The sequence below is a fragment of the Mirounga leonina genome, unplaced genomic scaffold (assembly GCF_011800145.1).
Source record: "Mirounga leonina isolate KUSES-001 unplaced genomic scaffold, KU_Mleo_1.0 Mir_224, whole genome shotgun sequence".
NCBI lineage: Eukaryota > Metazoa > Chordata > Mammalia > Carnivora > Phocidae > Mirounga > Mirounga leonina.
The window spans coordinates 15,850,846-15,922,934 of record NW_023270615.1 but is presented as its reverse complement, the minus strand read 5'-3'; the positions used below and the strand labels follow the sequence as shown (position 1 = coordinate 15,922,934).

The following is a 72,089-nucleotide window of genomic DNA, read 5'->3' as shown; positions in this document are numbered from 1 at the left end:
GATTAGACTGTTGAACAAATGATGCCCAGCACACTGGGGAAAACAATAGAGAAATCACAAGGTAATTAGTGGAACCAAATGGGCATGAGTGGGAGGAGGAGTAATACCAAAATGCAGCAGACAGCTTAACAGAGAGATGATGGAAAGACAAAACTACACCATCCCAGGGGGCCTGACACCATGCCCGGGCTACACCCTCTGAGGATGCACACTGCTTCACACTGTGGAAGAAATAGACTTTTCACAAGAACAGCCTAGCCAAGTCACACAACAAATAAACAAGCTGATAACAAGACCGGAAAGCAGGGAGGGGAATCAGTACCCAGAGTGCTACAATATATTACCTAAAATGTCCAGTTTTCAAGAACAACAACAAAATAAAAGAAATGCAAAGAAATAGGGATAGGAACACATACTCGGACAAAAAAGCAGGCAACAGAAATTGCCTTTGAGTAGGACCAGATGCCAGATTTAATAGACAAAATCTTCAAAATAACCATGAAAAAATATATTCAAAAACCGATGTAAATCATGCTTAAAGAAGTAAAGCACAGTATGAAGACCCCATCTCACCAAATAGAGAATGCCAATCCAGAGGCAGAAATTATTTAGAAAAAAAATGAAAATTCTGGTGTTGAAAAGTACCATAAATAAAATTCTAAATTCATTGGTTGGGCTCAACGGTAGACTTGAACTGGTAGAAGGAGTAATCAGAAATCTTGAAGATAGATGGATAGAGATTGTATAATCTGAAAAACAGAGCAAAAATTGAATGCAGAAAAATGAACAGAGTTTCAGAGAAACTTAGGACACCATTAAGTACATCAACACATATGTAATAGGAGTCCTGGAAGGGAGGAGAGACAATGGAGCAAAAAAAAATTATTCTTAAGAAATTAATGGCTGAAATCATTCTAAATTTCCTGAAAAGCATCAATCTGCACATCCAAGGAGATCAACAAATCCCGAATAGGATAAACCATATTAAAAATGCTGAAAGTCAAACATAAAGAGAACATCTTTATTTTTTTAAAGATTTTATTTATTTATTTGACAGAGAGAGACACAGTGAGAGAGGGAACACAAGCAGGGGGAGTAGAAGAGGGAGAAGCAGGCTTCCTGCAGAGCAGGGAACCCGATGTGGGGCTCGATCCCAGGACCCCGGGATCATGACCTGAACTAAAGGCAGATGCCTAACGACTGAGCCATCCAGGTGCCCCATAAAGAGAACATCTTGAAAGCAGCAAGATAAACACACTATAGGATGTATATTGAATGTGGTTATCTGTAAGACAAAGGGGAATGGATGTTGTCTAGATGATTTTTTACGGTTTTATTTAGTTTCTACATTTTAAAATTTAGCATGTATTGCTTTTAAATAAAAAATCCTGTTAAAATATACTATTAGAAGGAAGGGAAAAATGGGGGGGTGGAATTGGAGGGAGAGATGAACCATGAGAGACTATGGACTCTGAGAAACAAACAGGATTTTAGAGGGGAGGTGGAAGGGGGGATTGGTTAGCCCGGTGATGGGTATTAAGGAGGGCACGTACTGCATGGAGCACTGGGTGTTATCCAAAAACAATGGATCGTGGATCACCACATCAAAAACTAATGATGTAATGTATGGTGATTAACATAACAATAAAAAATTTTAAAAAAACAATGATGTATTGTATGGTGACTAACATAACATAATAAAATTTTTAAAAAATAAAAATAAAAAATAAAAATAAATTTTAAAAATAAATAAATAAATAAAATCTACTATTAAATTAAAATAAATGAATAGGTTATTTCAGTATTCTGAATGTGAGATGGAGAAATGGAGAAAATGTGGTTGAGTGAACTAGGGAATGGAATTGGTGAGGAAATTGGTGTGTTGTTTATGGCCATGCTAAGGGCATGTGGAGTGGGTTGTGTTCTCTTGGTCTGGCTGGATGCCTGTCCAATTGCTACTAACTTTCTTAGACTTTAAGGTAAGAACTATATTATATACTTGAATTGTACCATGCTAAAAATAAAAACCAGCTAGTAAGAACTAAATCTGTAAAGATGATGATGATGGATGGAAGGAAATATAAACTAGACAATGTACAGGGAGTTAAATATTATTGTCTTTACAAAGCTCTCTGCTTGTTCATGCCAGTGCCACATGAAAATAGGTTCTTACTAAGCCATCTCTGATTTCTTTTTTTCTTTTTTTTTAGAGAGGGAAGTGGGGGACAGAGGGAGAGAGAGAATCTTAAGCAGACTCTACAGTCAGCACGGAGCCTGGCACAAGGCTTTGATCTCACAACCCTGAGATTATGACCTGAGCCAAAACCAAGAGTCAGCCTCTTAACTGCCTGTGCCACCCAGGCACGCCAGCCATCTGTGATTTTTTTCCATAGTCCTCCTAGCTCCTGGAAGCTATCAGTTTGAGGTGCCCTGATTTCCACCTCCACTAATCTTTGCATTTTAGGCCCTGTGATTCTCAACTTGTGTTGTTCTTATTGTTTTTATTACACAGATGGTTGCCTCATGAAATAGTTTCAAATGTTATTCTCTTAGGCTCTTCTAAGTGGTGACATAAATACTCTCAAGGATTATTGCATATGTTCCAATGTTTCCACTGGAAACAGAGAATATAATCTCAAGAGCATAAAAGAAAAATCAAGCAGACCCATAGATATCAGTAAGTCTTTTCGCTCTGAGTTCTGCCTCCCAAGACATGTGATCCTTTTTAGGGATTCCAACACAAGCTTGTGGATCAGATCTAAGAGTTTGGAAAACCTGGTGAATCTTGTGTGTAACTGTAGGTGAGTGTGTGTGGACAAGTGAGGTTCATTTTATGTGATATATTCCATGACTTTCATCTGATTCTCAAAAAGATTCATAACTTGGAAAGGCCAAGAATTATAGCTCTATAATGACCTCAACTCTTAGTTATTTCTTCTCTTAGGCTCATATTGCTTTGGTAATTCCTGAAGATACACAAATGGCAAGATGAAGAGTGCTGAGAATTTCTCAGAGATTCAAGAGTAGAGGTCAATTAAGTATAAAATAATCCACTAAAATGATCCAATATATATTCTATATTCAAATAAGAATTCAAGAAATTTATTTCACCAGGATCAATCAGGAATATGTAACTATAAAAGTGGAACAAAGTTTGTTTCTAAAATTTTCTTTTAAATTTAGGAAAATCTTAATTAAAGGGCATTGGTCAGGGCCAGTCTTTACAAAGTGGGAAAGAAGGTGTCAGGTGAAACAGGATGGTTTCAAGAAAGCTCATGTGAAATAAGCACCTAAAAGCCCTCTGGTGCTGAGAAGGTAGATGGTAAAGAAAGGGAGGCATTCAGTACACGGGGCAAGAAAAGACTGGAAAAAGGATTTCACTCTCTTAGTCCATTTGGGCTGCTATAACAGAATACCATGGATTAGGTGGTTTATAAACAAATACCATGGATTAGGTGGCTTATAAACAACAGAAATTTATTTTTCATACTTCTGGATGCCAGGAAGTCTAAGATCAAGGTGCAGATGCAGTGTCTGGTAAGATCTCACTTCCTGATTCAGAGGGCCATCTTCTGGCTGTCCTCCCATGGCAAAAAGGGTGAAGGAGCTCTCAGGTCTCTTAAAAGGACGCTAATCCCACTCATGAGGGCTCCATCCTCATGACCAAATCATTTCTGAAAGGGCCCACCTCTAAATATCATCACATTGGGGATTAGGTTTCAACATATGAATTCTGGGGAGACACAAATGTTCAGTCTATCACACTCACCAAGGAGAAAGGGACACCGTACAAGGAGATTAAGTTAATGTTCCCTATTTTCTCCACATGCCTAGAACTAATCTTGGTCTCTATGACAATTCTCTAGGTTCCTCATCTTTCTCCTCAGCTTGATTAACTTCTATTTATAAACACACCAAGTTATTTAGAAATACACAATGGTTGAATTTCTTATTTAAAAGAGTCTTAGATGGGGCACCTGGGTGGCTCAGTTGGTTAAGCGACTGCCTTTGGCTCAGGTCATGATCCCAGAGTCCTGGGATAGAGCCCCACGTCAAGCTCCCTGCTCAGCAGGAAACCTGCTTCTCCCTCTCCCACTCCCCCTGCTTGTGTTCCCTCTCTCGCTGTCTTTCTCTCTCTCTCTGTCAATTAAATAAATAAATAAAATCTTTAAAAAAATAAATAAAGAGTCTCAGAAAATAGTTTGACTATCCTTGTTGTTTTATGAAAGGGATCCAATTTTCTTTGTTGGATGTTCCAATACTAAGCATAAAGCATTTTCCACCAACTTTAAGGACCTGAGGGTACTCAGGTAATAAAAAGTTTTCTACCTTGAGAGTAATAAAGGGCTGTAAGGGTGATCTTCGTTTTTTAGTGGTGACTAAGACCAAACCATCAGAAGCACAACTCCATGATCTATAGCCACATGAATACTTTAATATATTCTCTAAAATGGTTCAGAACTGGTACTTTGCGGGCAGTGAATGATTATCATTGTGTTTTATGACATTTCCCTCTTGATTTGCTCATTATGAACTTGGTTTTATTTTTGGTCCTTGCAGATGTCTTATTTCTCTCCATTTTCTCTGATCATTTGTCCTAAATGTAGGCCATTCTATTTTTCTCTTGGTACATCTGCCACCTGTGATTCTTCCTTTTCTCATTTCCAAGTCTCATTTCCCTAATCAGTGTGTCTCCTGCCTTGATCATGAGATCTGTTATTCACAAGAGACTTTAGGCATCTTCTCTTTTGTTCTGTCTGAAGGCTGGCAAAGGCTCTTGGGTTTTTTTGCCAAAATGCACAGTCACAGAATGAGAAACTAGAAGGAGGTCTGTGAAACTCTGTGCTTGTTTTCTTTCTGTAAGGATTATCTTCTCTGGTGTTTCTTTGAGGGTTTTCTTTTTTTTTTTTTTCCAATTTAGAAATATCCAAAGAAGAGTCCATCCTGCCCAACATGCTTCCCACGCCTGCAGGAGTTCAGTAAGTGCTTGTTGACTGGCTCACTGATTCTTTAAGAGCACCCTTCGTAACAAAAAATGTGTCTTGACATCTAACCTAGAATTGTTTCTACTTCAACTCTTTTCCCTTTAGTTACTTTGAGTACTTTCCTTCTCGACAATCTAGTACATGGAGCTCTATTCCCCATTGTCTCGTTCTCCTTTATTTCTGTTCAGTTAAATATTTAAGTGCCTCATAAGACCATCATGTGATTTATGTGTTTTCCTTTTTATTTTTATGCTCTTCTATGTTCTAGAGACTTATCTTTATCAACTGTAATATCTCTGGTTCCCTGAGGATCAGCTGACATACTTACATGGTATTAGGGGTTGAAATCTCAAGGAAGCAGAAGAGAGGGAGAAGAGAAAGCAGGGAGGAGAGAGAACAGGTAGGGAGGGAAGTGTCACATCAGACCAACACAGGGCAGTGAGTGCAGACAATGGCTCAATCATACAGGATAATTTTAGAGATGCCAATTATACCACCACTTCTCGGGACAGTACGGGGGTGCAGGAGGAAAACAAGGAATTTATCTGTTGACTGCTTACTCTTTTTTCTTACTCTCCCATTGGTGTTGATTCACCCACACCTTTCCAGTTCCATCATCCAGTGCTTACAGCAACCAAAGGAGCTCAGAGCCGCATGGCTGTGGAATCAGCCCTGCTGGCGCTCGGCGAAATGCTCTCTCTTGTCCAGCTGGTACCACAGTGCAGAGCCTCTCCACCTCTGGTGATTGATTATGGTGACAACATCAGCAACCTGGACCATGACCCTGGGGACTGCAGAAGCCATCTCAAGCCAATTTCCTCAGCAAGCAGAACCAGTGCCCATTAACTGGATCCCACATAACTCCCTTTACAGGGAAAAATAGCTTATTAGATCCTCGCATGCTGCTTCTATCATCTTCCATGAGGAGCCAGACTCATTCTTCAGTATCAATTGTGTGCATTTTTTTTAACCTCACCCATATACCGCTCTCCAGTGAGGACCCTCTTCCCTCTCATAACTCTGGCTCTGTCCCGAACTCTCAAAATCGTCTCCTTTGAAGTCCATGGTCTTCACTTACACTTCCTTTCTCCATTTAATCTGTGCTGGCTTTCTTTGATCAAATGTTGAAATGTTTTGCTGTATTTCTTTAACCAGCTGCTCCACATTCTCCCTGCCCTGTGCCCTGCTATGCCCCTGAGGGATCAGACTATCCACCTTGATTGCCTGTCCAACACTCCATAAATAGCCTGCAATTGTTGGACACTTGGGACCACTTACCATATTTCACTATTATAAATAATACCTAATATTTGCATCTCTCTATGGTTGTTTCCTTAGGATATGTTCCTAAAAGAGAAAGTACTATGCAACTGGAAGGTTTAATTGATATTGAATTTTCTCTCAAAGTGTATTAAAGTACATGTTTATTGACATTCTTAACAATATGAACGACCTTGTCCAAAGTGGTTAATAAAATAGGAAGATAATTTATAATATAATGATGAATAGTCAATGCTACGTAGCGCAAAAGTATAGGAGATTTTATCCAATCATTCATTCATTGGCTGGCCTTTATTTTTCAGACTTTTCTGTAATAAACACAACTAAGAGGAGACCTATTTCGTAAATGACATTTAGATACACTCACAGCAAGCAACCTATATGTTTAAAATTTAATATCATATTTACACTTCACAAAAGCACTAGATGTTTGCATCATAAACAAGAAAAACAGTGAATTTCACATTATCGAATGGGATTCAGAGCATTATCAACTCTCTTTCTATTAGGAGAGAAAAGTTTTATGACCTGATTTTCTTTTTTGGTGCTTAAGAAAAGTCCATAAAGATTCTCCTTCATGAAGATTTACTCTTCTGGGGTCATGAAGCTACCTTCTGTGTAGTTTCAGAAATCTCTTGATAAACTATGTTTACTATATGTATCATCCAACAGATGTGCTAGTACTTAAAAGCTGGCAATGAATATGTATCCTGTGGATTTAAATTCTTACGTTTTTAAATATAGGATTTTTAGTTTATGTTTACCTTCCAGCACAGAGGTATATACCACATGTTTACCACAATTCCATTTTATTTTGCTTTCTCTGATCTCTACCAATATTTTAGCACCAAATTGCATCTGACTAATTTGGAAATATTTTAATTATATTAGACCTATGTGTTAAAAAAAAGTCTAAGTCATAAAAAACAAAAGTGTTCTCTAAGATATAGTAATGAATACATAAGTGTAAATATGCCAAATGTGAAGGCTTCTATATCAAACAGGTCGTAATACAATCAGATGAGTTCTTGGGCAATTACTGGAAGACATTCTATCTTAAATTATTTTTTAAAATTTACTAGTGAGGGGCGCCTGGGTGGCTCAGTCAATTAAATGTCTGCCTTCAGCTCAGGTTATGATCTCAGGGTCCTGGGATCAAGCCCCTCATCGGGCTCCCTGCTCATCCTCTCTCTCTCTCTCTCTTTCGCTCACTCTCTCTGTCTTTCACAAAGTAATAATAAAATCTTTTTTAAAAAACTTACTAGCGACTTCCCATTTTTCCCAAAACTTTAATGTTTGATATTAAATTGTTCATGCTTTCTTCTTCCCTTTTGAGCCACCATATTATCTCAGACTAACTTTCTTCCAAATTTTCTGAGTAAATGTAAAAAGTAAATGCTTTTACCAGAGGTAAAGCTTATTTTTTTATAATTTATTTAATAACATAAAACAAAGGATTTGTAGTAAATTATTCTGGCAGTCAATTGTTAAGTCTGGTTGCCAGGGGGCACCTGGGTGGCTCAGTTGGTTAAGCAGCTGCTTTGGGCTCAGGTCATGATCCCAGGGTCCTCGGATTGAGTCCCGCATCAGGGTCCCTGCTCAGCAGAGAGCCTGCTTCTCCCTCTCTCTCTCTCTGCCTTCCTCTCTACCTACTTGTGCTCTCCATCTCTCTGTCAAATAAATAGATAAAATCTTTAAAAATAAATAAATAATTATTTAGGAAAAAAAAAAAAAGTCTGGTTACCAGACTCTCTCCTTCCTAATAATAGGAATATATTAATGTTCCTACACAATGGATTAAGTAAATTTTCATCAAAGCAATGCTAAAATCTCTGGTTTTAAAGTGGTAGAGTAATAGAAAAAATCCTCAAAAGTCTGTATTTTTAAATGTAGAAATTTTAATATAGGTAATAGTTGTTTTTAAAAATAATTCTGAAAGGCATAGAGGCTTGCTGTAAATAATAAATTTTCAGACTAATAAATATCTGAATATCTTCTAATATCTAAAGTAATAAAATTCCAGATTAAAAGCTTCTTTGGCCTAAAATATTTCCTGGGTCTACCTGATGTGCTCTTACAGTTTTTAATGAGAAATCATAGGTTCTTGAGCTATCAGTGGGGAAATAATGACAAAGAAAATGTTTCAGTTTTCTCTTTTTCCTGAATCTTCTGATTAACTCTGAATTTGCCATAATAAGTTTGCAGCATTATTAGGTGTACATTTGTATATGCTGATGTTATTGAGACAGGCTTAGTTTCAATTGTGGTAACTTTTTTCTCTGATGAATGAAAGGGATGAAATTTTAAATAAATAAATAAAGTGCTAGAGTAAGATGATTCTGCCTCTTCTCCCACAAATATATCCCATATAAAAGAGAGTAAGACCTAGAGGATATTATGCTAGACGAAAAAAGTCAGACAGGGAAAGACAAAGAGCATATGATTTCACTCACATGTGGGATCTAAAAAAAAAAATTAATAAATGAACAAAAACAGAATCAATCCTATAAATACAGAGAACAAACTGATGGTTGCCAGAGGCAAGGGGGTGGGGGGATGAGGAAAATGGGTGAAGGTTTCCAGTTATGGAATGAATAAGTCATGAGAATGAAAGGTACAGCACAGGGAATACAGTCAGTGATATTGTAATAACATCGTATGGTGACAGGTGGTAGCTACACTTGTGGTAAATAGACTTATGGAACCTCTACGTTGTACATTTGACAGTAATGTCATGTTGTGTCTCAACTACACTAAAATTTTTAGAAAGGCAATAAGAAGCAGAAATACATATCTATCTTCAATAAAAAATGGAATCATCTGAACTGAAGCACAAAATATGAGGACTAGCTACCACATATAGTGAAAATCCAGCAAGAGAAAGGAAAGAGCATTCACTTCAGAAATGTAGAGTTAGAAAGCTATTGTTCCATTCTTATAAGACAAAACCTGAACAAACTGTAAATCAATGAGTTTTCTTGACCACATCAGAAAATGGTATTTTCACAGCAAGCAACCAACTCAAAAACTGGAAAAGACAAATGTCTGAGGGAGAAACGGGACTCAGTCTTGCCTGAGGCAGGTAATGCAGGACGCCATATAAGCCAGGGGAAGGGCCTCGAAATCATAGGCCTCAGATGCTAGTAGATACCCACTGGAAACCAAGGAACAAAGTGGGGAAAATAAGAGATGCTCTATCCATGAGGAAGGACCAAGAATATTTGTGAAGACCGTGACTGCTGCCAAGGACAGAGGTCTACGGCTGAGAGAGATGCAAAAAGACAACCTCTCTAGAAAGTAACACACAGGGAGGACCCAAAGTCAAGCATGGAGACAAAAGAAAAGGTCATTCAAGGCATTTTTCTCTGGTGTTCATAAGAACAGCCAAGGGCTGCCATCCGCTGTGAAATGGGAGTGTGCTGACATATTCCCTCTCTGGAATATCAGAACAATTGGAAAACAGATCAATAGAAAAATGTTCAAGTATAATTTGATTCTTTCCAAATATCTGAAGGTATTTTAAAATATCTGTTACTGTAGCCTTCTCTAATACTTTAAGCGTGGACACAATGGTCACAGAGCAGGGGCTTTGGGATCTGGGAGGCATGACTTCATGTTCAGCCCACATACGTACAAACTGGGTGCATGGGTAAAATGAAGTTCATAGATTAATGAGGTTGACTTAGACTTTACCTGAAGATTAGAGAACACTGGTTAATGTCTAGGATATAGCAAATTTAAGTAAATATTGGTAAATCTTATTGTGGAGAATATTTTCTTTTTTTAATTTATTTTTAAAATTTTAATTTATTACGTTATGCTAGTTACCATACAATACATCATTAGTTTTTGATGTAGTGATCCACGGTTCATTGTTTTCATATAATACCCAGTGCTCCATGCAGTACATGCCCTCCTTAATACCCATCACAGGACTAACCCATGCCCCCAACCCCCTCCCCTCTAAAACCCTCAGTTTGTTTCTCAGAGTCCATCGTCTCTCATGGTTCATCTCTCCCTCCGATTTCCCCCCCTTCAGTTTTCCCTTCCTTCTCCTAATGTCCTCCATGCTATTCCTTATGTTCCACAAATAAGTGAAACCATATGATAATTGACTTTCTCTGCTTGGCTTATTTCACTTAACATAATCTCCCCATGTTGATGTAAAAGTTGGGTATTCATCCTTTCTGATGGCTGAGTAATATTCCATTGTATATATGGACCACATCTTCTTTATCCATTCATCTGTTGAAGGGCATCTTGGCTTTTTCCACAGTTTGGCTATTGTGGACATTGCCACTATGAACATTGGGGTGTATATGGCCCTTCTTTTCACTACATCTGTGTCTTTGGGGTAAATACCCAGTAGTGCAATTGCTGGGTCATACGGTAGCTCTATTTTTAAATTTTTGAGGAACCTCCACACTGTTTTCCAAAGTGGCTGTACCAACTTGCATTCCCACCAACAGTGTAAGAGGGCTCCCCTTTCTCCACAACCTCTCCAACATTTGTTGTTTCTTTCGTCCATTTTTGCCATTCTAACTGGTGTAAGGTGGTATCTCAGTGTGGTTTTGATTTGGATTTCCCTGATGGCTAATGATGATGGACATTTTTTCAAGTGTCTCTTAGCCATTTGTATGTCTTCTTTGGAGAAGTGTCTGTTCATGTCTTCTGCCCATTTTTGGACTTGATTATTTGTTTTTTGGGTGTTGAGTTTGAGAAGTTCTTTGTAGATCTTGGATAACAGCCCTTTATCTGTAGTGTCATTTGCAAATATCTTCTCCCATTCTGTGGGTTGCCTCTTTGTTTTGTTGACTGTTTCCTTTGCTGTGCAGAAGCTTTTTATCTTGATGAAGTCCCAAAAGTTCATTTTTGCTTTTGTTTCACTAGCCTTTGGAGATGTATCTTGAAAGAAGTTGCTGTGGCCGATGTCAAAGAGGTTACTGCCCATGTTCTCCTGTAGGATTTTGATGCATTCCTGTCTCACACTGAGGTCTTTCATCCATTTTGAGTTTATCTTTGCGTATGGTGTTAGAGAATGGTCGAGTTTCAATCTTCTGCATATGGCTGTCCAATTTTCCCAGCACCATTTATTGAAGAGACTGTCTTTTTTCCATTCCATATTTTTTCCTGCTTTGTCAACGATTATTTGACCATAGATTGAGGGTCCATATCTGGGCTCTCTATTCTGTTCCATTGGTCTATATGTCTGTTTTTGTGCCAGTACCATGCTGTCTTGGGGATCACTGCTTTGTAATATAGCTTGAAATTGGGCAACGTGATGCCCCCAACTTTGTTTTCTTTTTCAACATTTCCTTGGCGATTCAGGGTCTTTTCTGATGCCATACAAATTTTAGGATTGTTTGTTCCAGCACTTTGAAAAATGTCATTGGAATTTTGATTGGGATGGCACTGAAGGTAGAGATTGCTCTGGGTAGCATAGACATTTTAACAATGTTTGTTCTTCCAATCCATGAGCATGAGATATTTTTCCATTTTTTTGTGTCTTCTTCAATTTCTTTCATGAGTGTTCTGTAGTTCTTAGAGTATAGATCCTTTACCTCTTTAGTTAGGTTCATTCCAAGGTATCTTATGGTTTTTGGTGCTATTGTAAATGGAATCATTTTTCTAATTTCTCTTTCTACAGTTGCGTTGTTAGTGTATAAGAAAGCAACTGATTTCTATGCTTTAATTTTGTATCCTGCCACATTACTGAATTGCTGTATGAGTTCTAGTAATTTGGGGGTGGAGTCTTTTGGGTTTTCCACATAAAGAATCATGTCATCTGAGAAAAGAGTTTGACTTCTTCTTTGCCAATTTGAATACCTTTTATTTCTTTTTGTTGTCTGGTTGCTGTTGCTAGGACTTCTAGTACTATGTTGAACAATATTGGCGAGAGTGGTCATCCTTGACATGTTCCTGATCTTAAGGGAAAGGCTCCCAGCTTTTCCCCATTGAGGATGATATTCACTGTGGGTTTTTCATAGATGGATTTTATGAACTTGAGGAATGTTCCCTCTATCCCTATACTCTGAAGAGTTTTGTTCAGGAAAGGATGCTGTATTTTGTCAAATACTTTTTCTGCATCAATTGAGAGGACCATATGGTTTTTTTCTCTCCTCTTATTAACGTGTTCTATCACATTGGTTGATTTATGAATGTTGAACCACCCTTGTATCCTGGGGATAAATCCCACTTGGTTGTCGTGGATGATCTTTTTAATGTATTGTTGGATCCTATTAGCTAGGATTTTGTTGAGGATTTTGGAATCCATATTCATCAGGGATATCAGTCTGAAATTCTCCTTTTTGATGGAGTCTTTGCCTGGTTTGAGGATTAAGGTAATGCTGGCCTCATAGAATAAGTCTGGAAACTTTCCTTCTGTTTCTATTTTTTGAAACAGCTTCAGGAGAATAGGTATTATTTCTTTTTTGAATGTTTGGTAGAATTCCCCTAGGAATCCCTCAGGCCCTGGACTCTTGATTTTTGGGAGGTTTTTGATCACTGCTTCAATCTCGTTACTGGTTATTGTCCTATTCAGGTTGTCAATTTCTTCCTGTTTCAGTCTTGGGAGTTTATAGGTGTCCAGGAAGGCATCCATTTCATCCAGGTTGCTCAGCTTATTGGCATATAGTTGTTGATAATAATTGCTAACAATTGTTTCTATTTCCTTGGTGTTCATCGTGATCTCTTCCCTTTCATTCATAATTTTATTAATTTGGGTCTTTTCTCTTTTCTTTTGGATAAGTCTGGCCAGTGGTTTATCGATCTTATTAATTCTTTCAAAGAACCAGCTTCTAGTTTCATTGATCTGATCTACTGTGTTTCTGGTTTCTAATTCATTGCTCTCTGCTCTAATCTTAATTATTTCTCTTCTAATGCATGGCTTAGGCATCATTTGTTGCTTCTTCTCTAGTTCTTTAAGGTGTAGAGTTAGATGGCGAATTCGGGACCTTTCTATTTTTTTGAGTGAGTCTTGGATGGTTATGTATTAACCCCTTAGGACTGCCTTTGCAGCATCCCATAGGTTTTGGACTGATGTGTTTTCATTTTCATTGGTTTCATTGAATTGTTTCAGTTCTTCTTTGATTTCCTGGTTGACCCAAACATTCTTGAGCAGAGTGGTCTTTAGCTTTCCAGTGTTTGAATTTCTTCCAAATTTTTTTCTTGTGATTGAGTTCCAGTTTTAAAGCATTATGGTCTGAGAATATGCAGGGAATAATCTCAATCTTTTGGTATTGGTTGAGACCTGATTTGTGACCCAGTATGTGGTCTATTCTGGAGAAAGTTCCATGTGTGCTCGAGAAGAATGAGTATTCTGTTGTTTTAGGGTAGAATGACAGCCTTGCCAGGTAAAGTATTCTTGGTTGCATGTTCTTCTCGTTTAGTACCCTGAATATGTCTTGCCAGGACTTTCTGGCTTGCCAGGTCTCTGTAGATACATCTGGTGTTATTCTGATGTTCTTCCCTCTTTACGTAAGGAATCTCTTCCCCCTAACTGCCCTTAAGATAGTTTCCTTGGTTCTAAGATTTGCTAGTTTTACTATTACATGCTGGGGTGTTGGCCTGTTTTCCTTGATCATGGGAGGGGTCCTCTCTGCCTCTAGGATGCGAATGTTTGTTTCATTCCTCAGATTAGTGAAGTTCTCAGCTACAATTTGCTCAAATATATCTTCTAGTCCTCTCTCTCTCTCTCCACCCCCTCAGGGATTCCTTTCTCAGGGTCCCTTAGTCCCTTACTCCTCCACCATCTTCTCCCCTCCTGGAGAATATTTTCTTAATTACAATGCACTCTAGCTAGCTATCTCTGGTCTGAAATGGGTGGATTAAAATAAAAAAATTTTTTTAAACCTGAGGAATCTATAAAAATAAGGTCCTCAAGTTTGCTTTTACAAGGTAAAGAGAACCCCAAGAACTATGTCCATTTTGCAGAATCACTGAAGCTACACAAACATAGACAGTAGCCCAATTTCATAATGGCCACACTTCCCAAGTAGAATTTCCACTTTGTCAGTGACAGAACACACCCACCTTTGCTGGGGAGCAAGATATTTGCTGTGATTTTTTTGAAATCCTCCCATCTCCTTCTTTCCTTTCCACAACTGTCTCCAGGATAATCCCTGCTTGATCTCCCTAGATCTCCCCACTGCTGACTGCCTTCTTCATTCATTGCATCCTCTCAAAACCCTGCACACACCCCGAGCAAAATTCAACTCCCAGGTAATGTAGAGAAAGCTTCGTACATCATACCCATGCCTGCTTCCCTGCCAGTCTCCATTTGCTCCAGCGGAGCTGATCTCATCTACATAAAGTGGGAATTGATTAAATAAATGGGATATACCCAGACCACAGAATATCTTGTAGCCATTACTAAAATAACTGAATTATGTTAATCTATAAAACAGGCATGTGGGTTTAAGTACCACAAGTAGGCTGCAAGTAGTCTAATGCAGTTATGCTGCATAAATATGTGTTTAGAAAGCTAGGTAACTCTCACATTCAGTTCATCTCCTTGGGTGGATTGAAAATGTATTCATTGATTATGTATCATCTACCTTTTATTATTATTTTGTTTGAATTTTGTACAAGTGTATTTTCTATTCACAAACAGTGGAAAATGAATAAATTTATTTAATAAGAAAAATAACATTCTGTAATTTGGTAATACAAAAAGGGAATATATCAAAAATAAAAATTAAATTATGAAATCATTTCCTCTAAAAATGGATTCTTCTTTCTGACAATTTAGTCATCATAATTTATCTTTTAAATTGTGCTTTATGTTGATGCATCTTTATGTGGGCACAGATATAAACTCCTCACTTGAGATCCTAGGGAAAAAAAAAATAATAATAACAACAATAATGCAAAATGAAAATGTTAGAAGATGCTGTCAGTCCAAACTCTTACCATAATTAATGTAAAATTTCTCCAAAGCTATTATCTGTCAGTGAACATACCCCACCTACAAAAAAAAAAACAAACCACTTAGGCCTAAGTTGTATAAAATTCCATCTAGTGTTGCTTTTAATGGAAGATCCACCTGTATTTGCGCTTGTTAAGAGGCCAGCACCTCTCTTTCCAAGACAGCTCCACTCTCTTTGGAGGCCAGCACACCCTTCAGCCTCTTCCAGACAATTACACTTTCTTACACCACTAAGTATCTGCACAGAAAGGCAGGTGGGAGAGCTCTGGGCTTCTGTTCTCTTCAACATTGTTTCATTGTTGAACGATCTTTTTGCATCTTTTGAGTTTTTGGCCCCCTCTTCTGGACAATCTGTTTCACAACGCCAATTTGCTTCCTGAAAGCGCAGCACATAGATGACTGAATGTTCTGGGCCAAATGAAATCAAAAACATAATTTCTAACAGTTAGAAGTAATTCTATTTCTGACGCCTGAGGTAAGTTGTTTGCTGAGTTCCTACAGGAATCAGAGAAGGGCTTGTGGGCTTTAACAACAAAAGCATCTGAAATTACAGCATGGTTTTTCAGCCCAGACCTGAGTACCATCAGCTTGGGGCTCTGTGTCTAAGCATTCTGCTCTAAGTAACACAGAGAGACCACAAAGGGGTTGCAAAGGCAGCGTATCCAACGTAGCTGCTCCTAAGGGACATGAGGTCTGGTGATATAAACAGGCTGGTGAAATGCAAATTCATCAGAGCACTATGGACTGTTTAGAGCCCTTACACACGTACTCTGTTATTTTACAATCACACAGGGGCTTCCCAGTAAGCCCAACAAAGAGAGGCAATGTGTCTGAAATGCCAGGGTAATGAGACTTGGGGGAAATGGTTGGGGGTAGGGGTGTACCCTGGGTATTGACGTTAGAGCTCTGGTCCCCAGGTCAGAGGGTTTGATTCCCTTTCAGGCTCTGCCACCAACAGGGTGCTAGACCCTTGTGGATCTATGCTTCTTCACATATAACGTAAGAGAACAGGGTCAAGAGTGGTCCCTTCGGCTGTTGCTGGCTGCTGCTGTCTACAGCCTGCTCAAGCCAATGATGGAGATAAGACAAGTTCCTCTGTCTGAGAAGCTGGACTATACGAAACGTCTGTCCCATTTTCACATGGCTCCCAGTGACTGGGTTCATCTGTAGGAACAAGCTGAAGCAACATAGGCAAACACAGGACATCTCACTGCATGATGAAAAGTGTTCACCACCAAACTCTTAGTAAAAAAGTTTGGCTTAAATATAGTGTGGGAAAAGCAAGTCTTGTTAACAGGGTAAGGAGGAGGCCAGTACTATACTTTGGCTCCTCTGATTTTGGCAGATGTTCCCAGACATCAGAAGTCCAGTGGGGATGTCGTAATGCCAACACCACATTTTCATTAACAGCTTCATTATAAGCAGGCTCATTGTTCTTCTCAATGGATGATGGCCATTCCAATGGGTGTGAAGTGAATCTCATTACGGTTTTGATTTGCATTTCCCTAATGACTAGTGATACCAAGCAACTTTTCATGTACCTGTTGGTGATTCATTGATATTCTTTGGGGAAAATGTCTATTCAGGTCCTTTGCCAATTTTTTAATTTGATTATTTGGGGTTTTTTGCTATGTGTTGTATGAGTTCTTTATATATTTTGGATATTAATCCCTTATCAGATATATAATCTGCACATTTTTTCCCATTCCATAGGTTGTCTTTTCATTTTGTTGTCTGTTTTGATACCAATGTCATACTCTTTTGATTAATAAAGCTTTATAATATAGCTTCAAATCAGGAAGTGCAATGCCTCCCACTCTGTTCTTTCTCAGGATTGCTCTGTTTATTCAGGGTCTATTCATGATTCCATATACATTTTAAGATTTTTTTTTTTACTTCTGTAAGATATGCTATTGGAATCTTGATAGTGATTGCACTGAATCCATAGATGGCTTTTGGTAGTATTGACATTTTAACAATATTAATTCTTCCAATCTATGAATGCAGGATACCTTCCCCTTCATTTGTATCTTCTTCTCTTTTTTTCATCAATATCATACAGTTTGCAGAATAGAGATCTTTTACCTCCTTAATTAAATTTATTCCTGAGTATTTCATTGATTTTGATGCTATTATAAAGGAGATCATTTTCTTTATTTCTTTTTCAGATAATTTGTTATTAATGTATAGAAATGCTACTAATTTTTGTATGTTAGTTTTGTATCCTACAACTTTACTTAATTAGTTGATTAGATCTAACAATTTTTTGGTAGTCTTCAGGATTTTCTGTATATAAAATTATGTCATCTGCAAATAGAAAAAATTTTACTTCTTCCTTACCATAATTGGCATCTTTTATTTCTTTTTCTTTTCTGATTGCTCTGGCTAGGACTTTCAGTACTATGTTCAATACGAGTAGTGAGAATGGGCACCTTTGGCTTGTTCTTAATCTTAGAGGAAAAGCTTTAAACTTTTCTGCATCAAGTATGCTCTTAACTATGGGCTTGTCAAATATGGCCTTCTGTTATGTCAAGGTATATGCCCTCTATACCCACTTTGTTGAGAGTTTTTATCATGAATGATTGTTGAATTTTATCAAATAAATTTTTTGTGTATTGGAAATATCCTATGATTTTTTTCTTTCATTCTATTCATGTGATGTATCATATTGATTGATTGATGTGTGTTGAATCACCCTTGCATTCCAGGTTTAAATCCCACTTGATCATGGTAAATGATCCTTTTATGTGCTGCTGAATTTGGTTTGCTAGTATTTCATTGAAAATTTTTGCATTTATATTAATGAGGGATATTGGCCTATGGTTTATTTTCTAGTGATGTCCTTTTCTGGCTTTGTTATCAAAGTAATGCTGGCATCAGAAAATGAATCTGAGAGTTTTCCCTACTCTTAATTTTTTTTTTTTTTTTTTTTTTTAGAATATGAAAAGGATTAACATTAAATCTTCTTTAAATGTTTGGTAAAATTCACCAGTGAGGCCATTTGGTCCTGAGTTTTTCTTTTTGGGGAGATTATTGATTACTGATTCAATCTCCTTACTAGCAATTGTTCCATTCAGATTTTCTATTGCTTCCTGATTCAGTCTTGGTAGGTTGTATGTTTCTAAGAATTTTTCTATTTCTAGATTTTCTATTTTGTTGATGTATAGTTGTTCATAGTAGACTCTTATGATCCTTTGTATTTTTGTGATATCTGTTGTAATGTTAATTTCTCATTTATAACTTTATTGATTTGAATCCTCTCTTTTTTCCCTAGGTTATCTTAGTTAAAGGTTTATCAATTTTGTTCATCTTTTAGAGAACTAACTCTTGGTTCTCTGATTCATTAGTCATTCAATAGAGTGTTCGATTTCTATGTATTTGTGAATTTTCCAGTTTTGCTCTTGTAATTGACATCTAGTGTAATGCCCCTATCACAAAGGATAATAGCTAGATTTTAATTTTCTTGGATTTGTTAAAACTTATTTCATGGCCTAACATAAGGTTTATCCTAGGAAATGTTTCATGTGTACTTGAGAAGAATGTGTATTCTACTATTGTCAGAATATTTTGTATGTCTGTTGGGTCCATTTACTCTATAGTGTTGTTCAAATCTGCTGTTTCCTTATTGATTCTCTGTCTGGATGATGTATCCACTTTTGAGAGTGGGGTATTAAAGTCCCCAACTATTACTGTATTGCTGTTTATTTTTCCTTTTTAGTTCTGTTACGTTTTGTTTTATATATTTAGATGCTCCAATTTGGGGTACATAAATATTTGCAACTATTATATCTTCTTGATGTATTGATCCTTTTATCATTATATAGTAACCTTCTGTACCTCTTTATTATTTTATTTTAAAGTCTATTTTGTCTTAAGCATAAGCTACCTATACTTTTTTTTTTTTTTTGGTTATTGCCATTTGCTAGAAATACCTTTTTTCATCCCTTCACTCTCAGTCTGTGTATGTTTTTAAAGCTAAAGTGAGTCTCTTGTAGGCAGCATATATTACATCTTGTTTTTTAAACTTCAGCTTTTCTATGTATTTGAATGGAGGATAATGTGTTTATATTTAAAGTAATTATTAGTAGGTAAGGACTTACTACTGCCATTTTATTAATTTGTTTTCTGTTTTCTTGTAGATCCATTGTTCTCTGTTTCTTCACCTACTGTCTTTTTGTGTTGTGTTTTGTGGTTTTTTGATGTCTTTAGGTATCACTATACTTGATATCTTTATCATGTTTTTTTGTGTAATTACTACAGGTTTTTCTTTTTGTAGTTACCCCAATATTGTAAAATTATAACACCCTATTTTAAACTAATAACAACTTGTCATTCTGGGATGCATTACTTTCATGTCTTTTGTTCTCTTCAAAATGTTGCAAGTTAAGGAGTGAATCTTAAATATATTGATTACATCAAAATACTCTTGGAGTAGGGAAGCCAGAGAAGTAGTATTCATTCAAAAACCCATTAGTTCCAACTTATTTCTGTCTAGGAGGGCAAGACATTACCCTTTCACATATATTAGTTCATTTGGTCCACCCAACCAGGTGATATTGCCCTTCTTTTATGAAAAGAGATATTTAAGCTTACACATAACAATAAATAATTTATTATTCAGCATTTCTCAGACTGAAATGTCACTGGAACATGGATCATCTACTCCTAATTCAGTGGATACAAACAGTGCCTGGAACAGTGTTTTATGACACTGAAAACATTTGTTAAATATATTAAAAATTAATAAAGTGGACAATTGCTACTCAACATTAAAAACTAAAATAAAATTTCAAAAAAAATAAAAATAAAAAATAAACTAATAACAACTTAACTTCAATAAAATCCCTAAGCTTTACACTTCTACTTCTCCTTCCCCTCACATTTTAGGTTATTGAGTTACAATTTACATATCTCTTTTATTATGTAACTAATAACAGTTTATTGCTGTTATGGGTTTGTTTGTTTGCTATGTTTGTTTTCTAAGTTTTAAACTGGAGTTATAAGTGAATTACACAACATCATTATCATGTTTAGATTCTAACTTTGACTGCGTGTTTACCATTACCAAGGAGTTTTACACTACCTTCTAATGTTTTTATGAAGTTAGTTAGCATCATTTTACTTCCACTCAAAGAACTCCCTTAACATTTCTTGTAAGGCAGGTCTAGCAGTGTTTAATTCCCTCAGCTTTGGTTTGTTTGAGAAAGTTTTTAACCCTTCTTCATTTCTGAAGGACTGTTTCACTGAGTGTAGAATTCTTGATTGACGGGTTTTTTGTTTCTGCATTTTGAATATGTCATCCCATTCTCTCCTGGCTTGAAAAGTTTCTGTTGAAAAATTCATCTATAGCTTCATGGGGATTTCCTTGTATGTAACTTCTCTCTTTTCTCTTGTTGCCTTCAAAATTCTTTCTTTGTATTTGACTTTTGAAAATTTAGTTCTGATGTGTATCTGGGTAGACATATTCAGGTTCAACCTATTTGGGTCTCATGGATTTTGATGTCTGTTTCTCTCCCCAGGTTTGGGAAGTTTAATTGCTTTAAATATAGTTTCTATCCCTTTATCGTTCTCCTATCTTTCTGGAATTTCCTTAATGCAGATGTTGTTGGTTTAGTTTTGTTTTTTGTTTGTTTGTTTTTCATTGTGTCTTATAAATCCCATAGGCTTTCTTCGCTCTTTTTCATTCTTTTTCCCTCTGTCTGGATACTTTCAAATGCCTTCTCTTCCAGGACCTGGATTCAGTCTGCTTTTGAAGCTCTCTGTTGAATTCTTCAGCTTAATCATTGTATTTTTCAGCTCTAGAATTTCTGGGGGTTTTTAATGGTTTCTATTTCTTTCTTGAATTTTTTGTTTGTTCATGCATTATTTTCTTCATTTCATTTAGTTGTCTCTCTGTGTTCTTGTAGTTCACTAAACTTATTTAAGAGGGTTATTCTGAATTCTTTGACAGATCATGGGTCTCCATTTCTGTAGGGTCAGTTATTAGAGCTTTATTAGTTTCATTTGGTAGTGTCATGTTTGCCTGATTTTTTTGTGATTCTTGATTCCTTGTGTTGGTATCTGTGCATTTGAGAAAGTGGGCTCCTCTTCCAGAATTTACAGGTTTGCTTTTGCAGAGATAGTTCTTCACCAGTCAGCTCAATTTGGATATCTGGACATGTCTGCTGGTAATATTCTTGGACAGGTGGGGCCTGCTATTAAGGTTTATTTTGGGGTAAACTCAGTTTGGGGGTGATTGTGCCATTGGCTGACAACAGCTGGATTGGACCGCTGGCTTGGTTGCCTGCCCACATGAGGCTATAGGATGGCCTCCAAAGTTATCTGGATTTGTAGATCAGGACTGGATACTATATTTAGCAATAGGTGGGACTATGACTTAACTTCCCAGGCCTGGCAGGGTAGCAGGATAAAACCAGGGCCTACATGACTTGTTGTTTAGGGACCTGACTCAGGCAAGAGTGTGCCTTGAATTCCCTGGTCAGATGAAGCCATGAGTTTTGCTCTGCAGAAAGAGAAAGCCACAAGTTGTGCTCTCTGTTCAAGTGGCACTGTAAGCAGGGCTGATGGATGGGCCACACAGCTTCTCATATATACTCGGGTTAGGTTCCCTAGGTAGGCAAGCTGAAGGCTATATTCTAGTCAGCAATGGGTTGGTCTACAGATTAGTTTTTCTGCCTATGTGCAGTGAGAGAAGCAGCTTCAAGACTGGTAAGACTCTTTGCTTGTGGTCTTAATTCAAGCTCAACTGTGCCCTCAAGTTCCCTGACTAAAAAGTGCCACTGACTTTGCTCTGAGGGTGCATCTACCTCTTGGCTCAAGCTTTGCTGAGTTACACAGCTTCCAGGTATTTTCAACTGCTCTCCTATTTAGATGGGGACAGGAGCCATGCCCTACTGCAGGTGACTCTATGACTCAGATCCCCTACCTGGACATGGGCAGACTAGGTTCCAGGCTAGCAAACTGCTCATTCAAGGACCTGAATCAGGCAGACCTGCACCCAAGGTCACACTGCACTATTGACTGGTTCTTCAGGGGAGCAAAGCCACTGATTGGAAATACTATTTAGCCTCTGCAGGTAGGAACTCAGTCTGCCAATATGAGTGCAAGTTGCTGGAAGCCCCTCCCTCTTCTCTGTCACAGTCAGATTCCCAGTTGTTGACCTGAAGATTCCTCTGCAATCCCTGTGAGGCCAGACCAGAATAGAGGCCCCCACAAAGTGACCACAACACTGGAGGGTCTGGATATCACCCTTGGGCTCTCTTTTCCCACTGGAGGTGTAGGCTCAGAAGAAATCTCCGTGCTTGGTGCTGTGCCAGCCTGGGGGAGGGGCAATACAATCAGTATGTATCCCTTTCCCTTACCCCTCTAACACAGTCTCTCTTGTTCTCTGTGGTTCAGGGAGTGCTTCAGCCTCACTCCTGTGTTCTAGAATTCTCTCAGTGGCATCTTGTTCATGAATAGTTGTTAGTCATTCTTCTTTTGAGAGGAAATGAAGTCAGGAATGACATATATCACCATCCTGGTAACATTGCTCTTCTGGTTATGAATTCTCTCTTTTTTTTAATGATTTATTTATTTATTTGAGACAGAGACAGAGATAGAGGAGGAAGGAGATAGCAGAGGAGCAGGGGGAGAGAGAAGTGTGGGGCAGAGGGGCAGAGGGAGAGAGAAACTTAAGCAGACTTCACACAGAGTGTGGAGCCCAATGTGGCCCTCAATCTCATGACCCTGAGATCATGACCTGAGCAGAAACCAAGAGTCAGATGCTTAACCAACTGAGACACTCAGGCACCCCTGGTTATGAATTCTTAATAGAAATTGGTTTTCTTCTTATTTAGCACCAAATTGAAGATATACATGTTTCATTCTGTCTCCTTCTGTGCAGTAAATTTAATTATTGTTCACATTAAAGTTTCCTTTTTTATGTGGGGGTATCATTTTAGACTCCCTGCATTTACTGTGCCCTAGATTTTATATTTTTGTATTTCTCATATAAAGAAATCTTCAATAACTACCACATTTGCATTGATTCAACAGAGCCTTTAGGAAGAAATCCATGTATACTACTTGCATATATCTCAGAGACCTCACCTTCACTCATCTTTGGTCTCTCTCTGCACTTCCACCACCTGAGCAATATAATGTTTAAATGTCACAATTTTTAAAAAGATTTATTTACTTACTTACTTACTTATTTACTTATTTATTTGAGAGAGAGAGAGCATGAACAGCGAGAGGGACAGAGGGAGAGGGAGAGAGACTCTCCAGCAGACTCTCCACTGAGCGAAGAGCCCAACTTGGGGCTCAATCCTATGACCCTGAAATCATGACCCAAGCCAAAACCAGGAGTCAGCACTCAACCAACTGGGCCACCCAGGTGCCCCTTAATGCTAGTTTTTTCAGCAGTAGAGCTATTTTTATTTTACTAAGATTATTCAGAGGCCCTGGGTGACTCAGTCAGTTAAGCATCTGCCTTCAGTTCAGGTCATGATCCCAGGGTCCTGGGATCAAGTTCCACACTGGGTTCCCTGCTCAGCAGGGAGTGTGCTTCTCCCTCTCCCTCTGTCTGCAGCTCCCCCTGCTTGTTCTTTCTCTCTCCCTCTCTCTCTCTGTCAAATAAATGAATAAAATCTTAAAAAAAAAAGATTATTCAGACTGTAAGTCTGACTTTAACATGTTTATTTAGGCATATTAAACACATTTTTACTACATGATATTCCCATTATCTACAGTTCCAATAGTGTAATATCTGTTCTAATTCTGCTATTATTTTCACCTTGTAATTTTCATCACAAAGGTTTGTTTCATGGTATGTTTTGTAGAATTTGACTGTTAAAACAGATTCCTTAGGGGCGCCTGGGTGGCTCAGTTGGTTAAGCGACTGCCTTCGGCTCAGGTCATGATCCTGGAGTCCCGGGATCGAGTCCCGCATCTGGCTCCCTGCTCAGCAGGGAGTCTGCTTCTCCCTCTGACCCTCCCCCCTCATGCTCTCTCTCTATCTCATTCTCTCAAATAAATAAAATCTTTAAAAAATAAATAAATAAAAATAAAATAAAATAAAACAGATTCCTTAGAATTTTATCTATGAAAATTCTTTCAGTATTGCTTTTAAATTAAATTATTGTGCAAAGGAATTCCATTCATTTTTACCAAGTTCCTGGTGAACAGATTTGAGGTTTGTTGTTTGGCACCATGTATGTTGTGTGAATTATACTCATATGTACATATAATAGTGGGTTTGTGGTTTGGAATGCTGTTTGAGACAAAGGGGCTGAAATATCTATGTTTGTACTATGTAGGATAAAATATGTTTCCATTTCTCAACTGCTAAAGCTATTTTCTTAAAGAGATGTATTGAATTTATAAAGAATCTCATATTGAATGAGCACCACCAGGCTTCACCTCTGTCTTCCTCAAACATATGCCCCATAAACTTCAAACTCCAGCACACCAGACATGTGCAAATTCTCTAAATAGTGAAAGTGGCTTCAGAGCTTATTTACATTCATTCTTTATAATATCAGAATTTCAATTAATTTACAATAAAATTTAGGAGTAAATTTTATTTTATCTAAATTTTTCATGTGTTCTGCATTTGGAGAATGTTTCTGAACACACAAATTCTGTCATAATGTGGGGAATAGAATCCAAAATCATATTTTAGATTTTAAAACATGTTCATCAAAAAATTATCCATTTGTACATGCTTTTTAATTTCTTGGCATACCATTTTCTACATTATTCTCTTATTAGTTTTGAATCTGTAGTGATCATAAAATTTTATCACTGTATGTTATTAACATTGTTTGTTCTTTTTCTCTTTTTCCTAGTCTTATAAAACACTTGTCTTACTCAATTAAATTTTATTGGCAAACACTCTTTGATTTTTTGATTTGTTTTATCCTTTATAATTGTTTATTCAAATTTCATCCCAGCCTACCATTTATATTCTTTGGTTGACTTTGTTCTTTTTAACTCCTTATTTTCAAATGTTTATCTTACTTAACACATTTTGTTTTTAAATATGAAACATTATGGATATGAATTTTCCCCTAGGAAAATTCTATTTTAGTGGCAGTTTAAATATAAGTGTCAACTTTCTAGTTGCCCAATATATAGCACAATACATTTACTGAGTTTTTAGAATTAATCTATAATTTTATCACATTACATTCATGTAACATATTCTTATAGTATAGATTACTTGAATTTTGAGACTTTATTTTTATATTATTTTACAAAAATTAAGTAAAAATGTAATTATTCATTGCAGGTATCTGCATTTTATTTTATCATATATTTTTCTTTAATATTTTACATATTATTTGCTTTATTTATTCATAAGACAGTTTTCTGGTGCAGCCACTAGAAATCAGTATGGAGGTTCCTCAAAAAAGTTCAAAATAGAAAGTTTTATTAATATCTCCATAAATATGTTTGGGAATTTTTTATTACTTTACTATTTTTTAACATATTTTGAGTGCACATTCTCAAGTCCATAGACATTTTGGGTAACTATTGCTTCTTTGAAAATTGAGAGCTTTACTGTGAATTGACCTCTGTGTTATTTCCAATTTGGGGTTATTATGAAAAATGCTGCTAAGAAAATTCTTGAACATTTCTTAGGTAAACATATGTCTGCATTTATGTTGTGTATATGCTTTCACATTTGTGCTCTGAGCTCTTTGCCTGGGAAATTAGACTGCCAAAGCTTTCTGGTTAGGATTACTTGTAACTAGCACGCCTTCAACAATTTCAAGGCCTTTCCAGTTTTACTAACAATTATTGTTTGTGGGGAACTGAGAAATTAGATGGATTAGATGGTCTGAGACAGTACCTTCCTCCTCCCTGCTTTTCACATTCCAAAGTCTCCTCTCAGCATAAATCACCTTAGAAACGGAATCACTTCTCACCTACCTACTCCCCTCCCCTTATTGCTCCACATCCATTACGAGTGAAATCTTAGCAATTCACAGAGGAATTGATCTTCTCCAGAAAGAGAATGCACCAGGAGTTTTGATCCTTCAGAATCTTGCCAGATAATAAAGACAAGTGTCATGTGGCACATTTGAGAGTGGATTCTGTCGTAATCATGTTATTTAGTAATCATGTTATGTAGTAATTATATTATTTAATCTGATAGCAATGCTATTCATGGTTATGATTCCAGGTATGGTATCTTTAGACAATTTGGCATTGTACCTGCAAGCTACTCCTTAGCAAATGTTTATTCCTCTGTCTTTATCAATATAGAAAACCAGAAGCTGTTTTGCTTTTATAAAGGACAACTGAGCTTGATCACTGTTTTAAGCAGGTCTATACCCACTCTCCTGCTTTATGGTAATACAGTCTGGAGGGACCTTGATCCTCTTGATATTCCAGAGAATGCTACACTGGTCTATAATAGATGACATTATGTTAATTAGAAAACTGGTGAACAGGAAATAGAAGCCCATTAGATTTCTAAGCAAAAAGCATTCATAACAGCCAGTGGAAAGTAGGATTTAAAAGTAAAAGAACTTATAAAAATGAAGTCTCTAGAGGTTCAGTAGTCTAGAATACATTTGAATAGCTCCTCAAAAGTGAGAAACAATTGGTTGCATTTTTGCTATCCACCACATAGAAGATGCAAAGGCTTGATGGACATTGTTAAATTCTGGAGGTAAGTTAAAACACTTTTGGACAAACTACTCTGACCTATTTGTTGGATAACCCATAATGCTGTCATTTTTTAGTGGGGCTTGGAGCAACAGAAAGTTCTGCAGGTAGTCTAGAACATGATGCAAACTGTGTTATCCTGTGAGCCTTATGACCCACTAGACCCAATGGCATTGTAAAGGTCTGTGTAGTCTGAGATCAAGTGTGGAACCTCTAGTAATGCCCACAGAAGGAACACAGTCCAGACTTCTAGAGTTTTGAAGTAAGGCATGCTTTCTGCTGCTAAGTATTCTCCATTGAAACAAGCAGCTTCTACTTTGATACTTTGATATACTTTGATAATTTGGTAAATTACTGATTATGAGATGGTGAGAGACTATGTGACCAAAATTGTCCATCATTAACTGCTATAATCTGTGTGTGATGCTAGTACTCTGTTAAAACTAATGGTAAATACAAAACTGACCAAAACAGGAGCAGAAGATACAAGTAAACTGCACAAGCGAACGGTGTACATTTGAGTGGTAACTACTCCTACTCCTCAACTCCTTGTCTGTCAACTCTCCTTATGGCCCTACGGGGAGTTCACTATACTAAGTTCACAAAGGAGGGAAAAACTGGCTTCTAGATGTGTCTGCAAGATATGGTGATATCAGCTATAAGTGAAATCCTGCTTCCTTACAGCCACACTTAGGGGTCACCCTGAAAGGGTATGGTGATGGCAAATCCTCCCAGTGCACAGAGTTTGGGGAGGTATTTTGGCTGTCTATATTTGCTGAAGAAGGAATGTCTTAACTTTAGATTAATGCTGATTTATGGTCAATGGCTCTTTATTCAATGGCAATAGAGAACTAGGAAAGAAAAGACTGGAAATTTGTTGATAAGGAGGTCTAGAGTAAAGGTGTGTAGATAGACATCTAGGAAGAGACACAGAATGGAGAGAGAGAAATATGCATCAAGGAATAGGAGATTAGGAGATGGATGAGGATCAGATTTGCTCCTGCCTCTCCCTGTGCTAAGCCACCAGCTAGCCATGCAGAGCTCCGCAATGTAAGATCATTGCTCTGGATGGGAAGGCTTTTACTGCTAGATTCTGTTAATATTCTCTCCTTTCTTTCAGGGGGTGGTAATGTCTTCCTCTTGTCACCAGTTAGTGCTTCACCGTCCCCTCTTGGTTTCCCTTAACCCTTTCTATTCTTTGTCAAGAGTGACTTTGTTAAATTTTCTCAATTATCCTATATAAGGATAATATTTAATTGTCGCTCAGATCCTGATCAATAGATTCCCTTCACCAAGTGCAATCATAAATTCCACTGAAGTAGATCTTTATTTTATCCCCCCCCCTCCATTACTCTGGCATGTAGGATGATGTGTGTCATTTAGCAGATTTCCAATAAATATGTTGAATGAATGTATGTATTGACGACTTTCCATTAGTGATCTGTATGTTAGCTCTATTATGACTAATTTACATAGTCCCACCAGCCTTTCTGTGCTTAACTATTTTTAACTCATTAAAGAATGACAAATAATCATAAATATTGGGGGGAAAGCAGGCAAATTTTTCATTATGAGCATGAAATCCAAGATAACTAGTAGAAAATCTAGTGAAACAATAATAGAGTCCTGCAAGAAATAATGTTAAAGAATAAAAATAAATAGCTTTCCTATATGTAAATAAGTATTCTTGTTAGAAAATATTTGAAAATTTCCATTTGTAATCATATCAAAAATCAAACAGAAAATATATAAACACCCAAATTAACATCTATAAGAAAAGTTATTAACTCATGTTAAGAGATTTAGGGAAGATAAAAAATTATATTAATCTTAGATTGGAAGGTGTCATTGCAATTATGGAAATATCATATCTAACCAATTAAGTCATAAATATAGTTTGTTGCTAATTAAAATCTCAACATAAGTTTTTTTAGAGGTTTGACCCTAAAAAATTTTGTTAAAGTTTAGATGAATAGCATGTGAGAATAGTTAGGAAAATTCTGAAAAGTACTAGTCATGAGAGGGGATTAGCTTTACTTAATATTAAAAGTCATAATAAAGCTACAGTAATTCACGCAGTGTGATATATGGTACAATGATAGACAGACCAGGGAATAGAACATAAAATCCATAGAAAGATCCGAGTAAATAATGAGTTACAAGTAAAAAAAAAAAAACAAAAATACAAATGTAAAAAGTAATATATTTCACATTTATATGGAAATGTTGAGTTATTAAATTATGTCACACTTTGGATCATAATTCAGGGGATAAATCTGCATCTTTCTTTCAACTTTCATCTCAAAGATTTAGATACAAAAATATATGAATTACTTGAAAAGAAAATTAAGTTGAGACAACTTTTCAAAATCTGACACAAGTCCCAAAGGCCAAAAAATAAGGCTGATAAATCTGACTATGTAAAACTTAATATTACTTTATGGGCAAAACCAAGGGTTTGGTGGGGCCTCTGGCTGCTGAGCATCAAGGTGTGGGTGGAGGATGAGCATTTTCTGAGAAAGGCGCTGAGGTTACATATGTGTGTGTGCGTGTGTGTGTGTGTGTGTGTAAAACAATTCCATGAAGAACTTTGAAATTTTCTTTAAATGTTCATATTTTGAATCCCTATAAAAGTTTTTGGTGATGTCTGAGCTACAGATGTAGCTTTCTTTTTATTCCAGATGCCTAATGCCAAGTCCTAAGGAGGTTAATTGAATATTCCACTCTTCTCCATTGCTTTGCAAAACCATTTCTCCCACAATAAAGTTCTTAAGTTCCCTTGTTCTGTGCCTGTACATATATTCTGCAAAGTCCTTTCCAAAAGATGCATGATTTGCATTTCCCTGAACATTTGCTTGATTATTTCATTTTGCTTTGTGTCATTTTTTATGCATTAATTACTTTTGAAAAGTGTACCTGCACTTCCCCTACTTTTTTCTTTCCTTTGGTTAAAAGATTTTTTACTTTTACTGGAGTTCCATTTTCTAGTAACATATAAATGTCACAACCTTAATCCTAGGAGATATTTTTATGTCCCTTGACTTCTCTTAGCCACTGAGAGTTCAATAGGCACACAGGTGAAGAAGATCCCGTTTAAAATTCTGTTTTCTACTTTGCACTACTTTCCACACAGAAAATTAGAATACAGCAAAATAAGCATCCATTCTTCGATTTTAAGTTTTCCTTGCCATATATGTTTTTTCTTCTAAAAGGTAAAGCCAATTTACAAATGTATAATTTCAATCCTAAATACTTAACTCTTCATGCCGTTAAATAAATTACTATATTTCCTATGTGATTCCCATATTAGTTTCACACCGAACAAGAGTAATCATGTGTTCCTTAAAATTCCTAATTCCCAGCCCATATTTAAATTTCCCAAATTATCCCCATAGTCTGTGGTAGCTGCTGTCTTTTCAGTCGGGATCTGATCGAGGGGCAAGCATAGCATTGGATTGTAAAGGTCACATTAAAACTGGAACATCTGGGGGCTCTAAAACAACGTGGACAGAAAGATGGTCACCGACAGCATTTTGCCAAACGTCTCAAAAAGCGTAAAATACCGCGAGGTCAAGAAGCGAGCGCAGAGGACAATGGGAAATGTAGTCCACTCCAGAGGGATCACCGCGCAGCACTCTGGGAACGGGTCCTCTGGCTTTCTTCTGCGCATGTGCCCTCGCACCCGCCTCTTCCTCTCTGAGCGCCGTCGTAGGAGGAGGTGCACACGTGGGGCGAGAGCGCTGAGTGGCTGGGCTCAGCGCGCGTGGGGTGCCAGCGTGGGGGGCTGGGCTTGTGCGGGGGCGCTGAGTAACACCGGGGAGCAGCCGGGGCGGGGGGCACTTCCCGAGCCCGGGACGCGCGCCGGGGCCTGCGGTCCGCGTGGGCAGGTGGGGCTGAGCCCGGTCAGAAGCAGGTGCTCGCTCGGTGCGGGGCAGGCTGTGCGGGGACCGTGACCCCGACCCTGCCGGCAGCTCAACCTGGGGAAACCCTTCCCCGCAGCGGGAGGGGCAAGCCAAGGGAAGTGGGTCTGCGGTGGAGCCCGAGTGGGGGAGCCGCCAAGACCAGGTAAATTTCAGGTCCGCACCTGTAACCGGGGGAAGAGCCCCTCTTCTGGAAGTGAGGATGATGATAATAAGGTCTGCTTCTTGGCGCTTCTCTGGGTTAGGTAAGAGGTCACCTGTCCAAGTAGCAACACACGCTTGGTCCCTGTGGGAAATCTAAGTCTCAGATGAGTGAGCAGGGTGTCCACCGTCCTGTCCCGTTTACTTTGCTCTCTGGGTTCTCTAAGGCAAGGAGTAAAATGGTACTCCTGGGACAGTGGATAAAGATGGAGCCTGAGTCTTTTTTCTGTGTTAATTTTAATGAAAGAGCAGTGCTTTGTCCGTTCCTATACTCGAATCATTTGTTGTTTTTTCTATTATTTTTTTAAGTTGATTAAAAAAAAAAAAAGTGTAGTAACCTGCAGGTTTATGTCCCCGTAACCACTTCAGGGACTCATGTGGACAGCTTTTGTTGGCTCTGCATGGTCAGTCCATGTCTTTTCAAGGGCCCAAACGCCCTATTCCTGTAGGGAGCCTGCGCCCCATCTGGGATGCTGAGACTTTGTGGAACTGAATGTAGGAGCTGTGAGGCATGCCAGCTCTCTTGATCCCTCCCCTTTCTTTCCACCCAGCTGAGCTTTACAATCTCCCAAGAGGTGCAGAAAATGAACACATCTCAGGTGAGCATTTTACTCCTTCCTCACTTTGTATTAGGATGGATTTAAGAGGTTTATAAAGAGTCCATACATTCAGAAAAGTAGAAATAGATTTAGATCAAGTTAAGCTTCACTTTTTTACACTGTTTACCATTAATCCTGATTTTTAATGTTAGGATGCGAGTAGGCACCCTTTATCAGTATAAGCAGAGTCCTTCCTATGACAGTTTGCTAAGATGTTGTTTTAGTCATAAACGTGCAAAAGTTATGTTCTAGTTGGCCCAAATGTGGAACTAGAATTTCAAGGTCTGAGGATGGGCTCAGATTCTATGTTGACAGTGTACACGAAATCCTGTGAGTTAAGGGAACATATACCCAGTGTTTTGGTCCTTCTGCTTCTGTATATCCAGCTGTCATTTTTTTTTTAATTTTGGATAGTGTATTCATATGGCCCAGGATACATGCTGAGAAGCCCTACTCCTGCTAGCATCCCTGTTCCTATCTATATGATGTCCTCTACTATTTTCGTTGGAACCAACAGTTATGCATACTGTATATTCTTGCTTTATAGTTTGTTTTTTCATAAATACAATTTGGACATTTTTCCATATTGATACTTAAAAAAAATCTTCATTTTTTTTTTTAAAGATTTTATTTATTTATTTGACAGAGAGAGACACAGCGAGAGAGGGAACACAAGCAGGGGGAGGGGGAGAGGGAGAAGCAGGCTTCCCGCTGAGCAGGGTGCCCGACACAGGGCTCGATCCCAGAACCCTGGGATCATGACCAGAGCCGAAGGCAGACGCTTAACGACTGAGCCATCCAGACGCCCCAAAAAATCTTCATTTTTTATATAGCTGCATAGTATTCCATTATGTAAAATACTGATTATTTAGCCAGCCTTCTCTTGAAAGAGACATTTGGGTTGTTGATAATTTTATGTTTGTATGGGTGAAACTATAAGCTAAAATGGTCAGAGTTTAAATGCTGCTTCATTTTGTTAAATACTGTAGAATTGTCCTCCATAGTGGTGGTTATATTTGTTTTGCTGCATGTGAAGTGTTTATTCAAAATTGGCATATTGATAGCAGCAATGTCCACAACAGGCAAAGTACAGAAAGAGCCCAGTTGTCCATCGACAGATGAATGGGTAAAGAAGATGTGGTGTATATATATACATATATATATATATATACACACACACACATACACACACACACAATGGAATATTACTCAGCGATCAGAAAATTGAAATCTTGCCATTTGCAACGACGTGGATGGAACTAGAGTATATTAGGCAAAGCGAAATAAGTCAATCAGGAAAAGACAATTATATGGTTTTACTCATATGTGGAATTTAAGAAACAAATCAAAGGATCATAGGGAAGGGAGGGAAAAATAAAACAAGACTAAACCAGAGGGCGCCTGGGTGGCTCAGTTGGTTAAGCGACTGCTTTCGGCTCAGGTCATGATCCTGGAGTCCCTGGATCGAGTCCCGCATCGGGCTCCCTGCTCAGCAAGGAACCTGCTTCTCCCTCTGACCCTCGCCCTTCTCATGTGCTCTCTCTCTCGTTCTCTCTGTCTCAAATAAATAAATAAATAAATAATCTTTAAGAAAAAAAGACTAAACCAGAGAGGGAGACAAACCATAAGAGACTCCTAACTCTAGGAAACAAACTGAGGGTTGCTGGAGGGGACATGGGTGGGGAGATGGGGTAACTGGATGATGGGCATTAAGGACGGCACGTGATGTAATGAGCACTGGGTGTTATATGCAACTGATGAATCACCAAACTCTACCTCTGAAACTAATAATATACCATATGTTAATTTAATTTAAATAAAATTTAATTTAATTTTTAAAAATTGGTATATTGAGCACCTATAATGCTCACTGTGGTAGTTACTGCATGAACAGCTGACAAAGATGTCTGCCCTCATGTCGCTTACATCCAGGTGATGGGGGGTCATAAACTTAAGAGACTTTGTTTTTTGATAATTGATGCAGAAGAAATAAAACAAGGAACATGTTGTGAGGACCAGTTTTAATTTTAAATAAGCTGAGAAAATACTTGAAAAAACATTTGACAGTTGTGAGGAAGGAAAGCTTTTGGGTATCTACAGAAGAACACTGGAAGCCAAGCGAGCTGCCAGTGCAAGTGCCCTGGGGCAGGGTGGACCAGAGGTCTACAACCAGCAAGAACAGCAGTAGGCCAGCATGGCTGCAGCATGGCTGAATAGGTAAAAGAGGGCAGATCATGTGGAATTGAAGGCCGTCACACTTTTCACCCATATAATACAGTTGAGACCCATCCATGCTGTTGCATCTTTCCGTAGGGTGTCCCGTTGTCCAATGATTGGATCTATCACAATTTGTTAATCCATTTGCCAGTTGGTGGACATCTGTGTTCCCACCTTTTGGCTTTGTGAATAAAGCCGCAGTAAGTGTTCATTTTTCAGTCTTTTTTGTGTGGACACGTATCTTCATTCCTCTTGAGAAAATGATTAAGAGAGCGTATGGGATACTGGGTTTTGTAGTAAGTGCATGTTTAACATCATAAGATGCTGCCATACTGTTTTTCAAAGTGGCCGTGCCATTGAGATTTCTAGATGCTCTGAATCCTTGCCAGCATTTGGTATTGTCAATTTGGGATGAGGAAGCAGTGTTGGGTTTTTTTGTTTTTGTTTTTTGGGTTTGTTTTTTGGTTTTTTGGTTTTGGTTTTGTTTTTTGTTTTTTTCAATTTAAGCCACTACGCTAGGTGTGTACAGGTATTTCATTTTGTTTTTAGTTTAATCTGATGTCTGATGATGTTGAACATCATTTCGTTTGCGTATTTGCTATCTGTACCTCCTCCGTGGTGAAATATCAGATCTTTTCTCAAATCTTTTGTTGGTTTTTTCTCATTGAGTTTTTCTTATTCCCAGATTTTGAGAGTTGTTTAGATATTCTGATACAGGTCCTTTATTGGGAATGTTTTATGGATGTATTCTAATCCATGACTTATCTTTTCATTTGCTTAATGCTGTCTTCCAAGAACATTTTTAATTGATCAATTTAAAATTTATCAAAATATCAGACTTTATGAGTTGTTTGTTTTTTCTTTCTTTTTTTATTTGGTCCCATCTAAGGAATCTTTGCCTAATCCGGGTCACAAATATATTCCTATGTTATCTATTAAAAGTTTATAGTTACGGATTTTACATTTATGATCAGTTTGAGTTTTTTTTTTAATTAAAAAAAATTTTTTTTTTAATTTTGTTTATGATACAAGTTGTAGCAGTTCAAGGAAAGTTTTTTTTTTTCTCCCTGTCTTACGGAGCTTTATTACTTTCAGTACCATTTGTTAAGAAGAAGGTACTTTATCTCCATTGAATTGCTTTGGCATCTCTGTTGGAAGTCATTTGACTATGTGTCCCTCTATTTCTGGACTCTGTTCCGTTGTTTTGTGTATCATTTTGCCTTTATCACACTGTCTTGATTATTGTTTTAATTACATGTTTTAATTAACATGTAATTGATTAATTATGTATCTTGTAATGTAATGTGAGTTCTTCAACTTTGTTCTCTTCAGAATTATTTTGGATATTCTTTTTTTTTTTTTTAAGATTTTATTTTATTTATTTGACAGAGAGAGAGACAGCTAGAGAGGGAACACAAGCAGGGGGAGTGGGAGAGGGAGAAGCAGGCTCCCAGCCGAGCAGAGAGCCCGATGCAGGGCTCGATCCCAGGACCCTGGGATCATGACCTGAGCCGAAGGCAGACGTTTAACGACTGAGCCACCCAGGCGCCCCCAGTGTTTGTCTTTCTATATGTGACTTATGTTACTTAGTACAAGGCCCTCAGTGGCCATCTGTGTTGTTGTGAATGTCAGGATTTGTTTCTTTTTTATGGCTGAAAAATACATGTATGTAATATATATATTATACATATGATATATATGAGATATATATATGATGTTTGTATTATGTATATTACATATATATATTATGACCCCTTTTTTTAATCCATTCATCCATTGATGAATGCCTACATTATTTACATGTCCTGGCTATTGTAAATAATGCTGCAATGAATAGGGGGTGCAGGTACCTCCTTGAAATAGTTATTTCACTTCCTTTAGATATATATATAGATATAGATATATATATCTCCAGCTACTGCTGGGTCATATGGTAGTTCTATTTTTAATTTTTTGAGTAACTTCCATATTGTTTTCCATAGTAGCTGCACCAATTTACTTTCCCACTCACAGTGGACAAAGGTTCCCTTTTCTCTATATCCTCATCAACACTTGTTGTCTCCTGTCTTTTATATGATAGCCATTCTAACAGGTGTGAGATGGTATCTCATTGTGGTTTTGATTTGCATTTCCCTGGTGATTAGTGGTGTAGAGCATCTTTTCATATACCTGCAGGCCATTTAGATTTCTTCCTTGGAAAAATGTCTATTCAGTTCCTCTGTCCATTTTTTTTTATCAGAATGGAGGTTTTTTGCTACTGAGTTATATGAGTTCTTATATAAAGAGTTTTGGTTATTAACCTCATATGAGTTTTTCATTTGCAAATATTTTTTTCCATTTAGAAGGTTACCTTTTCATTCTGGTGATTTTTTTTTTTTTTTTTTTTTTTTGCTGTACAGAAGCTTTTTAGTTTGATGTAGACCCCCTTGTTTATTTGTGCCTTTGGTATAAATCCAGAAGTCATCACCAAGACCAATGTCAAAAGCTTAACTCTACATTTTATACTAGGAGTTTTATGGCTGCAGGTCTTACATTCAAGTGTTTAATCCACTTTGATTTGATTTTTGTGTATGGTGTAAGAAAGTGGTCCAGTTTAATTTTTTGCCTGTGGCTGTCCAGTTTTCCCAACACTTTAATTGAAGTGACTATCCTTTTACCACTGTATAGTCTTGTCTCTTTTGTCATAAATTAATTGGCCATATTTGTTCTTTTTTTTCGGGCTCTCTGTTCTGTTCCATTGGTCAGTGTGCCTGTTTTTATGCCAGTACCATACTGTTTTGGTTACTGTAGCTTTGTAATATCATTTGAAATCAGGGACTGTGATGTCTCCAACTTTGTTCTTTCACAATATTGCTTGCACTACTTGGGATCTTTTGTGGTTCCATACAAATTTTAGGATTCTTTTTAAAAATATTAACTTTCCCAATACATGAGCATGGAGTATCTTTCCACTTATTCATGTCCTCTTCAATTACTTTTCACCAGTGTCTTATAATTTTTATTGTATAGATCTTTTACCTCCTTGGTTACGTTTATTCCTAGGTTTTTATTCTTTCTGATGGAATTATAAATGGGATTGTATTAATTTCCCTTTCTTATAGTTCACTGTGGTGTAGAGAAACTCTTGATTTTTGAATATTGATTTTTACATACTGCAACTTTACTGAATTTATTAGTTCTGGCAATTTTAGTGGAGTCTTTAGAGTTTTCTATATCTAACATTATGTCACCTGTAAATAGAAACAGTTTTACTTTTTCCTTTACCATTTGGATTCCTTTTTTTTTCTTTCTTTTTGTTTTTCTTACCTAATCGCTCTGGCTAGGACTTCCAGTACTATGTTGAATAAAAGTGGCAAGAGGGGACATCCTTGCTTTGTTCCTGATCTCAGAGGAAAAGCTTTCAACTTTCCCTCATTGAGTATGATATTAGCTATGGGTTTGTCATATATAGCCTTTGTTATGTTGAGGTATAGTCCCTTTCTACCCACTTTGTTGAGAGTTTTTATCATGAATGGATATTGGATTTTGTCAGATGCTTTCTCTGCATCTATTGAAATGATCGTATGATTTTTATTCATTTTGTTACTGTGGTGTATCACATGGATTGATTTGTGGGTGTTGAGCCATCTTTGCATACCTAAAATAAGTTCCACTTGATCATGGTGTATGATCCTTTTAATGTATTACTGAGCTAGGTTTGCCAATTTTGTTGAGAATTTTGCATCTGTGTTCATCAGGGATATTGGCCTGTAATTTTCTTACAGTGTCCTTGTCCAGTCTTGGTATCAGGAATGCTGGCTTCATAAAATTAGTTTCAAAGTGTTCCCTCCTCGTGTTATTTTTTGGAAGAGTTTGAGAAGGTTTGGTATTCTTCTTTAAATGATTAGTAGAATTCACCAGTGAAGCCATCTGGTCCTGGGCTTTTGCTGATTGGGAGGTTTTGATTACTGATTCAGTCTTCTTGCTAGTAATCAGTCTATTCAGATTTTCTAGATTATCCAGTTTGTTGGTGTATAATTGTTCATAGTAGTCTCTTGTGAACCTTTGCCTTATTTTGTGTTATCAGTTGTAATGTCTCCTCTTTCATTTCTTTTTTTTTTAGATTTATTGATTTATTTTAGAGAGAGAGTGTGCAAGCAGGGGGGAGGGGCAGAGGGCGAGGAAGAGAGAGACTCCTCAAGCAGACTCCCCACTAAGCACAGATCCCGATGTGGGGCTCCATCCCAGGACCCTGAGATCATGACCTGAGCCAAAATCAGCAGTTGACACTTAACTGACTGAGCCACCTAGGTACCCCTCTCCTCTTTCATTTCTAAATTTGTTTATTTATTTGCATCCTCTTTCTTAGTTTCCTGGTGAGTCTAGCTACAGGTTTGTCTATTTTGTTTGTGTTTGGAAAGAATAGCTCTTAGTTTCCTTGGTCTTTTCTATTGTCTTTTTAGTTTCTATTTCATTTACTTCCACTCTGGTCTTTTTTTATTACCTTAAAGTGTAAAGTGAGATTGCTTATTTGAAATCTTTGTTTATTAATGTAGGCATTTATCACCATGAATTCCCCCCTTAAAACAGCTTTTGCCATGTCTCATAAGTTTTAGTATGTTGTATTTCCATTTTCATTTGTCTCAAAATATTTTTTGATTTCTCATTTTATTTCTTCTTTGACCCATTGGTTGGTTGGTAGCATGTCGTTTAATATCCACATATTTGTGCATTGTCTGGAGTAATTTCAGTTTATTTCTAGTTTTATACCATTGTAGTCAGAGAAGATGCTTGATATGATTTCAGTCTTCTTAAATTTATTAAGATTTGTTTTGTGGCCTAACATATGATGTATCCTGGAGAATGTTTCCAAGTGCACCCAAAAAGAATGTGTATTTTCCTGCTTTTAAATGGAATGTTTCTAAATGTCTGTTAAGTCCATTTGGTAATAACATGTAGTTTGTCTTGTGTTTCCTTACTGATTTTCTTGCTGGATGATCTGTCCATTGTTGCAGATGGTATATTGCAGTCCCAACCTATTACTGTATCCCTGTCTATTTCTACCTTCAGATCTATTAATTTCTTTATAATATTAGATCTTCCTGTGTTGGGCATAAATATTTACGAAGGTTACATCCTCTTGTTGGATTGATCCCTTATCATTATATAATTGCCTTCTTTGTTTCTTGTTATAGTCTTTGTCTTAAAGTTTGTTTTGTTTGTTGTAAGTATAGCTATCCTTATTTTCTTTTTAATTCCATTTGCATGGAATATCTTTTGCATCTCTTCACTCTCAGTCTATGTGTCCTTAAAGCCGAAGTGAGTCTTTTGTAGGCTGCATGAATTTGTAACCTTAAAAAAAAAAATCTATTTGGCCACTTTCTTTTGATTAGAGAATTTAGTCCACTTATATTAAAATAATTATTTATAGTTATGTCCCTTCTGTTGCCATTTGTTCATTGTTTTTCTGGCTTTGGGTAATTCCTTTGTTCCTTTCTTCTCTTTGTTCATTCCTTGTGATTTGGTGATTTGGTGTAGTGGTATGCTTTGATTTATCTTTTGGTTTTCTAAAGGTTTTTGCTTGTAGTTACCATGAGGGTTATGTGAAACATGTTACATTTATAACAGTCTGTTTCAAGCTGATAACCAGTTAATTTTGAATGCATACCTCAGCTCTGCATTCTTATTTTGACCCTGACATTATGTTTTTGATGTCACAATTACATCTTTTTACCTTGTTTATCAGTAACAAATTATCATAGTCATAGTTATTACTATTGTCTTTTAACCTTTGTTGTAGATTTATAAGTGATTCACCCACCACCATTACATTATTTCTTTGAATAAGCTTTCTGCTCCTTTCCAGTTCTCTTCTCCTTCTGGGACCCCCTATAATGCAAATATAGTCTACTTGAAGGTTTCCCATAATTCCTTTAAGCTATTTTCATTCCCTTTCATTCTTTTTCCTGTACTGCTTCTTAATTGTTGAATTCCACTGCCCTGTTACTGAGTTCACTGATCCTTCTGCTTGACCTAGGCTACTGTTAAACCCCTCTATTGAAGTTTTTAGTTTAGTTACTGTATTCTTCAGCTCTAGATCTGCTAATTTCTCATATTTCTGTCTCTTCCTTAGAATTTTCACTTTATTTATGCATTGTTTTCCAGACCTCAGTGAGAATCCTAATGACCATTACTTTGAACTCTATCAGGTACCTCACTAATCTTTTTTTTAAATTATTATTACTATGTTCAGTTAGCCACTGTATAATACATCATTAGTTTCTGATGTGGTGTTCAGTGATTCATTAGTTGTGTGTAACACCCAGTACTCATCACAACACGTACCCTCCTTAATGCCCATCACCCTTTTACACCTCCCCCCCCCCAGCTCCTCCCCTCTGAAACCCTCAGTTTGTTTCCCAGGGTCCATAGTCTCTCATGGTTCATCTCCCTCTCTGATTTCTCCCCCTTCAGATTTCCCTCCCTTCCCCTATGGTCCTCCAAGCTATTGCTCATGTTCCACATAGGAGTGAAACCGTATGATAATTGTCTTTCTCTGCTTGAATTACTTCACTTAGCGTAATCCCCTCCAGTTCCATCCATGTTGATGCAAATGGTGGGTATTCATCCTTTCTATGGCTGAGTAATACTCCATTGTATATATGGACCACATCTTCTTTATCCATTCGTCTGTTGAAGGGCGTCTCAGCTCCTTCCACTGTTTGGCTGTTGTGGACATCACTGCTATGAACACTGGGTGCATGTGCCCCTTCTTTTCATTATATCTGTATCTTTGGGGTAAATGCCCAGTAGTGCAATTGCTGGGTCATAGGGTAGCTCTATTTCTAACATCTTGAGGAACCTCCATACTGTTCTCCAGAGTGGCTGTACCAACTTGCATTCCCACCAACAGTGTAAGAGGGTTCCCCTTTCTCCACATCCTCGCCAACATTTGTTGTTTCCTGTTTTGTTAATTTTTGCCATTCTAACTGGTGTAAGGTGGTATCTCAGTGCGGTTTTGATTTGTATTTCCCTGATGGCTAGTGATGTTGAGCATTCTTTCATGCATGTGTTAGCCATTTGCATGTGTCTGTTTGGAGAAGTGTCTGTTCATGTCTTCTGCCCATTTTTTGACTGGGTTATTTGTTTTTTGGGTGTTAAGTTTGAGAAGTTCTTTATAGATCTTGAATATCAGCCCTTTATCTGTAATGTCATTTGCAAATATCTTCTCCCATTCCGTGCAATTCAGCAGTGTGGCAGGATACAAAATCGATGCACAGAAATTAGTTGCTTTTCTATACACTAACAATGTAACTGTAGAAAGAGAAATTAAGGAATCGACTCCATTTACAATAGCAACAAAAAACATAAGGTACCTAGGAATAAACCTAACCAAAGAGGTAAAGGATCTATACTCTAGAAACTACTGAACACTTATGAAAGAAATTGAGGAAGACACAAAAAGATGGAAAAACATTCCATGCTCATGGATCAGAAAAACAAACATTGTTAAAATGTCTATCCTATGTGGAGAAAGGGGAACCCTTCTACACTGTGGGAATGCAAGCTGGTGCAGCCACTCTGGAAAACAGTATGGAGTTTCCTCAAAAAGTTGAAAATTGAGCTACCCTATGATCCAGCAATTGCACTATTAGATATTTACCCCAAAGATACAAATGTAGTGAACCAAAGGGGTACATGCACCACAATGTTTATAGCAGCAATGTCCACAGTAGCCAAACTATGGAAACAGCCTAGATGTCCATCAACAGATGAATGGATAAAGAAGATGTGGTGTATATATATGATGGAATATTATGCAGCCATCAAAAAATGAAATCTTGCCATCTGCGACGATGTGGATGGAACTAGAGGGTATTATGCTAAGTGAAATAAGTCTATCAGAGAAAGACAGTTATCATATGATCTCACTGATATGAGGAATTTGAAAACAGAGAATCATAGGGGAAGGGAGGGAAAAATGAAACAAGACGAAATCAGAGAGGGAGACAACCATAAGAGACTCTTAATCTCAATAAACAAACTAAGGGTTGCTGGAGGGGAGGGGGGTAGGAGGGATGGGGTGGCTGGGTGATGGACATTGGAGAGGGTATGTGCTATGGTGAGTGCTGTGAATTGTGTTAGGCTGATGAATCACAGACCTGTACCCCTGAAACACATAATAAACTATATGTTAATAAAAAAAAAAAAATGTCCTGCCCAGAGAAATCTACACTTTCAGTGCCATCCCTATTAAAATACCATTGGCATTTTTCAAGGAGGTGGAACAAACAATCCTAAAATTTGTATGGAACCAGAAAAGACTCTGAATCACCAAGGGAATGTTGAAAAAGAAAAACAAAGTTGAGGGCATCACGTTGCCACCTGATTTCAAGCTCTGTTACAAAGCTGTGATCACCAAGACAGCATGGTATTGGCACAAAAACAGACACATAGGTCAATGAAACAGAATAGAGGGCCCAGGGGCGCCTGGGTGGCTCAGTCGTTAAGTGTCTGCCTTCAGCTCAGGTCATGATCCCAGGGTCCTGGGAACGAGCCCTGCATCAGGCTCCCTGCTCGGCAGGAAGCCTGCTTCTCCCTCTCCCACTCCCCCTACTTGTGTTCCCTCTCTCACTGTGTCTCTCTCTGTCAAATAAATAAATAAATAATCTTAAAAAAAAAAAAAGAATAGAGAGCCCAGATATGGACCCTCAACTCTATGGTCAACTAATCTTTGACAAAGCAGGAAAAAATATGCAATGGAAAAAAGACAGTCTCTTCAGTAAATGGTGCTGGGAAAATTGGACAGCCACATGCAGAAGAATGAAACTGGACCATTCTCCTATACCATACACAAAGATAAGCTCAGATTGGATGAAAGACCTCAATGTGAGACAGGAATCCATCAAAATCCTAGAGGAGAACATAGGCAGTAACCTCTTTTAAAATTTTTTTTTTTTTTAGATTTTATTTATTTATTTATTTGAGAGAGAGAGAGAGAGAGAAACAGCATGAGAGGGGATAGGGTCAGAGGGAGAAGCAGGCTCTCTGCCGAGCCGGGAGCCCGATGCGGGACTCGATCCCAGGACTCCAGGATCATGACCTGAGCCGAAGGCAATCGCCCAACCAACTGAGCCACCCAGGCGCCCAGCAGTAACCCCTTTGACATCGGCCACAGCAACTTCTTTCAAGACACGTCTGCAAAGGCAAGGGAAACAGAAGCAAAAATGAACTTTTGGGACTTCATCAAGATAAAAAGCTTCTGCACAGCAAAGGAAATAGTCAACTAATCTTTTCATTAAGGACATTTTTGAGGTTTTATCTTGTTCTTTCATTTGGACCATATTCCTGTTTCTTCATTTTCCTTCTCTCTCTGTGTTGGTTTATGCACATTAGAAAAAACAGCCACTTCTTCCAGTCTTGACAGTGGCCTGGTGTAGAAGATGGACCTTATCATTCAGCCCAGCCCACACCCTTGGTTGTCTCTCCGATCTTTGTGATGGTCCAACCTGTTTCCTTTGTTCTTAGTGGTTACCAGTAGCTGAGGGTGTACCAAGATCCATTTTGATGTGGGTATTTTCTTATTCACTCAATATATAGGAGTTGCTCAGCTGTTCTCTTGATTTTTTGTGAGGAAACTGTTCCATGTGTAGCTGTAGATTTAGTGTGTCTATGGGAGGAGGTGAGACAGGAACTTGCTATGTCACCAACTTGACCAGAACCCTCCATTTCCCAGTCTTACATTATAATAGAAACTTTCCATGTTGTGTTCTAGAACTTGATTAATTTTATTTTTTACATTTATATGTTTGGTCCACTCTAATTTTACCTTGTTCAGTGATATGAGGTATAGATCTAACTTTCTTACCCCTCACTCCTATTTAATTATCCCTATGCCATTTTTGAAAGTTTATATTTTTTCCAAAAATAAAAGATGCCATCCTTTTTCTCCTTCAAAAATCACCTGTATTTTAGTCATTTTTAACTTTCTCTTCTGCTCCATGGTCATTCAAGCTCATCATCTATTAAAACTTTACAAAGTTTGAATATCAAGTACAACAAATACAACATCATTGTTCTTAAACATTTTCTGGCTATGTATGCTTTTTCAGCTTTCCATATGAATTTTCAAGCCAAGATAAGTAAGCTGTGTGTGTGTATGGTTAATAAATAATGAAGAAGATACATTTATTTGAAATTCTAGTTTGAATTAACAATTTAAAAAATCAACATAATTCTTTGTATTAACACCAAAGGAAAGAAAGCATGATCATACTATTGGATGTAGGAAATAAATTTTAGAATATTAATATTATATATTAGAATATTAAAATAAATATTTTAAATTAATTTTAATTTAATTAAATTTATTTATTTATTTATTTATTTTTATATTTTTTTATTTATATTTATTTATTTATTATTTATTTATTTTTTATTTATATTTATATATTTATTTATTATTATTATTATTTATTTATTATAAATAAATTAAATTTATTAATTAAATTATTAATTAAATTAATAAATTTAAATTTAATTAATTTAAATTAATTTAAAATAAAATAGAATATTAAATAAATATTAGAATATTAAAATTTCCAGAGCACCTGGGTGTCTCAGTTAAGCGTATGACCGTTGATTGGGGTCAGCTCATGATCTCAGGATCATGGGATTGAGTCCTGCATCAGGCTCCATGCTCAGCATGGAGGCTGCTGCTTCTTCTCCCTCTGCTCTCCCTGCTCACACACACTCTCTCTCTCTTTCTATCAAATAAATGAAATCTTTTTAAAAAGAATATTAAGGGACGCCTGGGTGGCTCAGTCGGTTAAGCGTCTGCCTTCAGCTCAGGTCATGATCCCAGGGTCCTGCTCCGCGGGGAGCCTGCTTCTCCCTCTGCCTCTGCCTCTCTCTCTATCTCTCATGAATAAATAAATAAATAAAATCTTTAAAAAAAAAAAAAAAAAATTAAAATTTCTAGCATTCTAGGAATGAAAGAATCTTCCTTTTTTTTATAAGCTGTATCTTTCAAAAACTTTAAAAAAATATTTGTAATTCATAGTTCACTAGGAAAACTTTTCCTGGGAAGAAAAATGTTGGAAGTCTTAGCCAGTGAAATAAGGCAAAAAAAAAAAAAAAAAAAAATTCAAAGATCAGAAAGCAAGAAATAAATAATTTCCCCAGTGTTTATAGATGATATGATTGCTGATGTAGAAAATCTACATGTATCTATAGGTAAATTATTAGAATTAATGATACGAGATCAGTATGAAAAATTAGGCATTTATGCAGATAAAAATTTATATCTGTGTCATCAAGAAACACTTAGAAAATGAAATTTCTAAATTTGATGTCTTTAAATATCAAATGCCAGAATAGCTCTCTTCTCCCTTTGACTGCCTTATCCACACTGATAGCCTCTGAATTATTTCTCCCACCTGATGTAGATTTTCTTCATATAGTCTGCTCCAAACACAAATCAAGCATCTTCAATATTATCTCATTGTTCTTTGATGAATTGCTCTGCCAAACGTTCACCCCAGCATCCTGATGATTCTAAGCATTGCCAAATTTGACCCTGGTCATTTCTCTGAGTCTGCTTTGTCCATTTTCTCTTACCACCAATAATAAACTTTTCCCCTGCCTTCTTGGTTTATTCTTCTTCTGGTAAATATTGGTTTTCTCTCAAATTAAGTTTTGTATCTTTTTTCCCCTCAATTTATATGTCCTGTCTGAGCCAGCAGATTCTGTATTATGATTTCAGTTATCACCTTAGTGACTAATGTCCATTACAATCCTTATCTTTATTGTAGACTTCATATGCTACAAAATCACGTAACCAGCTATGCAGTGGATAACTTTTCTGTGTGTCCTCACATATTTTGAGTACAACATAAACAAGATGTGCCTCGCTGTGATCCTCTGCCCAACCCTCTTTACCTCTTTTTCCAGTTTCAGTATATAGCATCAGCATCTGCCCCTTTGGTTATGCTGCTTCTCTGTGGAACTGACCAAGAAATCAGTGTTTCTTTCTCTTGGAGAATTAGTTCCCTATGTTTCTTTCCCATTGCTTTGCCTTAATATAGGTGGGCTGCTCTTAAATTGATCTCTTCTGTTTTGCTGCTTAAAACACTCCACTCTTCCCCTAGATCACTTCTAAAATAAATATGTAGTTATGTGTAGATATATCCAAGGCTCACATTAGCCCCTTCATTGATTCCCCATTACCCTAGCAGAAGACTCTGAATAGGAGTGTTGTATACCCTGGAGAGGCTTAGGACAAAACATTAGTATAGGATAAAATATTAGAAAGATCTTTTTTTTGGTAACTTTATCTAAACAAAAAATCCCACTAAACATTATAAGTATCAAGTTAACAGATGGTGCATGTATATAATTTATAAGTAATTGCAAATGAATGAGGGCATGAGAATATTTGTATTCATTATGTATCCCCAAAATGGAAGACAGAGTTAAGGCTATAACAGGCATCCTTTGTAACATGTTGTTTTAAGCTCTACAGTAAACACGATAGAATTAGTTCCAAAGGTATTTTCCATGTCCCCTGTTCAGATTGAACAGAAATGTGTAATTACAGCTATCCGTGTCATTCAAGGATGTTACTATGGAGTCCACCCAGGAAGAAGGGCAGAAAATAGGCCGCACTCAGCGGACTCTGTACAGAGAGGTGGTGCTGGAGATCTACAGCCACCTCGTCTCCATGGGTGAATTTACCTTATTTGTCTCTCAGATGCAACCTGTTTCTTTTTTTTTTCATCACTTTATTGGGGTGTAATTAACCAAAAATTAGACTCAGCCGTTCTCTAGATATAATTTGATAAGTTTTGAGGAATGTATTCAGTTGATTGTCACCACCCACATCGTCATAGACTACTTCCATCACCCTAAAATGTTTTGTTTCCTGTTCCAGCCGTTTCCCTCCTCCTGCTTTCACCACTTAAACTACTGATCCACTCTCCGTTGTAATAGTTTTGCCTTTTCTAGAGATTCATACAAATGGAATCATACAGTACATACTCTTTTTCCTTTACTTCTTTCACTGAAAATAATTATTTTAAGATTCAGGCATGTTTTATGTGTCAGTTTATTCTTTATAGTAGTAGTATCCTTTTGAATACATACTGTCATTTTCAAATTTGGCGCCATAGGAGTAAGGCTTCTACAAACATTCCAGTACAAGTTTTTGTGCAGACATGTTTTCATTTCTCCTGTGTGAAGACATAGGAGCGGTTTTCCTGGGTCTTACAGGAAAGGTATTTGTAACTTTTTATAAGTAACTGCCAAATGTTTCTGAAGTGACTACGCTATTTTCATGCCCATCAGCAAGATACGAGAGTTCTAGCTGACCCACATTCTCACCTAAACCTTAGGTATTATAATTTCAACCAGTTCAGTTGGGTCAGGTTATATCTTACTGGATTTTAATTTACAATTCCGTGGTGAAGAATGATGATGGGCATCTTTTCATGTGTATTTTGGCTGTTTGCATATCTTTTGTGAGGTGTCTCCTCAAGTCTTTAACTCACGTCTTTTTCTATCTTTTTTTTTTTTTTTGGTCTTAACTGGGTTGAAAGAATTCTTCATGTAATAGAGGTGACCATTATAAGATAAATGTTTCCTGAACCTCTTTTTCCCCATCTGTGGCTCACCTTTTTCTTAACAGTGTCTCTTGAAAGACAGATTTTCATCTTGAAGTCATATTATTTTGTGTTCTTTTATGTCTTATGCTGTTTTCCCTCTTTGTTAAGACATCTTTGCCTAACAAAAAGGTCAGTGAGATTTTTTCTGCTATGTTAAGTTTTATGTTTTCCAGTTAGGTTTTTTATATGGTGTTAAGTACGATTGTGCTACGTTTGTGCATCTCATGGTCCACTCCAACAGCACTGATTGCTGCAGAGATTACCCTTCCCCTGTTCAATTGCCTTGGTAGCTTTTCCAAATTAAATTGACCATATGTACACATATTTATTTCTGGAATACATTCCATTTCATTGAACCTACTGTCTAGCTTTATGGTAATACCACACGCTTTTCATTAATATACCCGTGTGTTAACTATTGAAATAAGTTAAGGTGAGTCTAACTCTTAACTTTTTTTTCAAATTTATATTAGTAGTTACTTGTTCTTTGCCTTTCCACATCAATTTTAGAAGCACTTACCATTTTTTTCTTAAAAATTGCTGAGATTATGATCAGGATTGCCCTGAATCTATAGATCTCTCCTTTCATCTGGCTTTTTAAATTTTCCTTCCCATTATTTGTTTTTATCTTACACTTACACTTTACACTTCATGATTAGATATATCAATAGCTTTCATGATCTTAATATTTTAAGTGATATCTTTAATTTCAATTACTAATTTTGGGGAAAATGTCAAAATACAAGTAATTTATTTGTATTAACATCATATCTCATAATATTATCAACCTCATTATTTGTAGTACATGTTTTGAAAGTTCCATGATATGTTTTATGTATATAATAAGTTATCTATGAATAAAGATTTTTTCCAGTCTTTATGCTACTTATTTCTCTCTATGAAACTGGTTAAGACTTGCAATATAATGTATACTGAATATAAATGATGAGAGAGGACAACTTTGTCTTGTTCCTAATCTGGAGGGCAAAACATTCAATCATTTACAAAGTTTTCTTTTTATTATGCTTTCTTTTCTTTTTTGTTCCCCCAATCACTTTAGGTGTTTTTTTTTTTAATTTTTCAAATATTTAATACCCCCTTCACCCATTTTCCCCAACCCCCATTCATTACCACTGACAACCACCAATCTGTTCTTTGTATCTACGAACTTGGTTTTTTTGTTTGTTTGCTGGGATTTTGTTTTGTTTTGTTTTTAAGGTTCCACATATATGTGAGATTGTATGGTATTTGTCCTTCTCTGATTGCCTAATTTTACTTAGCATAATGCCCTCGAGATCCAGCCATTTGTTGCAAGTGGCAAGATTTCATTTGTTTTTCTGGCTGAATAATATTCTGTTGTGTGTATATATCATGATTTCTTTAACCATTAATCCATCAATGGACACTCAGGTTATTTTCATATCTTCACTATTGTAAAATAATTCCTCGAAGAAAAATGGGGTGCATGTATCTTTTTGAGTTAGTGTTCTTGTTTTTTTCGTATAAATACCCAGGAGCGGAATTGCTAGATCATATGATAGTTGTATTTTCAATTTTTTGAGAAACTCTGTACAATTTTCCCCAGTGGCTGCACTAATTTACATTCCAACCAACAGTGCACAAATGTTCCCTTTCTCAGTATCCTCACCAACATTTATTATTTCTTATCTTTTTGATATTAGCCATTCTAACAGGTGTGAAGTGATATCTCATTGTGGTTTTGATTTACACTTCCCTGATGATTAATGATATTGAGCATCTTTTCATATGTCTGTTAGTTATCTATAAGTATTCTTGGAAAAATATCTATTCAGATCTTCTGCCCATTTTTAAATTGGATTGTTCGGTTTTTTGCTCTTGAGTTGTATGAGTTCCTTATATATTTTGGATATTAACCCTCTATCAGATGTATGATTTGCACATATCTTCTCCCATTCAGTACATGGCCTTTTCCTTCTGCTGATGGTTTCCTTTGTTGTGCAGAAATTTTTTAGTTTGATGTAATTCCACTCTATTTCTGTTGTTGTTGCCTTCGCTTTTGGTGTCATATTAAAAATCTTTACCAAGCTCTGTGTATGAGATTAAAAATGGGCAAAAGACCTTAATAGACCTCACCAAAGAAGATACACAGATAGCAAATAAGCATATGAAAAGATGTTCAACATCCTATGTCATTAGGAAGTTGCAATTAGGGGCGCCTGGGTGGCTCAGTTGGTTGGGCGACTGCCTTCGGCTCGGGTCATGATCCTGGAGTCCCGGGATCGAGTCCCGCATCGGGCTCCCTGCTCGGCGGGGAGTCTGCTTCTCCCTCTGACCCTCCTCCCTCTCGTGCTCTCTGTATCTCATTCTCTCTGTCTCAAATAAATAAATAAAATCTTTAAAAAAAAAAAAAAGGAAGTTGCAATTAAAAGAACAATGAGATCACCATCACACACCTATCAGAATGGCCAAAATCCAAATCAGTAAAGATTACTGAGTATGTTTTCTTCAAGGAGTTTTTTGATTTCGGGTCTTACATTAAATCTTTATTCCATTTAATGTTAATTTCTGTGTATGGTGTAAGATTGTGGTTTGGTTTCATTCTTTTGCATGTGGCTGTCCAGTTTTCCCAACACTATATATGAAGAGACTGTCCTTTTCCTTTTGTATATTCCTGGCTGCTTTGTCTTAAATTAATTGACCATATATGTGTGGGTTTATTTCTGGGATCTCTATTCTGTTCCATTTCTCTGTGAGTCTGTTTTTATGCCAGTATCATACTATTTTGACTACTATAGCTTTGTGATACAGTTTCAAGAAAAGGAGTGTTATGCCTTCAGCTTCGTTTTTCTTCCTCTAGATTGCTTAGGCTGTTTGAGATCTTCTGTGGTTTCATACAAATTTGGGGATTGTTTGTCATATCTCTTTGAAGAATGCCATTGGACGCATGTAAAACTCCCCCCTGGGAGACACAAGTGCTCTGGAGAATGGCAGAGGGGCAGTGAGATCGTGTCTGCCCCCTGAGGTTTCTGAAAGGGAGTAGAGTCAGCCTTGGATGAGTGTTTCATGAAGAGCCTGCCTCTCATGTCACAGCCGTGATGATTAGCTAATAAGCTTCTTTCACAGAAGGATTGAGCTTCTGGGTGTGTTGCCTCATGCTGTGCCCTAGGGGTGGTGACTGTTTAAGAAATCTTTGGTGGTGACAGTCCTGCGGGACCCATGGGTTTAAGCCCCACCACACCTGGGCCTGGAGATGTGAGGTGACCCAGGCCGCAGCCGCACAGTTTGGTGGGCCAGCAATGGTGTGAGCTCCTTGCTGGGTGGCACCAATTCTTACATCCCCATGGGACCAGGAACACAAGCTTCTCTGGTCTGCAGAGCCATGTGATCAGGAGGGATCCCCTGTGTGGCAGCTGTAAAAATTAGGGCACTCGATGCATATAAAAGTTCCATCCTGGGAGATGCTGGTGCTCTGGAGCACTGTATAGGGAGAAGGCAGCGGTGGTGTCTATCAGTCTCCATTCCCAGAGAGTTCCAGCCCGCTCCTAGATGTGTGTGCTCAATTAGGTAGGTGCCTGTCCATCAGGACGGTGCTTTAATATAAGTAGGTGAGCCTCCTTCGCTTGAAGTCTGGGTGCCATCGACTGCCTCTGTGCTGCGCCCTGGGGTGGGTGAATCCAAGCACAAGAGCCTTTTCTGAAGAGCCATTTCTCAGATCACCAGATTCGTGGGTCTCAGGACACAGTCCCCCATTGATTTTCAAAGTTCTGTGTATCAAGGGCTCATCTCTCTGGTGCAGATCTTAAAAGTCAGAGTTCCTCATGTAAGATTTGAACTGTTTGCTTCACAGGGAGAAGCTCTAGGTTTTGAGTTCCCTCACACTTGAGGGTCACCAAAGTGTTGGTGGGATTTATGACCAGATTGTGTCCCAGCCTCTCCTCCCTGCTTTGATTTGGTTTTCTTCTCTTTGCACCATTTGTGTTCATCACTCAGCCAGCCCTGAGGTTTTTTTTAAGAGGATATTGTTCAATATGTAGCTGTAGACTCAGTGTGTCCTTAGGAGGAGGTGAGCAGGATCTTCCTACCGCACTGTCTTGAACCGGAACCCATGAAGTACTATGTTCCTCTAGGTTTTTCATACCTGTCCTTTATCAGGTTAAGGAAGTTCCCCTACCTCGTTTTGTTTTTTGTTTTTTTTTTTTAAAGATTTTATTTATTTATTTGACAGAGAGAGAGAGACAGCAAGAGAGGGAACACAAGCAGGGGGAGTGGGGGAGGGAGAAGCAGGCTCCCCGCTGAGCAGGGAGCCCGATGCGGGGCTCGATCCCAGGACCCTGGGACCATGATCTGAGCCGAAGGCAGATGCTTAACGACTGAGCCACCCAGGCGCCCCGCCCTCCGTTTTTAATTTAATCAATAGGTGTTAAATTTTTCAAACTCTTTCTTTATAGTGACATCATCTTACAGTTTTTCTTTTTCAGTTAATATTGTGAACTTTATTTCTTTTGGAATCTTAACCTTGCATTCCTAGGATGAATCCCACTTGGTCATGATGTATCATCCTTTTTACCTATTCCTAGATTTACTTAATAACGTTTTCTTAAAAATTACATATTTGTAAAATATTTTTTTAAAGAGATTTCTTTTCTCATAGTGTAGTAAAGCTTGCCTCATGAAATGTGTTCTTATGTTTTCTAGAAGAGCTTGTGTGTGTTCACTATCACTTGGTACTTAGTTATGTGGTAGTTTTTATCATAGAAAACCTCATGTTTTCTTTGCATTTCCACCAGCAGTATCTGAGAGTTCTTGTTGCTCCACATCCATACCAGCATTTGGTGTTGCCAGTGTTTTGGATTTTGGCCATTCTGATAGGTGTGTGATGGTGATCTCATTGTTCTTTTAATTGCAACTTCCTAATGACATAGGATGTTGAACATCTTTTCATATGCTTATTTGCTATCTGTGTATCTTCTTTGGTGAGGTCTATTAAGGTCTTTTGCCCATTTTTAAATAGGGTTGGTGGTTCTCTTACTGTTGAGTTTTAAGAGTTCTTTGTATATTTTGGATAATAGCCACATATCAGATGTATCTTTTGCAAGTATTTTTCTCTCAATCTATGGCTTATCTTATTCTGTTAATCTTGTCTTTTGCAGACCAGACATACTTAATTGTAATGAAGTCCAATTTATCTTTTTCTTCTTTTTCTTTCTTTTTTTTTTTTGCAGATTGTTCCATTATGTTGTATCTAAAAAGTCATCACCACACCCAAGGTCAGTTGGGGTTTCTTCTCTGTTACCTTCTAGTTTTATAGCTTTTCCTTTTACATTAGGGTCTAATCCATCTTGAATAAATTTTCTTTTCATTTTGAATAAACTTTTGTGAAGGATGTATGCATGTCTGTGTCTAGATTCACTTTTTTGCATGTGGGCATCCAGTTGTTCCAGCACCAGTTTTTGAAAAGACTATCTTCACTATATTGTCTTTGCGCCTTTGTCAAAGATCAGTTGACTGTGTGTTTGTGGGTCTATTTTTGGGCTCTTTATATTGTTCTGTTGATCTGTTTGTCCCACTGCTCCCCGTATCACATTGTTGAGATTACTGTAAGGTTATATTAAGTCTTAAAGTTGGGTAGTGTCAGTCTGACCTTTTTCTTCTTCAGTTTTATGTTGGGTATCCTGCGTCTTTTGCGTCTCCATATAAGCAGGTTCACTTAGTAGATATCCATAACTTGCTGAGATTTTGACTGGAATTGCATTGAATCTATAGATCAAATTGTGAAGAACTGACATCTTGACAAGATTAGTCTTCTTAACCATGAACATGGAATAGTTCTCCATTTATTTAGTTCTTTATTACCTTTCATCAGAGTTTTACAGAATTTTTCTCTCATAGTTCTTGGGCATATTTTGTTAGACTTATACTTAATTATTTCATTTTGGGGATGCCAGGTAAATGACATTATGTTTTTAATTTTAAATTCCATTTGTTCATTACTGGTATATAGGAAAGCAATTAATTTTTTTTGTATATTAATCTCATATCCTGCAATTCTGCTATAATTGCCTATTTGTTCCAGTCTTTTTGTCTGTTTGGATTTTCTGCATAAATGATCATGTCATCTGTGAGCAAAAACAGTTTTTTTCTTTCTTCCCAATCTGTATGCCCTGTATGTCCGTTGTCTTATTACATTACTAAAACTTCCAGTATAATGTCGAAAAACAGTGGTGAGAAAAGACATTTTGCCTTATTTCTGCTCTTACAGGAAAATTTCAAGTTTCTCACTGTTAAGTGTGATGTTAGCTATCAGTTAAGATAGATATTTTTTATCAAGTTGAGAAAGTTCCCTTTTTTCCTATTTTACTGAGAGTGTTTGTCATGAATTGTTGAATTTTATCAAATGCTTTTTCTGCATCTGTTGCTATGACTGTGTGAATTTTTTTCTTTACTTTCTTAGTGTGATAGATTACATTAATTGATTTTTGAATGTTGAACCAACCTTGCATACCTAGGATAATACCACTTGGTCATGGTGTGTAATTTTTTTATATACACTGTGAATTTTGATTTGCTCATATATTTTTTTAAAGATTTTATTTATTTATCTGACAGAGAGAAGGCACACAAGCAGGCAGAGCAGCAGGCAGAGGGAGATGACTGAACCACCCAAGGGCCCCAGATTTGCTCATATTTTGCTAAGGATTTTTGCATGTATGTTAATGAGCGATACTATTGCTTTGTTATCTTTTCTTATACTGTCTTTTTCTGGTTTGGGTATTAGGGGATGCTGTTCTCATAGAGTGAGTTAGGGAGTATTACCTCTGCTTCTGTCTTCTGGAAGAGATTGTAGAGAATTGGTATAATTTCCTTCTTAAATGTTTGGTAGAATTCACTGGTGAACCCATCTGGGCATGATGACTTCTGTTTTGAAAGGTGGTTATTTCTTGATTGAATTTCTTTCATACATATAGGCCTATTGGTACTCTTTTCTTCCTGTGTGAGATTTGGCATATGCTATCTTTCAAGGAATCATCTAGATTATAGAATTTGTGGGCACAGAGTTGTTGATAGTATTCTTTTTTTATATTTTAATATCCACAAGATCTGTTGTGATGTCCCCTCTTTCATTCTGATTAAACAGATAATCTTCTCTCTCCTTTTCATCTGGCCTGGTTAGAGGCTTGTTGATTATATTGATCTTTTCAAAGATTCAACTTTTGGTTTCATCAATTTTGTACATTAATTTCCTGTTTTCAATTTCATTGATTTCTGCTCTAATTTTTAAATTTATTTTCTCTTTACTTTGGATTTAATATCTTCATCTTTTTCTAGTTTCCTATAGTATAATCTGAGATTATTGATTTTAGATCTTCTTTTTAATTTCTGCATTCACTGCTATAAATTTCCCTCTAAGTAGGTAGTGCTTTGACTTATCCCACGATTTTGAATAATCTGTATTTTCATTTCAGTGAAAATATTTCCTAATTTGTCTTAAGATTTTCTTCTTTGGCCATGTGTTATTTAGAAGTGTGTGTTTAGTTTCCAAGTACTTTGTTTTTTTTCCATCTGTCCTTTTGTTGAGTTCTAGTTGAATTCCATTATGTTCTGAGAGCATACATTATATGATTTCTATTTATGTAAGTATTTGTTAAGGTGTGCTTTATTGCCCAGAGTGTGGTCTGTCTTAGAGAATGTTCCATATAAACTTGAGAAGAATGTGTAATTTGCTGTTGTTGGATCAAGTAGTCTATAGATGTCATTTATATCCAATTGATTGATGGTGCTCTTGGATTCAGCTGTGCCCCTGTTGATTTTCTACCTGGTGGGTCCATCCATTTGTGATAAAGGGGTGTTGAAATTCCCAACTATGATAAATAAATAATAGATCTATTTTCTCATTACAATTCTATCAGTGTTTGTCTTATGTATTTTGACATTCAGTTATTTGGCACATACATGTTAAAATTGTTGCATGTTTTTGGACAATTAACCCCTTTATCATTACATAATTCCCCTCTTTATCCTTGATAAATTTCCTTGTTCTGAAAGTTAATATTACTGCTCCCTTTTTTTTTGATTAGTGTTAGTGTAGTGTATCTTTATCCACCTCTGTACTTTTAATCTATATGTGTCTGTATATTTAAAGTGGGTTTCTTGAAGGCAACATATGTTTGGGTCTTGTTTTTTGATTCATCTTGACAATCTGTCTTTTAATTAATATATTTAGACCATTGACATTCAAAGTGATTTTTTATGTAGTTGGAGCAATACCTACCACGTTTGCTGCTGTTTTCTATTTTTTGCCCTTGTCCTTTGTTTCTGTTTTTGTTTTAAAAGTAATCCAAGTCTGCTTCAAATAACATTCTACGGTTTCTCAGCTAGTATAGGTAGGTACCTTAACAAAATATTCCTAATTCTTCTCTTCCACTCCTTTTAACATGACTGTCATTAATTTTACTTATATGCATACAGGCATACATAATAGTATATATATATATATATATATATATATTTAAAGATTTTATCTATTTATTTGAGAGAGAGAGAGAACAAGAGACAAAGAGCATGAGAGGGAGGAGGGTCAGAGGGAGAAGCAGACTCCCTGCCAAGCAGGGAGCCCGATGCGGGACTCGATCCCGGGACTCCAGGATCATGACCTGAGCCGAAGGCAGTCGCTTAACCAACTGAGCCACCCAAGCTCCCCATAATAGTATATATTATTTAGAGCAAACTTTTTCTGTTACATCAATTCAGAGTAAGAAAAATAAAAGCTTTTATTTTACCCTCACTTATACATTCTCCAACATTCTTCCTTTCTTTGTGTAGATCTGAGTTTGAGCTATACCATTTTCCTTTTTTATTTTAAAGATTGTATTCATTTGTTTATTTGAGAGAGAGAGTAAGCGAGTGAGCCCAGAGGGGGAGGGAGAAGCAGACTCCCCATTGAACAGAGAGCCTGATGCAAGGCTTGATCCCAGGTCCCCGGGATCATGACCTGAGCTGAAGGCAGATGTTTAGCCAACTGACTCACCCAGGCACCCCTGTACCATTTTCCTTTTTTATGAGGAACTTCCTTTAACACTTCTTGCAAGGCAGGTCTACTAATAATAAATTGCCTCAATTTCTATTTTTCTTCGAGAAAGTATTTCTTCTTCACTTTTGAAGGATAATTTTGCAAGGTACAGAATTCAAGATTGGTGGATTTTTTTTCTCCCAATACTCTAAATATTTTATTTCACTCTCTCCTTACTACCTGGTTTCTGAGAAAGAAAAACTGGATCTAATTCTTACCTTTGCTCCTCTCTGGGTAAGATTTTTTTTTTCCTTTGGCTTCTTTCAAGATTTTTTCTTGGCATTGCCTGGGTGGCTCAGCTGGTTAAGCATCCAACTCTTGGATTTGGCTCAGGTCTGATCTAAGGGTCATGAGATCAAGCCCTGTGTCAGGTTTCACACTGAGCATGAAGTCTGCTTGAGTTTCTGTCTCTCCCTCTCTCTCTGTCCCTCCACCTCAAATAAATCTTTGAAAAGAAGTTTTTTTCTTGACTTTTGATATTCTGAAGTTTGAATACAGTATTCCTAAGTGTAGTTTTGTTTTTTGCATTTGTTCTATTTGGTGTTCTCTGTGCTTCCCAGATCTATGGTTTTGTGTCTGACATCCATTTGAAGGAAATTCTCAGCTTCAAATATTGCTTTGAATGTTCCCCTCTCTCTTTCTCCTCTTTCTAGTATTCCTATGACATGTATGTTACATTTTTGTAGTTGCCCCACCGTTCTTGGATATTCTGGGGGTTTTTTTCAGTCTTTTTTCTTTGTTTTTCAATTTTGAAAAATTCAATGTCAAATTCTCAAGCGCAAAGATTCCCTCAGCCGTATGTAGTCTGCTGATATGTTCATCAAAGGCATTCTTCATTTGTTCGTGTTTTTTTATCTCTAGCATTTCTTTTTGCTTTTTTGTTACACTTTCTAACTCTTCACTTACATTATCCATTTGTTCTTGTGTATTATCTAATGTTCTAAAAAAGCCTGTAGCATATTGATCATAGTTAAAAAAAAAAAATCCTGGTCTGATAATTCCAGCATTCTTACCATCTCTAACTCTGATTCTGGCGTTTGTTCCATCCTTTCAAACCGCGTTTCTTGCCTTTTGGCATTTCTTGTAATTTTTTGTTGTAAGGTGGATGTGATGTGCTGGGTAAAAAGATCTGCAGTGACAGGCCTTTAGTAATTTAATGGTCAGCTGTAGGGCAAGAGAAATGTTCACAGTCCTGTAATTAGGTCAGTCTTTTGGTGGACGTGTGCCCCTAGACCCTGAACTTCACTAGTGCTTTTAAATTTTTTAAGATGTATAAAGAGCAGGGCACCTGGGTGACTCAGTCGGTTAAGCGTCTGCCTTCAGCTCAGGTCATGATCTCAGGGTCCTGGGATCGAGCCCCACGTCGGGCTCCCTGCTCAGCAGGGAGTCTGCTTCTCCCTCTGCCCCTCCCCCTGCTTGTATGTGTGCATGCACTCTCTCTCCCTCTCTGACAAATAAATAAAATCTTTAAATAAAAAAAAAAAAGATGTGTAAAGAGCTAGCTAAGGTGGGACAGGAAGGCTAGAAGGACTTCTTTTAGGGTTTGTGGACCCATTTCCAATGTGGGGAGTTCCCTCCCACACAATACCAAGCAATTTTCTGACATCCATAGGGTGTCTGGGAATTTAACTCAATTTTGATACTGTCTACCTGGAGATAGCATTGGATTCCAGAGGTTAAGGGCTCAGTCCTACCAGACTGCCGCCACCCTCTCACTTCACGTGCCAGTCAACAAGCCCCAGGCTGTTACTTGTGCTTCTGACCAACTGGCTACAGATTAGAGGTTCCAAAGATGACCTCCTTAGGTTTGATGAAGTCAGGGAAACACGTAGGTTTACCCCTTTACTAAAAGATATGAATCCATAGTGAGTTGAAGAGTGACATAGAGCGACGTCCCCAACAAAGGAGCTTCTGACCTTGTGGCAGTTGGGGCCTGGCTCAGTGGCACATGGAAGCCCATTCCCCATGTGGAAGATGAGAGAGAACTGGAGTCAATATTCCCTTTCCCCCAGTTTGGCTAGGCTCTGATCAACCCTCAGCCCGTTGGGCTCTGGTTCAGTAATTCCTTTTGAGAATACACTTTGTTAAGAATAGTAAACTCTGGCCTATTTCAGATGGTTTCTTTTCTTCAGCCAGAGACTCCAAGCGACCCTCCTGCAGATGCCAGTGGGTCTCTGTCAGTCAGCTCTGTCTCCAGTATTTTACACCACAGATGGTAGTTATGCTTGACCTCTGAATTTCTGGTTCTGTCTCCTCAACTTACTGAGACCTCCTCTGGTTCTGCTATGTGGCCTGAAACTCCATTTTTCCTTTTTCCTGGGATCCTTGCCCTGCAGTGCGTGTCATCTGCTGCTGTTTCATCATGGCATGAAGTGGAAAGCCCATGCAGTCCCTTTGTAAAGCCTAAAGCATGTAGATCCCTGTTGAGTTCAGTGTCGTGTATGCTTATGATTTAGCTCAAGGAGTTTAATACTTTTGAGCATCAGAAAATAAATGTTTTTGTTGTCAACTCTGCAAAGAAAGCTTCAAATGAGCATCTTTGTTGTGCCGTCCCTGAAAATGTGTCTTCTTTCACGTTCAGAATCCTAGAAGCCCATGCAACAGGCCCAAGTCTTAAATTATTTCCCATTTAAGGGTATTGCTATACAAAACCAGAAGTGATCTTAAGGTTGGAGCAAGCAGAAGATCCATGCTTGTTAGAGAAAGAATTTCTAATCAGGAGATCCTCAGGTGAGTTATTAAGTACTGGTAGAAAGTATTCCGGGTAAATTAGATCCAAATTGTCAGTTAGAGATGTCTACTGTGAAATAATTTCAACACTCTTTTATAGAGCCCCTATCCATGTGGATGTTGAGGAAGACTGTATCATGTCCAGTAGTATATGGAAGGAGAAGGTCTGACACAAGGGATGGATGCAATCTTGATCATTTTCTCATCTTTAAGAGCTGGGAGCCTGAGTGTATATCACTTAAAATTGACAAATCAAGTAATAGAGTTATACTGAACAGTAAAAAAAATAAATAATAAAAAAATAAAAACTAAGAAATGAAAGCATGGAAGACTGGAGGTTAATGAATGGGAAGAGAGAGAAGAAACTAATGTTATTATTGATTATGTGTTAGGGAATTACTAGATACTGTCTTACTAGATAGATGATTAAGGAACCTACGTAAGATTATAAAGATAACCGTGAGGGGCAAAATACACCCTTCATAATTATTAGAAGAAAAATTCACTTAATAAAACAAACATGCCTGTTACTGAATGCGTTTTTTTATAAAGGCTTTGTTAAGCACACTGTACAATTAAGAGAAACCTAGCTGCCATAGCAAGTAATGAAAATGGGTTAAAGCCAACTATTGTGAAAATACATTATCAGATTTTATCAGGGATAGACCTGAGGGGTGATTTGGAAAGTTTGATATTAACAAATGGTAAAGTGCTTTGCCAAAACAAAAAGTGTATGCTGGGATCATGCATCTTAATTCTGGTCAAGATTGAATTCAGGTTAAAGACCATGAAATGAGGAAAAAAGTACTTTTATCATGTTAAAGAAGACAATAAAGAGATTATCAAGATTCACTCCAAACAAAACAAAACTAAGAGATATAAAGTGATCTTGAAACACATTAGACAGGTGCCAGGGTGGCTAGTCAGTTAGCCTCTGACTCTTGATTTCAGCCCAGGGCACGATCTCAGGGTCATGGGATCGAGCCCCGCATTGGGCTCTACTCTCAGCGAGGAGTCTGAGTGAGATTCTCTGATTCTCCCTCTCCCTTTGCCCTTCCCCCGACTCATGCTCACTCAGGTGTACTGCACCTCTCTCTCTAAAAATAATAATAATAATAATAATGAAACACATTAGACATGGTAGCCACAGTGTATCCTCTGATTTGTTACAGATCCACTGGAAAACAGCTGGGGCGGTGGAACATAGAAATAATACATTTTACAAGAAACTAAGATACAATTATAAGCGTTTGTCAGACTCTGAAAACAAAGAACAAACCCTTTAACTGCCCTTTAATTGCCAGCGGAAGAGTCACAAAATATGAAAGAACTTTAGGTAAAAAGGAAACATCATTAAATTTCAAAACAACAGAAAAACCAAAGTTCAACAAAACTAGAAATTGCAAACAATATAGGGAAAATGAAACCTCCTTCTGGGAGTTAAGAACCTGTTGGCATGAGATCTGAAATTGCAGTATATCCAGAAAACTGTAACAATGGAAAGCATGGTATCAGAACCTCTGGGCTTCAGGTAAAGCACCACTTACAGGAAAATTTGTATTCTGACATACTTACTTTAAAAAACAAAGTTTAAAAAAGACTAAGCAGGATGCCTGGGTGGCTCAGTTGGTTAAGCGTCTGCCTTCGGCTCAGGTCATGATCTCAGGGTCCTGGGATCGAGCCCCACATGGGGTTCCCTGGTCAGTGGGAAGTCTGCTTCTCCCTCTGCCTGCCGCTTCCCCCACTTGTGCTCACACTCTCTCAAATAAAATCTTAAAAAAAAAAAAAAAAAAGACTAAGCAAAGCAGAAGAAATAATTTAATGAAGATAAAAGTAGAAACCAGTGAGTTGGAAAACTACAGAGGTGTAAGTCATAACTAGCCAAAAGGTGTTTCTCGGACAGTCCTTTCTAAGAAGTAACTACACAGACATACCTAGCAATAGAAAAGGGTGAACATTTAGAAATATATGTAAGACAGAAACTTGAAAAATCATGAGAGCTATTGAATAGACTTTAATTAGAAAGATAATTCCATGTTCACAGATTGGGTAAACAATTTTAAAACTCTTAATAATACTCTCAGTATATGTAAAGATGTAGTATAATACCAAGTGATCTCATTTGATTTCTGTTTGTTTTTGTAAAACTTGGCAAGCTGATTCTAAAATTTATGTGGAAATTAAATAAATACATACATACATAAGTAAAAATAAAATTTATATAGGAATAACAAAGGCCCAGTAATAATTTAAAACATCTTTGAAAAACAATGTTGTGGAACTTTCTCTGCCTGGTATTGAATGAAACTCTTGTCAATACAATTAATTGTACTCATTAATTGTACTCATGTAACTATAATTAAACAAGTCATTGAAATATAATAGCCCAGGAATGAACACGTTTTAAACACTTGACTTCTTGTACCCCTACTTTATACACACAGCAGAAATCAATTTGGGGTGGAATTGTATAAGGTGAAACAAAATATTTTAGAAAATCATATAGGAGAAAATCTTTCTCACTGTGGGTGGGGAAAAACAAAAGAACAAAATCACTTAGCCATGTAGGAAAAATTTGATAAATTTGCGTTAAAATTCACAATTTCTAGATGTTAAAGGATTATATAAAGACTATGAAAAGACAGGTCACAGAATAGCAGGTCACAGAATCTTTTTGCAGTGCATGTAAGCAAGGTAAAACTGGGACCTACAATCATAAAGTGCTTCTGCAAGTCTGAGGAAAAAGGCAGGTAGCTTAGTGAAAAATTGGGCAAAAGATTTAATCAGAACCTTCCCCCAAAAGGAAACTTAGTTACCCAGCAAACATGGGAAGAAGTGTTTAATCTGATTAGTTTTGAGAGAAATATGAAGACGGTATCATATTACCACTCTACATTTATGAAATTGGCAGAGAATAAGAACTCTGACCACATCGAGGGGTGGGGAGCATTCAAGACCTGCATCCACTGGTTATGGAAATGTAAACTAGAGCAACTGCTTTTGAAAATGGTGGGCTTCATATGGTAAATGTAAACAAGCCAAACGCCCATCAACAGATGAGTGCAGAAGTAAAATACATTTATTTGATGGAGTGTTACACATCAGAGATAATGTACTAACTTATAAACTACAGCAAAATCATAGGGGAATCTTGCACACAATATTGAACAAAAGAGCAAAACAAAAATGATTACAGCAAGCTATAGGATTCAATTTTTATAAAGCAGCTGGTAAAATTAAATTGTGTGCTTTTAGGGATATATGCACAGTCTGTAAACTCTTAAAGTCAGGAAGGTATTGCTGTGAATTTTGCAAGTGATGGGATGTGTAAGCATGAAGAGTCTTGCTCCAGAAACAATACGTGGGTCTTCCCTGATGGGGTCCTGCTCTGCTCTTGGATGTGGATGGTGACTCCAAAGATGTTCATTCTATATTATATCTTAAACTACACAGAAGAATTTTGTGGTTTCAGAGAGTTTGACGGTTACAAGATAAACCATGGGAGATAATACTTGCTACAAATATCTGTCACAAAGGGTTTGCTTCAATAAATAAAGGATCCAGGACTTGTCTCTTCAGTACAGCGGCCCATGACGGTGCTGAACTCAGGCAGTCCATTTCTGCCCCTTTTTTCCTTCAAAGCACTCATTTTCTAATACACTGTATATCAAGTATGTATTACATTTTGTTTACCGTCTGCCTGTTTCTACTGGAGCAAATGCTTTCCGAGAAGGGGTTTTGGGGGGGGGGGGTTGTTTTTTTTTACTGTTTTGCTCACTGGCTCATCTCCTGGTATATAATTTGGCATTCAGATAGGCTTACGTTATTGAACTTCTAAGAAGTGCGAATATAAAGTCAGACAATTCATTAGAAAGAAAGGACAAACAGGGTGTAAGAATGGCTAATAAACATGAAAAATACGTAACATTATTGGCGGTCTCAGGAATGCAAATTCAGACCACAGTACAATGATTTTGGACTCATTCCATTAGTACCAAGAATAATTAAGAGATAATGCAAGAGAAATGTCCACAAGGCAGGCAGTGGTGTAAATTGGCACAATTACTGGGAAAAGTTTTAGCGTATTCATAAAGTTGAGCATGCGCATTCCCTAGGACAGCTATCCATTCCAGGTTTATTCTCCGGAAAGACTTGAATATGTTTAGCAGAAGACATGAATCAGATTTTCCATGGCATCAAGACTTCTAAAAGTACAAACCTAGAAATAACTTCCGTATTTATTTATGAAAAAACTTAAAGGTATTTTCAGACAGTAGACCATTATATAGCCGTAATGTGTAATGTGGATGGATCTAAGAAACCTGGCATGAAGAAGCACATTTCAAAAATCTACATAAAGGAAGATACCATATTAATAATACTTGGACACAGTAAAAACTAAATGTGTGTGTATGTGTGTGTGTGTTCTACCAAGAAGAATATTCTTTCTTACTTTTCCTAGTCTGGAATGTAATATATGATATTTCTGGAATGTAATATATGATATTTTGTAATTACATTGTGATTGACACTAATGCTTTTGAGGGGAAAAGTATTCCATATTGGATGCAAATGCCCTAGTCAGATTTCTGTGACTTGTGAATTAACCGGTATACATTGGCAGTATGTCTGAGCTGATGTGTCACAGAGAGGACTAGGTAGCTCCAGGCACACTGTATTTCAAGGACCCTTCTCTGTATCCTGGAGTGGTGCAAGGAAAATCAGAGAATCTGTGTTCTGTTTCAGATAAAGGAAAGCAAAACTGCACAAAATATATTTCATAGCATTTAAAATACCATCAGTTAAAAGATAAAATAGATCTGGCTAGGAAAGAGAAAACGGATGTGATGTCATCAATTTTAAGATGCACTGTGATTGCAATGATAGTAATTTACTTGAAAAAATTGTGTGCCCATATATGTAACTGCTCTTCATGTATCCATTGTTCATATGAATGGAGTAGGCATAATTGCTTTCAGATTTAAAGTAAATGGTGCTTAAATTCATGGAGAGATGTAAGAAGGCATTTTTTTTTTTAACTTGAGGAAATAGTCTTGCCCTGAAGATTATGTAGAATTTGAGCTAAAAAAGAAAGAATATAGGGCAAGATTTTTTTGGAATGACTCATTTAAGGGGTGTCAAATAGTCTGGCCAGACTATACCCCAAAAATACGGTGGACCTCTGTAATGCTAGCTTGAAAAGCTAATGTTCCAGAATTGGTGTAAAACGTTGTTTTCCAGATGACTCTTATCTGATGGAACCTGGGGCAGTGGTTTTAGGGACCACGTTAAATTTCCAGCATAGGCCTGAAATTGTTGCTGGAATGTGGGTAGCCACTACGTAATAGCAGTCAAGCATACCAAAGATAGAAGTAAAGGCTTTTCTGTTAAATGAATATAAAGAATATCTAAAGTTTCTAGAAGCAGGATGAAACATAGTCCTTAAGGTTCTAGAAGCCAGTAGAAACTATGTATGTTGACCCATAGATGGAATGCTGACTTATGGATTACTTGGGGATGGATTTGTTGCAAGAGAGTAGGCATGATAAAACTGTGGAAAGAGCCAAGATGTCCATCGACAGATGAATGGATAAAGAAGAGGTGGTATATATACACAATGGAATATTATGCAGCCATCAAAAGGAATGAGATCTTGCCATTTGCAACGACGTGGATGGAACTGGAGGGTATTATGTTGAGCGAAATAAGTCAAACAGAGAAAGACATGTATCATATGACCTCACTGATATGAGGATTCTTAATCGCAGGAAACAAACTGAGGGTTGCTGGAGTGGGGGGTGGGGTGGGAGGGATGGGGTGACTGGGTGATAGACACTGGGGAGGGTATGTGCTCTGGTAAGTGCTGTGAATTGTGCAAGACTGTTGAATCTCAGATCTGTACCTCTGAAACAAATAATGCAATATATGTTAAGAAAAAAAAAAAGAAGAAGGTAGCAGGAGGGGAAGAATGAAGGGGGAGAATGAGGGGTAGACAAACCATGAGAGATGATGGACTCTGAAAAACAAACTGAGGGTTCTAGAGGGGAGGGGGGTGGGAGGATGGGTTAGCCTGGTGATGGGTATTGAGGAGGGCACATTCTGCATGGAGCACTGGGTGTTATGCACAAACAATGAATCATGGAACACTACATCTAAAACTAATGATGTAATGTATGGGGATTAACATAAGAATAAAAAAATTAAAAAAAAAAAAAGAGTAGGCATGATAGAAAACTTACAATGTGATGGTCAGGAGAGTATTGTTATTGAACAACCCTGATACAATATACCAAGGCCCCAGAGCCAACATAGAGCAGGGATCTCAGCCAAGGCTGAGAGATGGCTCTTCTCATTAGTGCATTTCATTGCCTGTGAATAACAACTAGGAGAGTTTGAGTTTGAGGTATAGGCCTGTTTTTTCAATTGGAAGGAAATTGTGCTATTTTAAATGTATTTGGTGTTGATGTGTAAACTAGGGGGGAAAAAGAAAGAAAGAAAGCTTCAAATAGAAATATGGAGACTAATGAGTTTCCTGCGCTGTAATCTGTATTTGGCAGTGTAAGAACATAGACCCAGATATTCATCCCTGATCCTACAGCCTCTCTCTTACGTATACCATGAAAGCCTTACCCACTGATAGTCCTGCCCATACTTACTGCCCATAATCTTTGTTGAATTTATCTTATTCTTAGATGTTTCCAGTTCCCGAACTCATTGTACCTTCCTGTACTTCCTTTCTATGTAATTTTGAAAATCACATTTTTTAAATGTCATATGTATGTATGTATTCATTGCCGGTTTGTTTTCTTTTTTTTTTCCACTCCAGCAATTTCTTTTCAAATGAAACCAATGTAGGGGATATATCTTTCAAATTAATCAATCTTGTGTGATAGGACTAGAACCAAAGAGTCAAAATACATAACAGACTATACGTATATGGGCTGCTTCCCATAAGAAATGGGTCTTAAGATTCATAAGGTATTTTTAATTTTCTCATTTTTAGAAGACTGCCAACATGATAACCTCGTAGAGAAGAGCCAAGAAGTCCAAGACAGACATTTGTGGCAAGTTTCATTTGCTCCTTTTCAGAGAACTGACACAGGAGGGCAAAGTTTCAACTAGGAGTCACGCTTAAGAGTAAACCAGGGAAATCACGCAGACGTGACACCCTTTGAATGTGGACAAAACTTCAACCATAATTCAACTCACACAACAGAGAAATTCTGTGATCATAATATATGCAGGGGAACCCTCAGCCACCAGTCAGCCTGCAGTGTATGAGTGTATGTCAGAGGACTCACACAAGGTTGAAACCGTATGAGTGTAGTGAATGTGGAAAATCCTTCCGTAAAAAATTGTGCCTCCTTATGCACCAGAGAATTCACACAGGGGAGAAACCTTACAAATGTAATGAATGTGGGAAGGATTTCAGCCACAAGTCAGACGTATGGAAACATGAAATAACTCACACAAGGGAGAGACCTTATGAGTGTGTTGAATGTGGGAAAACTTTCAGCTGGAAGTTAGGCCTGAGACTACATCAGAGAACTCATACAGGGGAGAAACCCTATGAATGTAGTGAGTGTGGAAAAACATTTGTCCAGCAGTCAGCTCTCAAAACACATCAGACCATTCACAAAGGGGAGAAGCCTTATGAATATAATGAGTGTGGGAAAACCTTTGCCCAGAATTCAACCCTCAAAAAACACCAGACAATTCACATAAGGGAGAAGTCCTATGAATGTAAGGAATGTGAAAAAGCCTTCAACCAGAAGTCAAGCCTAGGAATGCACCAGAGAATTCACATGGAGAGAAACCATACGAATGTAATGAGTGTGGGAAGGCTTTCAGTCAGAAGTCAAGCCTAGGAAAACACCAGAGAACTCACACAGGGGAGAAGCCCTATGAATGTAATGAATGTGGGAAGGCTTTCACTGCAAAGTCAGGCCTAAGAGTACATCAAAGGGTTCACACAGGAGAGAAACCCTATGAGTGTAATGAATATGGGAAAGCTTTTAGCAAGAAATCTAGCTTAAGGTTACACCAGAGAACTTACACAGGGGAAAAAACCCTATGAATGTAATGAGTATGGCACTTCACCTATAAATAAATCCTCAGAGGACTTCAGGAAACTCATAAAAGGGAAAAACTCTCTAAATATACAAATGTGAGAAAGCTTTTAGTGAGAAATCTGGCTTAAGGTTACACCAGAGAACTCCTACAGGAGTTCTGTGAACGTAATGAGCATGGCAGAGCCTTCGCCTATAGATCAGTCCTCAGAGGACATCGGGGAACTCATAAAGGGGAAGATCTTTATTAATGGGATAAATGTGGGAAAGCTCTCAGTCGTAAATCAGGCTTAAGAAACCCTCAGGGGATTCACACAGTGAAAAGGAACCCTATGAATGTAAGGAATGTGGAAAAACTTAGATCTTGAAGTCAAACCTCAGAGATCACACACAGGAAAGCCTTATGTGAACATACTGAGCAAAGGAAATCATTGATTGCAAATCCAATACGCAAGAGAATTATAGCTGTTCTGTGTTACAGACTTCAGACTGTTTTCCTGTAAGTTTTCCAGGGCCGGCCATTTGCGTGAATATTTGCCCAGCTTGGCCTGCCCCTGCTCATGTATGTGTACGCCTGGCCCCACAAAACCTCTGACATGTGTTTGCTAATACAAGAATGCTTTTTGAGACATTCTAGAGAGTATGTGTAAACATCAGCCCTCCCTGGATCCTAGAACCCCGATAGAGAACCAGGAGTTCAGTGGTTCCGTGCAAACCTGTAGTCCCAGGTTGGAATCTTGACTTAGCTACCTTCTGGGCCAGTGATCTCCTCTCCCTGAGTCTCTGTTCCCTCATTTGTGAAATGTAACAGCCGCTCCCGCCTTGCGTGGTAGTGGTAAGGATTAAGGTGCACGTGGTGGAAACAAAGCAATGTCAGTTCCCTTCTGTGTTCAGATAATGCACACCTCCCAAGAGATGCTTACGGATAAAATTAGGGGTTTAAAGAAGAGGCAGGAGTGTGGAGATGACAGGAACTCGAAGGGAAAGGGAGAGATCTGAAGGAGGGATGGCATCCGAGCAAGAGGAATCCCTGCAGTGCTCTGAGCTCCTGGCTCCTTGGCCCTTTTCCAGGACAGTCCAGATATAGCCCCCTGGTGTTCACAGATGCAGGCTCCGGGCCACAGCAACCGTCTCAAGATGCGTGTGGACTGGAAATGGGCGAAAGTGGGAGTTCTGTTGCCAGAGCACATTTGGGGACCCTAAGGATTTGGGTGAAGTCTGGGTTTCTCGACCAAGCCTTCCTTGCAGTTTCTTTATAATCTTTAAAATATGTAAAGGCTAACTACATTATTCGATTTTTACTTAAAGCAACTCATAGTTTGATTTACAAATGCATTTCTCTTTAAAAGAAAAGTTTGTATTAGTAACACTAAATGAAACCAGTTTATAACTTGCCATCTATAGAAACTAATTGAAAAAAAATGTACAAAAACAGAACAGCAATTTAAAACTTGTGAATGTATGATCTAATCAGTTTTTTTGTTGTTGTTGTTGTTATGTTAGTCACCATACAGTACTTCATTGGCTTTTGTTGTAGTGTCCCGTGATTCATTATTTGCGTATACACCCAGTGCTCATTAAAAATCATCTCTGACATTAGAAAAATGACTTGAAGGAACCTCCTACGTGTAGGAAAGACTATCAGCTCTTGGGGTCTTTCAGTCACTAAAATATCTCACTGTCTCAAGGTTCAAAGGGCTGATGTGGCCTAAGCTAATTTCCATAAGGTGGAAGGAAGGATGCAGCTCAAACCAGTTGTGGTGGAGACACAAAAAATTGAAGTGTACAGTTTCTAGATTACAGGAATGATCACAAGCAAAGAACTATTGCAGATCAGCACTCATTCACCTATCAAAGCAAGTGATTTTCCCATGTTTAGAAGTGGAGTTTGGGATACCTAGTTTGTTTGGAATGGCCTCAGCACCATTTCAGAAAGTCTGAGGAAAACATGCTCATGGTTGGTTTTAGGGGCCCAAATATGGCACCTGGCTCCGGGTCCCCCTGCCATGTTATGGACAAATCAAGTGCTGAGGAAGAAGAAAGGTGTAATTCTTTCACACAGTCTCGCCCTTTCCGTTCCCAGCACCAGAGTTGTAGTTCAGACTCTTCTTTCTAAGACACTGAAATGTTGCACATGAAGAGAGAATGTGGGAAACATGCCACGTTGTGGAGTATAATGGAATGTGTATCTACGAACCCCCCCCCCCAACAGGAGTAACAGTATTGGTCATGATGGTGTATCCACTGGTATACTTACCCTACGGGCTCATTCCAAATTGTGTGCACTCGTGTGTGTGTCAGTGATTTGCCTTTTAAAAAATAGTATTATGAATTATGAATCTGTAAACAGTAATTGTTCGGTTCTACTGATTTCGAGATTAATTAGAATGGTCATATGTCCTGCGTTTTTTGATTCAATGTTACATACCTAACATTCGTACATATCGATTTATATGGTTGTGCTTCATTCAGTTTCATTTATGTATAGCTTGATATTAAAATGTATTCATTCGTGGTTTTGCGTAGGTATTTTGGAATAGAGAAATGTATTTCTAAATTCTAACTTCTTGAAGGAAGAGAAAAAAGAAATGGAAAGGTTGGGTTGCAGTCTCATGCCAGGATGTTGATAGGAAACTTTCTGATTCAGTTTACCTGGGCTGCAGGATCTCAGCTGAAACTGTCCCATAGTCTAAAAGATGGTGTACAGTTACCAAGCAAGACTTGCAAAGAAGTGTCCAAAAGCTACTCTGTGACTCATAAGTTCAGAAAACATGATTGGGTAGTTATGAAGTGTTTTCTTCTTGATATTTGTTGGTAACTTTTTAAAACTTTTTACTAAGGTAAAGTATGCATAACATAAAATTTACCATTTTAATTATTTTTGAAGTATCTTTTCAGTGGCATTAAATACATTCACAGTGTTGTGCAACCATTTACCACCATTCATCTCCAGAACTTCCTTCATCTTCCCAAATTGAAATTCCGTATCCATTAAACACTAACTCCCCAGTCTATCCTACTTCCAGCACCTGGCAGACACCATACTTCTGTCTTTACCAATTTGACTAGTGTATATACATCGTATACATGGACTCATGCAGTATTTGTCCCCGCGTGGCTGACTTATTTTACTTAGCAAAATGTCTTCAGGGTTCATCACTGTGTGTAAGAATTTCCTTCATTTTTAAAGCTGAATAATATCCCATTGTGTGTATATACCAGATTTTGTTTATCCATTTATCTGTCTGTGGGCACTTGGATTGCATCTACCATTTGGATATTGTGGATATTGCTGCTGTTAACATGGATGTATGAATAATTCTTCAAGATCCTGCTTTCAGTTCTTTTGAGTGCATACCTGGAGGTAGAATTTCTGCATCATACAGTAATTCAATTTTTAGTGTATTGAGGAACATTGCACCATTTTCCATAGCATCTGCATAGCATTTTACATTCCCACTAGCAGTGCACAAGGGTTTTGATTTTCTTCACAGTCTCCCTGATGTTGTTATTTTCTGTTACTTTGATAATAGCTATACTAATCCTAATGATTAGTGATACTGAACATCTTTTCTTGTCCTTATTGACATTTGACTATCTTCTTTGGAGGACTGTGTAATGAAGTTTTTTACCCATTTTTTAATCAGGTGGTTTGTTTTATTGTTGTTAAATTGTAGTTCTTTATATATTCAGGACATCACTCTCCTGATGGATATATGGTTTCCAGATATTTCCCCAGTTTTGTGGCTTGCCTGTCTATTCATTCTGTCGATAGACTCTTTCACATATTTCAGTTTATTTTTTTTCTTTTGTTACCTGTGCTTTGGGCATATTCAATAAATCATTGCCAAATCTAATGTCATGAAGCCTTTCCCCTATGTTTTCTTCAAAGAGTTTTAAAGTTTTAGCTCTTACGTATAGATATCTGATTGATTAATTTTTTAAATATGGTGTACAGTTAGGGTCCAACTTCATTCTTCTGCATGTGGATATCCAGTTTTCCCAACAGTATTTGTTGGAAAGACTGTCCTCTCCCCACTGAATGCTCTTGGCACCCTTGTAACAATCATTTCACCTTATACATTGAGGGTTTATTTCTGGTTTACTCCATTGATCTATATGTCTGTCATTTTGCCATTACCACACTATTTTGATTACTGTGGCTTTTTTTTTTAACATTTTATTTATTTATTTGAGAGAGAATGAGAGAGAGCACATGAGAGTGGGGAGGGACAGAGGAAGAAGCGGACTCCCCGCCGAGCAGGGAGCCCGATGCGGGACTCGATCCTGGGACTCCAGGATCATGACCTGAGCCGAAGGCAGTCGCTTAACCACCTGAGCCACCCAGGCGCCCGATTACTGTGGCTTTGAGTAACAAATACGAAATCTGTAGATTGCTTTAGGTAGTATATCTTAGCAGTATTAATTCCTGTAATCCATGAACATAGAATTTTTTCTCATTTATTTGTGTCTTCAGTTCCTTTCATCAAAGTCTAATAGTTTTCATTGTACAGATGCTTTATCATCGAGGTTAAATTTTGTCCTAAGAATTTTCTTGGTTTTGATGCTATTGTAAATAGCACCGTGTTCTTAATTCTCTTTCTGGTTGTTAATTGATGTCTAGAAATACAGCTGCTACTTCCATGTTGATTTTGTGTCCTGCAACTGTACTAAATCCATTTATTCATTTTAACAGGTTTTTGGTGGATTTTTTGTAGGGTTTTATATTTAAGATCACATAATCTGCACACAGTTTACTTCTTCCTTTTGGATTTGGATGGCTTTTATTTCTTTTACCTGCCTTAATGCTTTGG

At 37.5% G+C, this 72,089-nt stretch overlaps 1 protein-coding gene across 1 annotated transcript; it reads left to right on the top strand.

Moving 5' to 3' along the window:
* The first annotated feature begins 30,360 nt into the window (after window positions 1-30,360).
* On the top strand, window positions 30,361-70,141 carry LOC118026357 (zinc finger protein 782-like). The gene is given in 5 exon segments (XM_035029171.1): window positions 30,361-31,015; window positions 31,523-31,570; window positions 59,111-59,206; window positions 66,210-67,009; window positions 67,012-70,141. Coding segments are annotated over 2 exon segments (837 nt in total). The 5' UTR covers window positions 30,361-31,015; window positions 31,523-31,570; window positions 59,111-59,206; window positions 66,210-66,444; the 3' UTR covers window positions 67,284-70,141.
* The last annotated feature ends 1,948 nt before the right edge of the window (window positions 70,142-72,089 follow it).